The following is a 72,089-nucleotide window of genomic DNA, read 5'->3' on the forward strand; positions in this document are numbered from 1 at the left end:
ACTCCCTCTCTGTCTATTCATAGGTCATAACGTATTCTAACTCCCTCTCTGTCTATTCATAGGTCATAATGTATTCTAACTCCCTCTACCAGTCTATTCATAGGTCATAACGTATTCTAACCCAGTCTATTCATAGGTCATAATGTATTCTAACCCAGTCTATTCATAGGTCATAACGTATTCTAACCCAGTCTATTCATAGGTCATAACGTATTCTAACCCAGTCTATTCATAGGTCATAATGTATTCTAACTCCCTCTACCAGTCTATTCATAGGTCATAACGGATTCTAACTCCCTCTCCCAGTCTATTCATAGGTCATAACGTATTCTAACTCCCTCTCCCAGTCTATTCATAGGTCATAACGTATTCTAACTCCCTCTCTGTCTATTCATAGGTCATAAAGTATTCTAACTCCCTCTACCAGTCTATTCATAGGTCATAACGTATTCTAACTCCCTCTACCAGTCTATTCATAGGTCATAACGTATTCTAACTCCCTCTACCAATCTATTCATAGGTCATAACGTATTCTAACTCCCTCTCTGTCTATTCATAGGTCATAACGTATTCTAAGTCCCTCTCTGTCTATTCATAGGTCATAACGTATTCTAACTCCCTCTACCAGTCTATTCATAGGTCATAATGTATTCTAACTCCCTCTACCAATCTATTCATAGGTCATAACGTATTCTAACTCCCTCTACCAGTCTATTCATAGGTCATAACGTATTCTAACTCCCTCTCTGTCTATTCATAGGTCATAACGTATTCTAACTCCCTCTCTGTCTATTCATAGGTCATAATGTATTCTAACTCCCTCTACCAGTCTATTCATAGGTCATAACGTATTCTAACTCCCTCTCTGTCTATTCATAGGTCATAACGTATTCTAACTCCCCTCTACCAGTCTATTCATAGGTCATAACGTATTCTAACTCCCTCTCTGTCTATTCATAGGTCATAACGTATTCTAACTCCCTATCTGTCTATTCATAGGTCATAACGTATTCTAACTCCCTCTACCAGTCTATTCATAGGTCATAACGTATTCTAACTCCCTCTCTGTCTATTCATAGGTCATAACGTATTCTAACTCCCTCTCTGTCTATTCATAGGTCATAATGTATTCTAACTCCCTCTACCAGTCTATTCATAGGTCATAACGTATTCTAACTCCCCTCTACCAGTCTATTCATAGGTCATAACGTATTCTAACTCCCTCTACCAGTCTATTCATAGGTCATAACGTATTCTAACTCCCTCTCCCAGTCTATTCATAGGTCATAATGTATTCTAACTCCCTCTACCAGTCTATTCATAGGTCATAATGTATTCTAACTCCCTCTACCAGTCTATTCATAGGTCATAACGTATTCTAACTCCCTCTACCAGTCTATTCATAGGTCATAACGTATTCTAACTCCCTCTACCAGTCTATTCATAGGTCATAACGTATTCTAACTCCCTCTACCAGTCTATTCATAGGTCATAACGTATTCTAACTCCCCTATACCAGTCTATTCATAGGTCATAACGTATTCTAACTCCCTCTACCAGTCTATTCATAAGGTCATAATGTATTCTAACTCCCTCTCTGTCTATTCATAGGTCATAACGTATTCTAACTCCCTCTACCAGTCTATTCATAGGTCATAATGTATTCTAACTCCCTCTCTGTCTATTCATAGGTCATAACGTATTCTAACTCCCTCTACCAGTCTATTCATAGGTCATAACGTATTCTAACTCCCTCTACCAGTCTATTCATAGGTCATAACGTATTCTAACTCCCTCTCTGTCTATTCATAGGTCATAATGTATTCTAACTCCCTCTACCAGTCTATTCATAGGTCATAACGTATTCTAACTCCCTCTCTGTCTATTCATAGGTCATAACGTATTCTATCTCCCTCTCTGTCTATTCATAGGTCATAATGTATTCTAACTCCCTCTACCAGTCTATTCATAGGTCATAACGTATTCTAACCCAGTCTATTCATAGGTCATAATGTATTCTAACCCAGTCTATTCATAGGTCATAACGTATTCTAACCCAGTCTATTCATAGGTCATAACGTATTCTAACCCAGTCTATTCATAGGTCATAATGTATTCTAACTCCCTCTACCAGTCTATTCATAGGTCATAACGTATTCTAACTCCCTCTCCCAGTCTATTCATAGGTCATAACGTATTCTAACTCCCTCTCCCAGTCTATTCATAGGTCATAATGTATTCTAACTCCCTCTACCAGTCTATTCATAGGTCATAACGTATTCTAACTCCCTCCCAGTCTATTCATAGGTCATAATGTATTCTAACTCCCTCTCTGTCTATTCATAGGTCATAACGTATTCTAACTCCCTATACCAGTCTATTCATAGGTCATAACGTATGCTAACTCCCTCTACCAGTCTATTCATAGGTCATAACGTATTCTAACTCCCTCTACCAGTCTATTCATAGGTCATAATGTATTCTAACTCCCTCTACCAGTCTATTCATAGGTCATAACGTATTCTAACTCCCTCTACCAGTCTATTCATAGGTCATAATGTATTCTAACTCCCTCTCTGTCTATTCATAGGTCATAACGTATTCTAACTCCCTCTCTGTCTATTCATAGGTCATAACGTATTCTAACTCCCTCTACCAGTCTATTCATAGGTCATAACGTATTCTAACTCCCTCTACCAGTCTATTCATAGGTCATAACGTATTCTAACTCCCTCTCTGTCTATTCATAGGTCATAACGTATTCTAACTCCCCTCTCTGTCTATTCATAGGTCATAACGTATTCTAACTCCCTCTACCAGTCTATTCATAGGTCATAACGTATTCTAACTCCCTCTACCAGTCTATTCATAGGTCATAACGTATTCTAACTCCCTCTACCAGTCTATTCATAGGTCATAACGTATTCTAACTCCCTCTACCAGTCTATTCATAGGTCATAACGTATTCTAACTCCCTATACCAGTCTATTCATAGGTCATAACGTATTCTAACTCCCTCTACCAGTCTATTCATAAGGTCATAATGTATTCTAACTCCCTCTCTGTCTATTCATAGGTCATAACGTATTCTAACTCCCTCTACCAGTCTATTCATAGGTCATAATGTATTCTAACTCCCTCTCTGTCTATTCATAGGTCATAACGTATTCTAACTCCCTCTACCAGTCTATTCATAGGTCATAACGTATTCTAACTCCCTCTACCAGTCTATTCATAGGTCATAACGTATTCTAACTCCCTCTCTGTCTATTCATAGGTCATAATGTATTCTAACTCCCTCTACCAGTCTATTCATAGGTCATAACGTATTCTAACTCCCTCTCTGTCTATTCATAGGTCATAACGTATTCTATCTCCCTCTCTGTCTATTCATAGGTCATAATGTATTCTAACTCCCTCTACCAGTCTATTCATAGGTCATAACGTATTCTAACCCAGTCTATTCATAGGTCATAATGTATTCTAACCCAGTCTATTCATAGGTCATAACGTATTCTAACCCAGTCTATTCATAGGTCATAACGTATTCTAACCCAGTCTATTCATAGGTCATAATGTATTCTAACTCCCTCTACCAGTCTATTCATAGGTCATAACGTATTCTAACTCCCTCCCAGTCTATTCATAGGTCATAACGTATTCTAACTCCCTCTCTGTCTATTCATAGGTCATAACGTATTCTAACTCCCTATACCAGTCTATTCATAGGTCATAACGTATGCTAACTCCCTCTACCAGTCTATTCATAGGTCATAACGTATTCTAACTCCCTCTACCAGTCTATTCATAGGTCATAATGTATTCTAACTCCCTCTACCAGTCTATTCATAGGTCATAACGTATTCTAACTCCCTCTACCAGTCTATTCATAGGTCATAACGTATTCTAACTCCCTCTACCAGTCTATTCATAGGTCATAACGTATTCTAACTCCCTCTCTGTCTATTCATAGGTCATAACGTATTCTATCTCCCTCTCTGTCTATTCATAGGTCATAATGTATTCTAACTCCCTCTACCAGTCTATTCATAGGTCATAACGTATTCTAACCCAGTCTATTCATAGGTCATAATGTATTCTAACTCCCTCTACCAGTCTATTCATAGGTCATAACGTATTCTAACCCAGTCTATTCATAGGTCATAACGTATTCTAACTCCCTCTACCAGTCTATTCATAGGTCATAATGTATTCTAACTCCCTCTACCAGTCTATTCATAGGTCATAACGTATTCTAACTCCCTCTACCAGTCTATTCATAGGTCATAACGTATTCTAACTCCCTCTCTGTCTATTCATAGGTCATAACGTATTCTATCTCCCTCTCTGTCTATTCATAGGTCATAATGTATTCTAACTCCCTCTACCAGTCTATTCATAGGTCATAACGTATTCTAACCCAGTCTATTCATAGGTCATAATGTATTCTAACCCAGTCTATTCATAGGTCATAACGTATTCTAACCCAGTCTATTCATAGGTCATAACGTATTCTAACCCAGTCTATTCATAGGTCATAATGTATTCTAACTCCCTCTACCAGTCTATTCATAGGTCATAATGTATTCTAACTCCCTCTCTGTCTATTCATAGGTCATAACGTATTCTAACTCCCCTCTCTGTCTATTCATAGGTCATAACGTATTCTAACTCCCTCTACCAGTCTATTCATAGGTCATAACGTATTCTAACTCCCTCTACCAGTCTATTCATAGGTCATAACGTATTCTAACTCCCTCTCTGTCTATTCATAGGTCATAACGTATTCTAACTCCCTCTCTGTCTATTCATAGGTCATAACGTATTCTAACTCCCTCTACCAGTCTATTCATAGGCCATAACGTATTCTAACTCCCTCTACCAGTCTATTCATAGGTCATAATGTATTCTAACTCCCTCTCTGTCTATTCATAGGTCATAACGTATTCTAACTCCCTCTCTGTCTATTCATAGGTCATAATGTATTCTAACCCAGTCTATTCATAGGTCATAATGTATTCTAACTCCCTCTACCAGTCTATTCATAGGTCATAACGTATTCTAACTCCCTCTCTGTCTATTCATAGGTCATAACGTATTCTAACTCCCTCTCTGTCTATTCATAGGTCATAACGTATTCTAACTCCCTCTCTGTCTATTCATAGGTCATAATGTATTCTAACTCCCTCTCTGTCTATTCATAGGTCATAACGTATTCTAACTCCCTCTCTGTCTATTCATAGGTCATAACGTATTCTAACTCCCTCTCTGTCTATTCATAGGTCATAAACGTGCCAAACTCCTCTACCAGTCTGTTCATAGGTGCATTAGCATTATTCTAACTCCCTCTTGTCTATTCATAGGTCATAGCATTATTCTAACTCCCTCTCTGTCTATTCATAGGTCATAACGTATTCAAACTCCCTCTACCAAGTCTATTCATAGGTCGTAACGTATTCTAACTCCCTCTCTGTCTATTCATAGGTCATAACGTATTCTAACTCCCTCTACCAGTCTATTCATAGGTCATAACGTATTCTAACTCCCTCTCTGTCTATTCATAGGTCATAACGTATTCTAACTCCCCTCTCTGTCTATTCATAGGTCATAACGTATTCTAACTCCCTCTACCAGTCTATTCATAGGTCATAATGTATTCTAACTCCTTCTACCAGTCTATTCATAGGTCATAACGTATTCTAACTCCCTCTACCAATCTATTCATAGGTCATATCGTATTCTAACTCCCTCTACCAGTCTATTCATAGGTCATAACGTATTCTAACTCCCTCTACCAGTCTATTCATAGGTCATAACGTATTCTAACTCCCTCTACCAGTATATTCATAGGTCATAACGTATTCTAACTCCCTCTCTGTCTATTCATAGGTCATAACGTATTCTAACTCCCTCTACCAGTCTATTCATAGGTCATAATGTATTCTAACTCCCTCTACCAATCTATTCATAGGTCATATCGTATTCTAACTCCCTCTCTGTCTATTCATAGGTCATAATGTATTCTAACTCCCTCTACCAGTCTATTCATAGGTCATAATGTATTCTAACTCCCTCTACCAATCTATTCATAGGTCATATCGTATTCTAACTCCCTCTCTGTCTATTCATAGGTCATAATGTATTCTAACTCCCTCTACCAGTCTATTCATAGGTCATAATGTATTCTAACTCCCTCTACCAGTCTTGCTGTTAGGTAGGATGGAAAGCACATTTTGGTTCGGGGGATTATCTTCATTCTGTCTTCTCTGTCTCCTGTGTGTTACGCTGTATTGTGTCCCCAGGTCCTGAGATCATGAGTAAGATGGCCGGGGAGTCAGAGAGCAACCTGAGGAAAGCCTTCGAGGAGGCAGAGAAAAACTCTCCCGCCATTATCTTCATAGATGAACTGGATTCTATCGCTCCTAAGAGAGAGAAGGTGAGGAGGGAGAGAAAGACTGGATTCTATCGCTCCTAAGAGAGAGAAGGTGAGGAGGGAGGGAAAGACTGGATTCTATCGCTCCTAAGAGAGAGAAGGTGAGGAGGGAGGGAAAGGGGGAGAGAGAAGAACAGTAGAATACAAGTTGGGAGAAAGAAAAGCGTGTGTGATAACAGTGTGTTCCTGCGTACATGATTATGTGTGTGATAACTGTGTGTGATAACTGTGTGTGCCTGCGTACATGATTATGTGTGTGATAACTGTGTGTTCATGTGCCTGCGGGCTTGTGCACGTGTGTGTGTGTTTGTGTGTGTATGATAACTTTGTTTGTGTTTGTGTTATAACTGTGTGTGTTTATAACTGTGTGTGTGTTTATAACTGTTTGTGTGTGTGTGTGTGTGTGTGTGTGTGTGTGTGTGTGTGTGTGTGTGTGTGTGTGTGTGTGTGTGTGTGTGTGTGTTATAACTGTGTGTGTGTTATAACTGTGTGTGTGTTATAACTGTGTGTGTGTTATAACTGTGTGTGTTTATAACTGTGTGTGTTTGTGTGTTATAACTGTGTGTGTGTGTGTGTGTTATAACTGTGTGTGTGTTATAACTGTGTGTGTGTGTGTGTGTGTGTGTTATAACTGTGTGTGTTTATAACTGTGTGTGTGTGTGTGTTATAACTGTGTGTGTGCAGTGGTGGAAAACGTATTCAATTGTCATACTTGAGTAAAAGTATAGACACCTTAATAGAAAATGACTCCAGTAAAAGTGAAAATCACCCAGTAAAATACTAAATGAGTAAAAGAAAAAACATATTTGGTTTTAAATATTCTTAATTATGAAAAGTAAATGGAATTGATAAAATGTACTTAAGTATCAAAAGTAAAATTACAAACCATTTCATCTTCCTTATATTAAACCAGACGCCATGATTTTCTTGTTTTTATTCATTTACGAATAGCCAGGGTCACACTCCAACATTCAGACATCATTTATAAACCAAACATTTGTGTTTAGTGAGTCGGCCAGATCAGAGGCAGTAGGGATGACCAGGGATGTTCTCTTGATAAGTGTGTGAATTGGACCATTTTCCTGTCTTGCTAGGCATTCAAAACGTAACGTGTACTTTTGGGTGTCAGGGGAAATGTATGGTGTAAAACGTACATACTTTTATTTAGGAATGTAGTGAAGTAAAAGTTGGCAAAAATATAAATAGTAAAGTAAAGTACAGACACCCCCCAATAATAATTAAGTAGTACTTTAAATGATTTTTACTTAAGTACTTTACACTACTGTGTGTTTGTGTGTGTGTGACAACTGTTCGTGCTTGCATACATGATTGTGTGTATGATAACTTTGTGTGTGTGGGGGGGGGACGACGACTGTGTGTGCGTATGTATGTTTGTGTGATAACTTTGTGTGTGTGTGTGTGTGTGTGTGTGTGTGTGTGTGTGTGTGTGTGTGTGTGTGTGTGTGTGTGTGTGTGTGTGTGTGTGTGTGTGTGTGTATGTTTGTGTGATAACTCTGTGGTGTGTGTGTGTGCGTGTGTGTGATCAGACCCATGGGGAGGTGGAGAGGCGAATCGTATCACAGCTCCTCACCCTGATGGATGGACTGAAGCAGAGAACTCACGTTATCGTCATGGCAGCCACCAACAGACCCAACAGCATCGACCCTGCCCTGAGACGCTTCGGTTAGAGAGACACACACTCACACACACACACACACACACACACACACACACACACACACACACACACACACACACACACACTAGTTAACACCCGTCTCTGTGTAACTCAGGCAGGTTTGACAGAGAGATAGACATCGGCATCCCAGACTCCACTGGTAGACTGGAGATACTGCAGATTCACACCAAGAACATGAAACTATCTGATGACGTGGACCTGGAGAGGGTGAGGAGGGGGAGAGATGGGGAGGGGGAGGGGGAGAGATGGGGAGGGGAGAGAGATGGGGAGGAGAGGACAACGGGAGGAGGGGGAGAGATGGGGAGGGGAGGGGAGAGGACACGGGGAGGAGGGGGAGAGATGGGGAGGGGAGGGGAGAGGACAAGGGGAGGGGGCAGAGATGGGGAGGGGAGAGGACTGGGGAGGAGGGGGAGAGATGGGGGAGGGGGAGGGGGAGAGATGCGGAGGAGAGGGGGAGGTCAAAAGTAGTGCACTATATAGGGAATAGGGCTCTGGTCTAAAGTAGTGCACTATATAGGGAATAGGGCTCTGGTCTAAAGTAGTGCACTATATAGGGAATATGCTTCTGGTCTAAAGTAGTGCACTATATAGAGAATAGGGTGCCATGACTGGGGACTGTTTTGTGCCAGTGAAGTTGGGACAATAAAGTTCTATTCATTGTACTGTGCTTCCTGGTAGGTTTCCATGGATGCGCATGGCCATGTGGGGTCAGACCTGGCAGCTCTGTGTTCTGAGGCGGCTCTACAGGCCATCAGGAAGAAGATGACCCTGATTGACCTGGAGGACGACACCATTGATGCTGAACTGCTCAACTCACTGGCAGTTACCAACGATGACTTCAGGGTTAGTGGCAGCAACACACACACACACACACACACACACACACACACACACACACACACACACACACACACACACACACACACACACACACACACACACACACACACACACACACTATAGACCTGCTCATCTCATTGTCCATCTCCCTCCCTCCCTCCCTCCCTCCCTCCCTCCCTCCCTCCCTCCCTCCCTCCCTCACTACTTCCCTCCTCCCTCCCTCCCTCCCCCCTCCTCCTCTCTCCCTCCAGTGGGCGTTGGGGCAGAGTAACCCGTCAGCTCTGAGGGAAACAGTAGTGGAGGTTCCTAATGTTAACTGGGAGGATATAGGAGGACTGGGAGAGGTCAAGAGAGAACTGCAGGAACTAGTACAGGTAACACACACACACACCTGCATCTCTACAGGTAACCCACACACACACACCTGTATCTCTACAGGTAACACACACACACCTGTATCTCTACAGGTAACACACACACACCTGTATCTCTACAGGTAACACACACACACCTGTATCTCTACAGGTTACACACACACCTGTATCTCTACAGGTAACACACACACACCTGTATCTCTACAGGTAACACACACACACCTGTATCTCTACAGGTAACACACACACCTGTATCTCTACAGGTAACACACACACACACACCTGTATCTCTACAGGTAACACACACACCTGTATCTCTACAGGTAACACACACACACACCTGTATCTCTACAGGTAACACACACACACACACCTGTATCTCTACAGGTTACACACACACACACACCTGTATCTCTACAGGTTACACACACACACCTGTATCTCTACAGGTTACACACACACACCTGTATCTCTACAGGTAACACACACACACCTGTATCTCTACAGGTAACACACACACACCTGTATCTCTACAGGTAACACACACACACCTGTATCTCTACAGGTAACACACACACACCTGTATCTCTACAGGTTACACACACACCTGTATCTCTACAGGTAACACACACACACCTGTATCTCTACAGGTAACACACACACACCTGTATCTCTACAGGTAACACACACACCTGTATCTCTACAGGTAACACACACACACACCTGTATCTCTACAGGTAACACACACACCTGTATCTCTACAGGTAACACACACACACACCTGTATCTCTACAGGTAACACACACACACACACCTGTATCTCTACAGGTTACACACACACACACACCTGTATCTCTACAGGTTACACACACACCCTGTATCTCTACAGGTTACACACACACACCTGTATCTCTACAGGTAACACACACACACCTGTATCTCTACAGGTAACACACACACACACCTGTATCTCTACAGGTTACACACACACCTGTATCTCTACAGGTTACACACACACACACCTGTATCTCTACAGGTTACACCCACACACACCTGTATCTCTACAGGTTACACACACACACACCTGTATCTCTACAGGTTACACACACACACACCTGTATCTCTACAGGTTACACACACACACACACCTGTATCTCTACAGGTTACACACACACACACACCTGTATCTCTACAGGTAACACACACACCTGTATCTCTACAGGTAACACACACACACCTGTATCTCTACAGGTTACACACACACACCTGTACCTCCACAGGTAACACACACACCTGTATCTCTACAGGTAATACACGCACCTGCATCTCTACAGGTTACACACACACCTGTATCTCTACAGGTAACACACACACCTGTATCTCTACAGGTTACACACACACCTGTATCTCTACAGGTAACACACACACCTGTATCTCTACAGGTAACACACACACCTGTATCTCTACAGGTAACACACACACACACACCTGTATCTCTACAGGTAACACACACACACACCTGTATCTCAACAGGTAACACACACACCTGTATCTCTACAGGTAACACACACACACACACACCTGTATCTCAACAGGTAAGACACACACACACCTGCATCTCAACAGGTAACACACACACCTGTATCTTATCACGTAACACACACACACACACACCTGTTTCTCAACAGGTAAGACACACACACACCAGTATCTTAACAGGTAACACACACACACACCAGTATCTTAACAGGCAAGACACACACCTCTGTAGCCATAGCAGCTGAGTAAAGGCAGTAAAGACTAATGGCTGAAAACAACAGTTCTGATTCAACAGGACATGGCTGATATTGTGGTCAGAGTCCATATAACAGCCACTCACTGTCTGAACCTTCATGGTGTGTGTTGTGATGGATAGGCCTAGGTGTTGTGGATGTGGAAGAGTATGAAGTTGTCTCTATTGGTCAGTTTTGTCTAAGTGCTTTCCTTGACCCACCCTCCCTCCCTCCCTCCCCACCTCCCCACCTCCCTCCCTCCTCTCCCCCTCCCACCCTCTCTCTCCTCCCACCCTCTCTCTCCTCCCCCTCTCTCCCAGTATCCGGTGGAGTACCCAGATAAGTTCCTGAAGTTCGGTATGACCCCCGTCACGAGGCGTGCTATTCTATGGACCTCCAGGTCAGAGCACATATGCAGTACACACACACACACACACACACACACACACACACACACACACACACACACACACACACACACACACACACACACACACACACACACACACACACACACACACACATCCTGTCTCTCTCTCTTCCCAGGCTGTGGAAAGACCCTGCTAGCCAAGGCGATCGCTAACGAGTGCCAGGCCAACTTCATCTCCATCAAGGGACCTGAGCTGCTCACCATGTGGTTTGGCGAGTCAGAGGCTAATGTCAGGGACGTCTTCGACAAGGTACCACATGGCAGTGGCATAGCCTGACGTAGCAGTGACATAGCCTGACATAAGTGACATAGCTATGTGGTTTGCAGAGTCAGAAACCAACATCAGGGACATCATCGACGATTATGTAGCCTGACATAGTAGTGACGTAGATCATCTAGACAAATACATTCCTGACCTCTGACCTCTGACCTCCGGCCAGACAGGTGGCATCCTGTTCTTTCCTAACCCCTGATCTCTGACCTCTGACCTCCGGCCAGACAGGTGGCATCCTGTTCTTTCCTAACCCCTGACCTCTGACCTCTGACCTCCGGCCAGACAGGTGGCATCCTGTTCTTTCCTAACCCCTGATCTCTGACCTCTGGCCAGACAGGTGGCATCCTGCATCCTGTTCTTTCCTAACCTCCTAACCCCTGACCTCTGACCTCTAACCCCAGGCCAGACAGGAAGCCCCTGCATCCTGTTCTTTCCTAACCTCCTAACCCCTGACCTCTGACCTCTAACCCCAGGCCAGACAGGCGGCCCCCTGCATCCTGTTCTTTGACGAGCTGGACTCCATCGCCAAGTCCAGAGGGGGCGGAGCCGGGGACGCAGGGGGCGCGGCCGACAGGGTCATCAACCAGATCCTCACGGAGATGGACGGAATGTCCAACAAGAAGAACGTCTTTATTATAGGAGCTACCAACAGGTAGAGAGATGTGGGGGGGTCTTTATTATAGGAGCTACCAACAGGTAGAGAGATGTGGGGGGGTCTTTATTATAGGAGCTACCAACAGGTAGAGGGATGTGGGGGGTCTTTATTATAGGAGCTACCAACAGGTAGAGGGATGTGGGGGGGTCTTTATTATAGGAGCTACCAACAGGTAGAGGGATGTGGGGGGGTCTTTATTATAGGAGCTACCAACAGGTAGAGGGATGTGGGGGGGTCTTTATTATAGGAGCTACCAACAGGTAGAGGGATGTGGGGGGTCTTTATAATAGACTCTGTTATCCTCCCCCTCCAGACCTGATATAATAGACTCTGTTATCCTCCCCCTCCAGACCTGATATAATAGACTCTGTTATCCTCCAGACCTGATATAATAGACTCTGCTATCCTCCCCCTCCAGACCTGATATAATAGACTCTGTTATCCTCCAGACCTGATATAATAGACTCTGCTATCCTCCCCCTCCAGACCTGATATAATAGACTCTGTTATCCTCCAGACCTGATATAATAGACTCTGTTATCCTCCAGACCTGATATAATAGACTCTGCTATCCTCCCCCCTCCAGACCTGATATAATAGACTCTGTTATCCTCCAGACCTGATATAATAGACTCTGCTATCCTCCCCCTCCAGACCTGATATAATAGACTCTGCTATCCTCCCCCCTCCAGACCTGATATAATAGACTCTGTTATCCTCCAGACCTGATATAATAGACTCTGTTATCCTCCCCCTCCAGACCTGATATAATAGACTCTGTTATCCTCCCCCCTCCAGACCTGATATAATAGACTCTGTTATCCTCCCCCTCCAGACCTGATATAATAGACTCTGTTATCCTCCCCCCTCCAGACCTGATATAATAGACTCTGTTATCCTCCCCCCTCCAGACCTGATATAATAGACTCTGTTATCCTCCCCCCTCCAGACCTGATATAATAGACTCTGTTATCCTCCCCCTCCAGACCTGATATAATAGACTCTGTTATCCTCCCCCCTCCAGACCTGATATAATAGACTCTGCTATCCTCCCCCTCCAGACCTGATATAATAGACTCTGTTATCCTCCCCTCCAGACCTGATATAATAGACTCTGTTATCCTCCCCCTCCAGACCTGATATAATAGACTCTGCTATCCTCCGTCCAGGGAGGCTGGATCAGCTCATCTACATCCCTCTACCAGACACAGCCTCCCGTACCGCCATCCTCAACGCCAACCTACGCAAGTCCCCCATCGCCAGAGTCAGTACACACACACACACACACACATGGACACGCATACATAGACACACACACACATAGACACATAGACACACACACGCATAGACACACATACACACATAGACACACACACACACACATAGACACACACACATAGTCACACACACATAGACAAACACACATAGACAAACACACATAGACACACACACATAGACACACATAGACACACACACACACACATAGACACACACAGGCACACCATGATGATGATAATAATAATGAAGTATTTTTGTCTGTCTCCCCTTTCTTCCTCTCTCTCTCCCCCTTCTCCTCTCACAACGACACACACACACACCAGGATGTAGACCTGCCCTACCTGTCTGGTATCACCCAGGGTTTCAGTGGGGCCGACCTGACAGAGATCTGCCAGAGGGCCTGTAAGCTGGCCATCAGAGAGGCCATAGAGGCTGAGATCAAAGCAGAGCGCCAGAGGCAGACCCACCCAGGCACCGCCATGGTGAGACGGACGGACGGACGGACGGACAGACAGCCTGCTGTTACACCACCAACACTGCAATACCATATATCTAACAGACAGACAGACAGACAGACAGACAGACAGACAGACAGACAGACAGACAGACAGACAGACAGACAGACAGACAGACAGACAGACAGACAGACAGACAGACAGACAGACAGACAGACAGACAGACAGACAGACAGACAGACAGACAGACAGACAGACAGACAGACAGACAGACAGACAACGCTCCCAGCTGTTACACAACCAACACTGCATCTCACATACAGTACATCACACACTGTATTTCACACACTGTCTACCTCACACATTAAACCTTGTATACACAAAGCACACACACACCGAACCAATACACCAATATTATGTAACTTCACACCCATCCAACCTCTCTCTCCTGCCCTCTCTCTCTCTCTGTCTCCCCTTTCCCCTCGCTCTGTCTTTCTGCCCCTCCCCCCACTCTCCCCTCTCCTCCTCTCTCTCTCCAGGATGAGGACTGTGACCCTGTTCCAGAGATCAGGAAGGATCACTTTGAGGAGGCCATGAGGTTTGCCCGGCGCTCCGTCAGCGACAACGATATCAGGAAGTATGAGATGTTCGCCCAGACACTACAGCAGAGCAGAGGCTTTGGGAACTTCAGGTATGTACTGGGCTGATGCGCGCACACACACACACACACACACACACACACACACACACACACACACACACACACACACACACACACACACACACACACACACACACACACACACACACACACACACACACACACACAACCTTCTCTTACACTGACCTCTCTCTCTCCTCAGGTTCCCCTCTGGCTCTCAGTCCGGAGGTCAAGGGTCGGGGGTCGGGGTCAGGGGGACAGTTCAGAGACGAGGTAGAGGACGACCTCTACCAGTGAGAAGAAAGACTTGTAATCCTGGAGACTATCACCTCTACCACACCTGCCTGCATATGATGTGGAACTCTGGATCAATTAGATTGTTGTGGGAATCAAATATGGACAGAATAACTTTTAACAGCACATAACGTTTCTGCTTCTTAGCTTAGTGTAGTCTTAAACGTTTCTCATAATAACTGCTGCATCATAATAACTGGTGCGTCATAATAACTGGTGCGTCATAACAACTGGTGCGTCATAACAACTGGTGCGTCATAACAACTGCTGCATTTGAGGAATCGAGAGTCCGTTTGTTTTTTCTTGGAAGAATCATTTGTAAAAGCTGGATGGTCAAAGTACAATGAATATAACTGTGAATGATGATTGTTGTTGTCGTGTTTGAGCTGGTCATCATGGAAGGAATGCTGATTAAAATCTGAAATGTAATCAATTGAGTGTTTTGCTATTAAAACAACTGTCACATAATAATATCCATCCATTTTCATTGTTAATAGAAGAAGCTACTGTAAACAGTAGACTAGGTTACTGGGGGGGGGTCCCTTGAGAGGGCAAGATTGAGTAAAAAATGATCATAAGGAGACGAATACGGAAGAGGAAAGGAATGGAGGGAAAAGAGAGGCAGAGGAGGTGGAAGAGGGTGAGGGGAGGGAAGTGGGTGAGGGAGGGAAGAGGGTGAGGGAGGAAGAGGGTGAGCTTGAATTGGTTGAAGATGGCAAAAGAAGGGAGATGGTTTGTCGAAGAATGGTAGAAAGTATAAGCAGCGTGAGCAGTAAGCCGGATCGAAGACAGGAAGAGAAATGGAAGTGAATTAGTGTGAATTATAGGAGGTGGCCGGTGTGGTGAAGTTCTCGGAGCCTGAGGCTTGCATCGATGGTCAGGATAAAGATGAGTCTGTGATGATAGGAGTGAAATGTTTGTAGAAAGTGGACCTCTGCCTTTTGGCTGATCCATATGTGATTTCAGGGTGGGTGAAAACAGAGTTGGGTGCTGTGGAATTGGTGAACGTAACCATAAGTGGCCATGTGATAATTGTTTGTGTTTCTGCTGGTCAGAGGGATCAGGCGCTCCGTGTTACATGAATGGGGACATGAGATGTGAATTGTTTTGCTCTAAAGAAAAGGACACCATTGAAAGGAGTGATTACTGGGGTAGCGGTAAATATGAAAGTGGACAAACTAAAGGGGAAGATTCCCGGTGCTTGTGATGCTCGTCGTTTGGTGCGACGCAGAATGGGTGGCGTGAGTGGTGTAACAGAAGAGTCATAGTCTGTCCTTTTGAGTTTTGATGTTGAGTCATTGCCCGACGAAGTGATGTCAGCATATACAAGTTATCCTGTACAAGCTTTTGTGCCTAATCCATTACGTTGTTACAGGTGTCAAGCTTCTGGGCATGTGGCAGCAGTGTGTAGGAGGGAGGTTCCTAGGTGTGAGAAATGTGAAAAAGGGCATGAGACAAAGGAATGTGTAGCATTGGGGACAGTAGTGGTATGTGTTAATTGTAGGGGTGCCCATGGGGCTGGGGATCAGAAATGTCCGGTGTGAAAGAGGCAGGTTGAGGTTTCTACGGTTAGAGTAGTACAGAGGGTATCATATGCTGAGGCACAGTAGCGGTGCATGGGTGAAATCACTGGGGAAGCCAAGCCAGTAAAAAATCCATATGTTGTGATAATCGCGTTGTTTGCTTTATAACCAATTTGTTCATACACCACCATGACATACAATAAGGCCATGACAACAAAATGACAACAGTCACACAGTGGCGGAAAATAAATGAAACTACACATTTGTTTGATTCATCACATAACCGGAGAGCAACATCTGTCCGAGCGAATTCCACAAAGCAATAAAAATATTTGAACGGGAATTCCACAAAGCAAATATTGCATGTAACAAACAGTTACATGACATACAGCATGGTCCAGCAAGTTCATGTTTTGTACAGTTTACTAAACCACTACTGATTTAGAACCATGAAGTTACCTCAAGTCAGCACAAAGACAACAGCAGCACTACCTCCGCTATTCCAGCACCATTTCAACTTAAACATTGAAACGTCATCAAATCAACTAGGCTATAATACAGTGAAAACAAACTTAAAGATACCAAATCAATGTTGCTAAATATCATGTGGCTGTCCATGGTACTGATTTTGATCTGGGTGTGTGCATGCGTATGCGTGCAAGTAAAAAAAATATATATATTAGTTGAACACCAATGCCATCCTCCTCTCTTTCATCTTGGAAAAACTGTCTATGGCTCTGTCATACAGTATGATTTTAGTTTTCGTTGTCATAGGCTACCTAGCTAAAATGCTTGCTAGCTTGACTTCCTCGCATGGGCAACAATCATCTCAGCCCAGTGGCACAATATATGCATTTATGGTTAGATAAGAATCGCCGTCATAATTTATTTATTTTTTTGTCATTTCGCAGACGCTTTTATCCAGAGCGACTTACAGTAGTGAATGCATACATTTCATTTCATGCATTTTCTTTGTACTGGCCCCCCGTGGGAATCGAACCCACAACCCTGGCGTTGCACACACCATACTGGCGTTGCAAACACCATGCTCTACCAACTGAGTCACAGGGAAGGCCGATAATCATTGGCCTGTACAGAGAATTAGGTCAAAACCACTAGTCCAAATCCCCATCTCTATCCATGACTTAGAAAAGGGCAGATTTAGCAAAAATAAAAAATAAATTAGGTATTTCTTTGGATGTGATTTCATTGGTGTGAAACCAAATCCAAACTGGCCTCCCTTGGGGGGCGTTTTGCTGTGCTAGGACAACACACATTTGAACTCAGCTCAATGCTGATTGAGCAATTATTTTATATATTTTTTTATCAAGGGAGGCGAAATGCTTGCTGGCATCAATCAATCAACTGCTACGGTGGCAACATGTCATACTCGTTTGGTCCAAACAGCATCAGATACATGGGCTACACATACTGAGACAGCGCTTGGTGGAATGTATGCGTTGCGGAACCAATGTCACGCATGGTGCTATGTCCGGGGAGGTGTTTCACTCTAGGACGGCTCGACTTGTTTATTTCCGTTGCAGAAAGGAAGTAGCTCGTTGGGTCTTGTGGAGGTGACCGAATGGCAGATTTATTCTGTCAATCTTGAGTTAGTTGTCTCCCAGAGTCTTAGGAAACACCGATTCTTTTATTTTCATTTTGAAAAACATACCGTTAGCACCATGGGAGCTCACCTCGCGCGGCGGTATATCACCGAGAGGGAGACCGAGCCTGACCCTGCGAAACCATTTGGCTTTGACCCCGAATTCGGCTTCGATGAGAGGAAAGAGAGAGGTTTGTGTTGTTGAGTCTGTTTTGGTCCGAACATGTGACCGTATGTTTGCAACGTGTCTGCTGGTGGGCTCTTGACATGTTTCTTGTCATGTCCATGGAAAGTAAAGTCCGCTAGCAAACTAACTGCAACTAGTAGTGGCTAGCTAACGTTACCCAAATTTAGCTAGCATGATATGTTCCCTATGAAATGTAACTTGAGTATTTCGCCCCCTTTCCATTCGTGTAAAGTGTTTATATTTTAATTAATAAAACTGTCAGTTCAGACAGCAATATGGTTTTGAACAGATATTCCCGTCCTGTCAAATTCATAGTCATAAATCCCAGGTGCATCTCAATAATTCAATTTCTTCCTCTCCTCGTCTCCTTTCCTTACTCTGTGAAAGAGTAGTTGCTTGCCAACAGTACACACATTCGTCGCATGTATATATAATGCATTACGGAAAATGCAAGGCTTCACTTATACACATCTCAGGACATAGCCTAGTCCATTCTTTGTTGACAGTTTTTATTTTGTGTGTGTGTCCCCTAGTAGAGATGATGGCCTCACCCATTAACCCCTGGTGTAACATGTTTCTTGTTCCCCTGGTAGAGATGGTGGCCTCCCCCCATTAACCCCTGGTGTAACATGTTATCTTGTATCCCTGGTAGAGATGATGGCCTCACCCATTAACCCCTGGTGTAACATGTTTCTTGTCCCCCTGGTAGAGATGGTGGCCTCCCCCATTAACTCCTGGTGTAACATGTTTCTTGTCCCCCTGGTAGAGATGGTGGCCTCCCCCATTAACCCCTGGTGTAACATGTTATCTTGTCCCCCTGGTAGAGATGGTGGCCTCCCCCATTAACCCCTGGTGTAACATGTTATCTTGTTCCCCTGGTAGAGATGGTGGCCACCCCCATTAACCCCTGGTGTAACATGTTATCTTGTCCCCCTGGTAGAGATGGTGGCCTCCCCCCATTAACCCCTGGTGTAACATGTTATCTTGTTCCCCTAGTAGAGATGCTGGCCTCCCCCATTAACCCCTGGTGTAACATGTTGTCTTGTCCCCCTGGTAGAGATGGTGGCCACCCAGGCCCAGATGAACCTGGCCCAGGTACCTGTACTCCAGAGAGACTACTGCGCCCACCACCTCATCAAGCTCATGAAGTGTAAGAGGGACAACTGGCCCAACTTCCTGGCCTGTAAACACGAGAGACACGACTGGGACTACTGCGAGCACCAGGAGTAAGTATCTGCCTGGTTCTAGGTGTAGGTCGAGGTTTAGCAGCACATGGAGTTTCTTTCTGGCTTTCCTGGACACACTTTATGGTTGCATTCCAGCCAGGGTTTTGAGTTTAAATCCCACTGGGGTCATGTCCAATGTTCCCTGTTTAAATCCCACTGGGGTCATGTCCAATGTTCCCTGTTTAAATCCCACTGGGGTCATGTCCAATGTTCCCTGTCATTTTTTTGGAGCACCGAGCAAAAGTCAGGTCTTGTGAGCAGAAACTTTAACTTTTTGTGCAACTTCCGGCGGGCGTTTGGTGAACACTGAGGCTGTACCATCACTTTTAGACAGTAGCCAATAGGCTGTACCATCACTTTTAGACAGTAGCCAATAGGCTGTATCATCACTTTTAGACAGTAGCCAATAGGCTGTACCATCACTTTTAGACAGTAGCCAATAGGCTGTACCATTACTTTTAGACAGTAGCCAATAGGCTGTACCATCACTTTTAGACAGTAGCCAATAGGCTGTACCATCACTTTTAGACAGTAGCCAATAGGCTGTACCATCACTTTTAGACAGTAGCCAATAGGCTATTTGGCATAATGTAGTCCTATCAGAGTGGCCTACCAATAGAGAAAATCCCAGAACATTTTCACATGGAAATTGCTTTTGATTTCTATGATATAACCTATAGGTGGGGTTCAATGCAGGCCTACAGTAACCTATAGGTGGGGTTCAATGCGGGCCTACAGTAACCTATAGGTGGGGTTCAATGCGGGCCTACAGTAACCTATAGGTGGGGTTCAATGCGGGCCTACAGTAACCTATAGGTGGGGTTCAATGCGGGCCTACAGTAACCTATAGGTGGGGTTCAATGCGGGCCTACAGTAACCTATAGGTGGGGTTCAATGCGGGCCTACAGTAACCTATAGGTGGGGTTCAATGCGGGCCTACAGTAACCTATAGGTGGGGTTCAATGCGGGCCTACAGTAACCTATAGGTGGGGTTCAATGCGGGCCTACAGTAACCTATAGGTGGGGTTCAATGCGGGCCTACAGTAACCTATAGGTGGGGTTCAATGCGGGCCTACAGTAACCTATAGGTGGGGTTCAATGCGGGCCTACAGTAACCTATAGGTGGGGTTCAATGCGGGCCTACAGTAACCTATAGGTGGGGTTCAATGCGGGCCTACAGTAACCTATAGGTGGGGTTCAATGCGGGCCTACAGTAACCTATAGGTGGGGTTCAATGCGGGCCTACAGTAACCTAGAGGTGGGGTTCAATGCGGGCCTACAGTAACCTATAGCGGGGTTCAATGCGGGCCTACAGTAACCTATAGGTGGGGTTCAATACGGGCCTACAGTAACCTAGAGGTGGGGTTCAATGCGGGCCTACATTCCATGAGACTCTGCCTACAACAAAATCAGACTCAATCTTGCAAAGTTAAGATTTGTTTGGTTGCGTTGAAAAGTTGATCAATATAGTCCAAACTAATGGGGGTGAAGTCCCATCTCCTGAGTCTGGCTGGCATTTCTTCTGTTCTGCTGTCCTGGAGGAGGTGAGTGGCTGCGCACAGCTTAGAGGGAACAGGAAGTTGATTTGACAGTGGTCATGTGGCTTTCGATTAAAGTGCAAAATGGCATGGTCACACGTGTATAGAGTTGTCAGACTTGTTGTAGTTGCACTGCCATATGAGGTCCTTTACCATCAAATCCACTCTCTTCTGTCTGTCTGTGTGTGTGTGTGTGTGTGTGTAGCTACGTGATGCGTATGAAGGAGTATGAGCGGGAGCGACGGCTGCAGATGAGGAAGAAGAGGGTGGAGGAAGCCCAGGCAGCTTGAGCTTCATCATCGTGGCCTCTAACCCCCCCAACCCCTCTGTGTACATACCTGCTGCTCTCCACAATAAAGACCTTTTTGAGCTCCACTACTCTACCACTGGGCCATCTGTCTCTGTTTGTTTCCTGCTACGTTACGAGCCTGGGAACCAAACGTGGAGGGACCTACCCCAATTTGTCCAATAGAAACACTTATTTGTGTTGAATACACCCCAGGTAGGAGGGGTGTGCATCATAGCAGGGTCTGAGCCAGCTATCTGACAGTGGGTTGTCGACAATGCTGCTTTTAAAGGCGACGTTTGTGTTTGTAGTAGAGATCTCATTCACAGTGAACGCTGCATATGTCGGCTCAATCGGAAAATTGCCTTTAAAAGCGGCATTGTTGACAACCCGCGGTCTAACTGAATCCCGGCCAAACATTCAATCAGATCGCGTGCCAACCAGCGTTGGCCGGATCCACAGAGCTGATGGAGGTGTAACTGCAGCAGGAGCTGACAAATCAGAGGCTGCTATTGACAAACCCCTTGTTATCTGTGCTGTGTTAGAAGTTCAAAACAGAGTTAGACAGTGTAGGCTCTTTCAGGGTCAAGAATAATGACTCTGTCAAACCATTGATGTTAGGCTAAGGCATGTTTTCATTTGAATGAGGGGATTTCTGCCTACCAGTCTAATTCAAGTGTTTGAACTTTAACACGGCTGAATGGGATTTTGTCGCATCCGATGGCAGTGTCCGTGATAGCGTTAACCGACCTTATCGCGCGGCGCTGCTTGGGGATTTGACCTCTCTTAACGCAGTTCCACCTCTGACACCGTCCAGACATCTGCTATCGCCAGTTAATGCTGGGTCTGACTCGAGGTTATTGTTTCTTTATCACTAGCCCTGCCTGCGCTACGTTCAACGGGGTGAAAAACTAGTCCAGGGCTGAGCGTCTCTGACAACACCTGATCTAGGATCAGGTTAGCCTTTATTTCATAATGATTAGAAGAGGGGAGCTGATCCTAGATCATATGGACATCTTTCCCTCTGACAGTAGCTCTGCTACAATCTAGATCCATCAACTGATCGAATAGAATCTGAATTTAGTTTCTCATTCCGTCCCCATCACAGGCTGGGATTAGACAGGCAGCCCAATTCTGATTTTCTCACTCATTTGTCAATCAGGTCTGAAAAGGATCTGTGATTGGTCAAAAGAACAATTTGTGGGGGGGGAAATAACAATTGGTCTGCCTGTAAATGCAGCCTTAGAGATGCATTCCATTTAGTGTTCTATTGTATCATATGGCCCCCATCTCCAGTGTGGTAACAGTGGTGTGTATTAGTCTCCAGTCTAGTAACAAGTCTATATCATCAAGACATGGTTTATCAACTGAATGACTTCTAATGAAAGTTCCAACAGAACGACCAAAAGTGTCTCATGGTTTACTTCCCATTTCTGATCAGAGACTTTGGTGTTGTTATACTTCCAAACGTTTGAGTAAAAAAGAAACTAAAGTAACCCAGAGCAGATAGGCCTACACCTTGTTACATCCCAAATGGCTCCCTAGCCCCTATGTAGTGCACTACTTTTGACCAGAGGGCCCTGTAGTGTACCATTTGAGACAGGCCAGACTGTCAGTCAGGTTATTAAAACAGCCAAAACACTAATAAGAAAAATAACAATAGCCAATCAAAAGTGGGTTAAGGAGCGTTGTTAGGCAGAAACTTCTGTGCGGGAAAGCATAGTATAAGACAGTCTCCTCAAAATGTTTGGGGGGGGTCAAGGGGGCAGGGTTCTCAGTCCAGTGTAGGTTTGGGATGGAGGGGGGTCTCCATTCTCCTCTAGAGGACGAAGGGGAGGATGGGCGAGCGAAGAGGAGGGTAGTCCCGGAACTCTTTCAGGTAGCTGCGGTGCTTCCCCTTGGCCCACACCGTCATCTGGATGAAGCCCACCGCCGTGAAGAAAGCCACCGGCAGACACTGAGTCATCAAGGTGAAGCCAAACCACGAGCCCAGCTACAGGAGAGGAGAGCTGGTGTTACACACACACACTTTTATATATGTCACACACACTAAAGGCAGCTATGGGCAGACTACATGGGAGAAAGAACGATGGTGTTACACACACGCATAATAATGTGGATGTTGATTGAGGCAGCCCCCCCCCCCTCCCCCCTCTGATTCAGAGGGGATGGGTCAAATGTGGAAGACATTTCAGTTGAATAACCGACCAGGTATCCAACCCTGAATTTCACTGCCAACTTCTGCCACTAGGTGGCCATGATCCTAACAACTACATTGAGAGACACATGTTACACACTTCCTCCTAACCAGCAGAGGGCAGCGTCACCCTGGACTAAATACAGGGTGAAGTTGCCCCTAGACGCTGATCTTTGCATTTTCCCCACTAATGGTTAAGGTTATGATTGGTGGAGGGGAAGCTGATAAGAGATCTGTGCCTAGGGGTCCAAGACTCACCTCATAGGTGTAGTTGGGACAGGAGACCAGCAGGAAGATCCAGGTGAAGGGGTTCTTAGTGGGGTAGGGGATCTTCCTGGTCTTAGATCCTGATGGAGACAGACGGAGGGAGAGAGAGATTCAGTTTGTTGTGGGCTGCTGTTTTGTAGCAGACAGAGAAAACAGTGTGTATGTTGAATTGATTGATGTGTTGTAATGTTTGCATATTCAATAGGAGTGTGTACCTGGTGGGCGGAGGTTCCGCAGGGCGATATGGATGGAGAAGTTACCAACCTGACAGAACTGAGAAGATCGCATCTACTAAATAACCATTTACTATGATATTGTTCTATTACTATAGTATACAGGATGAGTAGAGTGCATTATAGTAGAGTAGATTATAGAACAGTAGAGTCTTACCAGAAAGATGATTAGGGCAATCCTGACCTGCTGCTCACCATAGATTGCTGAAAAGACAAGGGTGGTTTATATAGTAACACACTCACTAGGTGGTGGTTAATATAGTAGCGTACTCACTAGGTGGTGTATAGAGAGAGTGGTTAATATAGTAGCGTACTCACTAGGTGGTGTATACAGAGGGTGGTTAATATAGTAGCGTACTCACTAGGTGGTGTATATAGAGGGTGGTTAATATAGTAGCGTACTCACTAGGTGGTGTATATAGAGGGTGGTTAATATAGTAGGGTACTCACTAGGTGGTGTATAGAGAGGGTGGTTAGTATAGTAGGGTATTCACTAGGGGGTGGTTAATATAGTTGCGTACTCACTAGGTGGTGTATACAGAGGGTGGTTAATATAGTAGCGTACTCACTAGGTGGTGTATATAGAGGGTGGTTAATATAGTAGGGTACTCACTAGGTGGTGTATAGAGAGGGTGGTTAGTATAGTAGGGTACTCACTAGGGGGTGGTTAATATAGTAGCGTACTCACTAGGTGGTGTATATAGAGGGTGGTTAACATAGTAGCGTACTCACTAGGTGGTGTATATAGAGGGTGGTTAATATCGTAGCATACTCACTAGGGGGTGGTTAATGTAGTAGCGTACTCACTAGGTGGTGTATACAGAGGGTGGTTGATATAGTAGCGTACTCACTAGGTGGTGTATATAGAGGGTGGTTAATATAGTAGCGTACTCACTAGGTGGTGTATATAGAGGGTGGTTAATATCGTAGCATACTCACTAGGGGGTGGTTAATGTAGTAGCGTACTCACTAGGTGGTGTATACAGAGGGTGGTTGATATAGTAGCGTACTCACTAGGTGTTGTATACAGAGGGTGGTTAATGTAGTAGCCTACTCACTAGGGGGTGGTTAATGTAGTAGCCTACTCACTAGGGGGTGGTTAATGTAGTAGCGTACTCACTAGGAGGTGGTTAATATAGTAGCGTACTCACTAGGGGGTGGTTAATATAGTAGCGTACTCACTAGGGGGTGGTTAATATAGTAGCGTACTCACTAGGGGGTGGTTAATATAGTAGCGTACTCACTAGGGGGTGGTTAATATAGTAGCGTACTCACTAGGGGGTGGTTAATATAGTAGCGTACTCACTAGGGGGTGGTTAATATAGTAGCATACTCACTAGGGGTGGTTAATATAGTAGCGTACTCACTAGGGGGTGGTTAATATAGTAGCGTACTCACTAGGTGGTGGTTAATATAGTAGCGTACTCACTAGGTGGTGGTTAATATAGTAGCGTACTCACTAGGTGGTGGTTAATATAGTAGCGTACTCACTAGGTGGTGTATATAGAGGGTGGTTAATATAGTAGGCCATCCAGGCAGCAAAGCCCCAGTAGTAGGTGCAGTTCTGGAACACAGGAAGACAGAACACACTGTATCACACACAAGCTTCATCCCAAATTGCACCCTATTCCCTATACAGTGCACTACCTTTTAACCAGGGCCCATTACCCTATCCACTATATAGTGCACTAATTTTGACCAGAGTCATATGGGCCCTGATCAAAAGTAGCGCATTACATAGGAAATAGGGAGCCAATTAGGATGCGGACCAGTGTCAGACGACCCCAGAATCTCTCAACAGGTTCAAAGGTCACCCTGGGTTGAAGAGACAGGCTAGGGTTCCCCAGATGAGGTATGTGTAAGGTGATATACCATCACGATGAGGTAAGAGGGCAACTAAGGCTGTGGTGTGTGTCAGTCAGAGAGAGAGAGAAAGAGGGAGAGAGTCAGTGTGTGTGTTATGAATGCATGTGTGTGTGTGTGTGTCACCTTGAAGATGTTGCGTAGCGGCATGGTCCCGTGGGAGAAGCGATGGACAAACAGGGTCTCCAGGAGTCTCTTCAGGTAGTGGAAGGAGTGACACATACAGGCTAGACTGGGATCACACACAAACTACATTACCCAACATGCACCAGGATACTCACCATAGAAACCAAAGACAATGGTTCTCTTTATTCCTGCCATTCGTAGTTCGATGAACTAGAGTTCAACTAGCAGACAAATATGATTCACATTAACGAGGCTCATTGCAGTTCCACTCAGATATACAGTCGTCTGACTACAGTCGTCTGCACGACCCAGTGTGTGTGTGTGTGAGAGACACTCACTGTACGACCCAGTGCTTGCTGGTGGTGAAGTCATATTTGGGGGGCGTAGATGAAGGGAACACGGAAGTAGAACATTAGGTAGAGGAGGAGAGGACCACCATACTCTGTCAGAAACACCTGAGAGACAATCAGAGACCTATTTCAATTGACTGATTTCCTTATGTCAACTGTAACTCAGTAAAATCTTTGAAATCTTTGCATTTATATATTTTTTGTTCAGAATAATATAGTCCAGCTACAGATCATTCATAATAAACCCTGTCGTGTCAGAGCTCCGGATCATTCATAATAAACCCTGTCGTGTCAGAGCTCCGGATCATTCATAATAAACCCTGTCGTGTCAGAGCTCCGGATCATTCATAATAAACCCTGTTATGTCAGAGCTCCGGATCATTCATTGGGGCGGCAGGGTAGCCTAGTGGTTAGAGCGTTGGGCTAGTAACCGGTTGAAAGTTCGAATCCCCGAGCTGACAAGGTACAAATCTGTCGTTCTGCCCCTGAACAAGGCAGTTAACCCACTGTTCCTAGGCTGTCATTGAAAATAAGAATTTCTTCTTAACTGACTTGCCTAGTTAAATAAAGGTAAAATAAAAAATAAATTAATAAACTCTTGTCTGCGCAGCAAAGGACAAAGCCATTTAAAAAAAAAAAAAAACTGTTGCTACGGTCATCATGAATAACTTACAAAACATAACTTTACTTTTCTCCCTCTCTCTAGTCTGGCCAGCTCTCCTTCTCCTCCTAGTGTCACACTGGTGTTTATGTGTTGTACTAACAGATGTCCAGCCAGCCAGTCAGTCAACCAGCCAGTCAGTCAACCAGCCAGTCAGTCAACCAGCCAGCCAGTCAACCAGCCAGCCAGTCAACCAGCCAGTCAGTCAACCAGCCAGCCAGTCAACCAGCCAGCCAGTCAACCAGCCAGTCAACCAGCCAGGATACATTTATCGCCCTCTATTTTCCACACCTGCTCCTGCCTAACCGACAGTCCCCCCTCCCTCCCCCACGTCTCTCCCTCCCCCACGTCTCTCCCTCCCCCACGTCTCTCCCTCCCCCAGTTAATGTGACAGGGGCATTAATAATGACTCTTAACAAAAACTAATTTTCACCAAGGTCAGGAGGAAACTAACAGACAAGTTAGTGAGCGCGTGCGTACGTGTGTGTGTGGTATGTGTGTGCCTGTGAGTACTCACGGTGACCCAGCTGATTTGAGCTCCCAGGTCTCGGAAGTAGAAGGTTGCCGTGGTTCCCACAGGAAGATGCTGCAGAACATCCTCATCCTTTAGAGACTTACCCTCTGATGGAGAGAGAGGAGAATTCTGATTAATAACAGCCCCACAAACAGGTTGCATGATCAATCCTTACCCTCTACCAGCCTGCTACCATCACTACTATACTATAGATATCAACACTGTCCTCTACCATCACTACTATACTATAGATATCACCACTGTCCTCTACCAGCCTGCTACCATCACTACTATACTATAGATATCAACACTGTCCTCTACCATCACTACTATACTATAGATAACAACACTGTCCTCTACCAGCCTGCTACCATCACTACTATACTATAGATATCAACACTGTCCTCTACCATCACTACTATACTATAGATATCAACACTGTCCTCTACCAGCCTGCTACCATCACTACTATACTATAGATATCAACACTGTCCTCTACCATCACTACTATACTATAGATAACAACACTGTCCTCTACCATCACTACTATACTATAGATATCAACACTGTCCTCTACCAGCCTGCTACCATCACTACTATACTATAGATATCAACACTGTCCTCTACCATCACTACTATACTATAGATATCAACACTGTCCTCTACCATCACTACTATACTATAGATATCAACACTGTCCTCTACCATCACTACTATACTATAGATATCAACACTGTCCTCTACCAGCCTGCTACCATCACTACTATACTATAGATATCAACACTGTCCTCTACCAGCCTGCTACCATCGCTACTATACTATAGATATCAACACTGTCCTCTACCATCACTACTATACTATAGATATCAACACTGTCCTCTACCATCACTACTATACTATAGATATCAACACTGTCCTCTACCATCACTACTATACTATAGATATCAACACTGTCCTCTACCAGCCTGCTACCATCACTACTATACTATAGATATCAACACTGTCCTCTACCAGCCTGCTACCATCACTACTATACTATAGATATCAACACTGTCCTCTACCAGCCTGCTACCATCACTACTATACTATAGATATCAACACTGTCCTCTACCATCACTACTATACTATAGATAACAACACTGTCCTCTACCATCACTACTATACTATAGATAACAACACTGTCCTCTACCATCACTACTATACTATAGATATCAACACTGTCCTCTACCATCACTACTATACTATAGATATCAACACTGTCCTCTACCATCACTACTATACTATAGATATCAACACTGTCCTCTACCAGCCTGCTACCATCACTACTATACTATAGATAACAACACTGTCCTCTCCCAGCCTGCTACCATCACTACTATACTATAGATATCAACACTGTCCTCTACCATCACTACTATACTATAGATATCAACACTGTCCTCTACCATCACTACTATACTATAGATATCACCACTGTCCTCTACCAGCCTGCTACCATCACTACTATACTATAGATATCAACACTGTCCTCTACCATCACTACTATACTATAGATAACAACACTGTCCTCTCCCCAGCCTGCTACCATCACTACTATACTATAGATATCAACACTGTCCTCTACCATCACTACTATACTATAGATATCAACACTGTCCTCTACCATCACTACTATACTATAGATATCAACACTGTCCTCTACCAGCCTGCTACCATCACTACTATACTATAGATAACAACACTGTCCTCTCCCAGCCTGCTACCATCACTACTATACTATAGATATCAACACTGTCCTCTACCATCACTACTATACTATAGATATCAACACTGTCCTCTACCATCACTACTATACTATAGATATCACCACTGTCCTCTACCAGCCTGCTACCATCACTACTATACTATAGATATCAACACTGTCCTCTACCATCACTACTATACTATAGATAACAACACTGTCCTCTCCCAGCCTGCTACCATCACTACTATACTATAGATATCAACACTGTCCTCTACCATCACTACTATACTATAGATATCAACACTGTCCTCTACCAGCCTGCTACCATCACTACTATACTATAGATAACAACACTGTCCTCTACCAGCCTGCTACCATCACTACTATACTATAGATATCAACACTGTCCTCTACCATCACTACTATACTATAGATATCAACACTGTCCTCTACCATCACTACTATACTATAGATAACAACACTGTCCTCTACCAGCCTGCTACCATCACTACTATACTATAGATATCAACACTGTCCTCTACCAGCCTGCTACCATCACTACTATACTATAGATATCAACACTGTCCTCTACCATCACTACTATACTATAGATATCAACACTGTCCTCTACCATCACTACTATACTATAGATATCAACACTGTCCTCTACCATCACTACTATACTATAGATAACAACACTGTCCTCTACCAGCCTGCTACCATCACTACTATACTATAGATAACAACACTGTCCTCTACCAGCCTGCTACCATCGCTACTATACTATAGATATCAACACTGTCCTCTACCATCACTACTATACTATAGATATCAACACTGTCCTCTACCATCACTACTATACTATAGATAACAACACTGTCCTCTACCAGCCTGCTACCATCGCTACTATACTATAGATATCAACACTGTCCTCTACCAGCCTGCTACCATCACTACTATACTATAGATAACAACACTGTCCTCTACCATCACTACTATACTATAGATATCAACACTGTCCTCTACCATCACTACTATACTATAGATATCAACACTGTCCTCTACCATCACTACTATACTATAGATATCAACACTGTCCTCTACCATCACTACTATACTATAGATAACAACACTGTCCTCTACCAGCCTGCTACCATCACTACTATACTATAGATATCAACACTGTCCTCTACCATCACTACTATACTATAGATAACAACACTGTCCTCTACCAGCCTGCTACCATCACTACTATACTATAGATATCAACACTGTCCTCTACCATCACTACTATACTATAGATATCAACACTGTCCTCTACCAGCCTGCTACCATCACTACTATACTATAGATATCAACACTGTCCTCTACCAGCCTGCTACCATCACTACTATACTATAGATAACAACACTGTCCTCTACCATCACTACTATACTATAGATATCAACACTGTCCTCTACCATCACTACTATACTATAGATATCAACACTGTCCTCTACCATCACTACTATACTATAGATATCAACACTGTCCTCTACCATCACTACTATACTATAGATAACAACACTGTCCTCTACCAGCCTGCTACCATCACTACTATACTATAGATATCAACACTGTCCTCTACCATCACTACTATACTATAGATAACAACACTGTCCTCTACCAGCCTGCTACCATCACTACTATACTATAGATATCAACACTGTCCTCTACCATCACTACTATACTATAGATATCAACACTGTCCTCTACCAGCCTGCTACCATCACTACTATACTATAGATATCAACACTGTCCTCTACCAGCCTGCTACCATCACTACTATACTATAGATATCAACACGGTCTTCATACAGACTGAACATCAGAAGACTGGTTTGGAGATAGACTTACTTGGGTCTAGGCGGATGGACTGTCTGGCTGCGTACCATTGAGGATCTGAGTCAGATGGACAAGGGAGACCAGACAGAAAGAAGACAGACAAGGGGGGGGGGGTCAACTCTTTAGCTTTATTTAATTTAAATACTGTATATTGAAGTGAATTTAATTGTTGTAGCATGCGCTGCTGTGTAATGTAAATCTGAGGTCGTACTCACGGCTTTTGTGGAACATACACTTGATCTCCCCAATAGTGGCATTTGGCTCAACCTGCAAATCAAGAGAGATGAGTGGGACACACACACACACACACCCCCCTCCTCTCATTGCCCTTTCATGTGATTACAAGTAAATTTAGCTCTAGCTCTGGCCACACCCCCTGGGTACTGGGTATCAAACAGCTGGTATTAATCACCATACACATAAATATAAACAGACACATACAGCGCCAAAACACACACAGTCAAAGCCACACCGCAACAACAATCCCACAAAGACAAACTGACAAATGAAGCACACACAAAACCATGGACACACACACACACACACAACCATTTAACAGCGGCCACTCCCAGATTGAAGCCAAGTCTGGAGGTTTAGGGGCTTGTGCTGAACCCTGTTCCCCCAGCCAGACTGCCTCATCCTGGGGGCTTAGCCCTCACATACCCCCCTAACTCCAGTCAGCAGGGACTGGATGGTTCTGCCCAGCCATGGCCCACTATTAAAATCGCCAGGCAGAGGAACAACGGACCAGAACCAACCTTTCCTAAATGATAGGTAAGTCATGGTTAGTCCTTACTGGCTAGTTGATAAGGACTAGGTGTGTGTACAAAGACTGTATTGAAGGTGGGTCACAACAGTCAAACTGAACGGTTCTGAACACTGGACTCCCCACTAGGCTACTCCATTCTTTTTGGCATCCTGACAACAGTCAGACATTATTCTACTACTGTATTTGTCTGTGACGTCACAGAGGTCTTCCCTCAGACATTCTATTCTCTTTATGACATCACCGAGTTCCTCTCCAGACATTCTAGTCTACTTATGACATCACAGGCCTTCCCCAGATATTCTACTCTCTCATGACATCACAGATATTATATTTATGGCATTGCAGGTCTCCCCAAGATATTCTAGTGTCTTCATGACATCAGAGGTCTTTCCCAGAGATTCTACTCTTTATAAAATCACAAAAAAGGATTCTCCAGACATTTAATCTTTATGACATCAGAGGTAAGGTCTTCAAAAGATTATAGTCTACTTGTGACATCACAGGTCTCTCCCAGACATTCTAGTCTCTTTATGACTTCACCCCAGACATTCCAAATAATTTACTTGACAACATTAGATTAGAATAACTTTATTCAACTCCACCAATATAAAATTCCAATATCCAAATCAAATCCTCACTCCCACATCAAAGCCCTACTTCAGGAATCTCTATTTTTCAGGGGGTCGCAGTCTAAAGTGGGGGATGACATGGCCATGGAAACTGTGTTAAGCTGAGAACAGGTCTCAGAGCAGTGGTAATCCTGCGAGGACGTGACCTGATACCTTGCAGCTCCTGTACGCCCTACTAATATCACACTAACACCATACAGAACCTAATACAGTGCTATTAAAACTATAACACCATGCTAAACCTAGCTAGGTGTTACACCTGTCATTTAACCATCAGTCTATAACACCATGCTAAACCTAGCTAGGTGTTACACCTGTCATTTAACCATCAGTCTATAACACCATGCTAAACCTAGCTAGGTGTTACACCTGTCATTTAACCATCAGTCTATAACACCATGCTAAACCTAGCTAGGTGTTACACCTGTCATTTAACCATCAGTCTATAACACCATGCTAAACCTAGCTAGGTGTTACACCTGTCATTTAACCATCAGTCTATAACACCATGCTAAACCTAGCTAGGTGTTACACCTGTCATTTAACCATCAGTCTATAACACCATGCTAAACCTAGCTAGGTTTTACACCTCTCATTTAACCATCAGTCTATAACACCATGATAATAGAGAGGAGTTTTAACCTCTAAGCCATAAGTGATAGTTCACTACAGTCCTAGGTAGTACTGACCACTATGGGCCGTTCTGGCTCAGACAAGGCTTAAAACCTGATATGGATAGGGGGCAGTACTTTCACGGCCGGATGAAAAAACGTACCCGATTTAAGCTGGTTACTACTCTTGCCCAGAAACGAGAATATGCATATTATTAGTATTTGGATAGAAAACACTGAAGTTTCTAAAACTGTTTGAATGGTGTCTGTGAGTATAACAGAACTCATATGGCAGGCAAAAACCTGAGAAAAAGTCAACCAGGAAGTGGAGGATCTGAGAATTGTAGTTCTTTCTAGTCCCTTTCGAAACTACAGTATCTGTGCTGTTACGTTGCACTTTCTAAGGCTTCCATTGGCTGTCTAAAGCCTTCGGAAAGTGGTTTGAGCCTTCTCCTGTCACTGGGCAGAGTATAGGAGGTCAGTTACTGAGTGGTCTGCCTGGCAACAAAGGGATTGGATATGCGCGTTCCCGCGACCACGCTGTTTTTTTATTTTAAAATCTGACACAGCGGTTGCATAAAGGAGTTCTGTATCTATAATTCTTAAAATAATTATGTATTTTGTCAACGTTTATGATGAGTATTTTTGTAAATTCACCGGAAGTTGTTGGTGGGAATACATTTTCTGAACATCACGCGCCAATGTAAAAAGCTGTTTTTGGATATAAATATGAACTTAATTGAACAAAACATACATGTATTGTGTAACATAATGTCCTAGGAGTGTCATCTGATGAAGATCAAAGGTTAGTGCTTCATTTAGCTGTGTTTTGGGTTTTATTGACATATATGCTTGCTTGGAAAATGGCTGTGTGGTTATTTTGGTCTATGTACTCTCCTGACATAATCTAATGTTTTGCTTTCGCTGTAAAGCCTTTTTGAAATCGGACAATGTGGTTGGATTAAGGAGAAGTGTATCTTTCAAAAAATGGTGTAAAATAGTCGTATGTTTGAGAAATGGAAATTATTGGATTTTTGAGGTTTTCGTATTTCGCGCCACGCTGTTCCATTGGATATTGGCTAGGCGTTCCGCTAGCGGAACGTCTGTCCTCAACAGGTAACTACTTCAGGTTGTACCTGGAGCTTCACAGCACTATACTGACTGACTGGGCTCAAACAGACAGACAGCACTTCTGACCTGAGTACAGTGGAGTGTCCTACATTCGACTAATAGTGCAACAGGTGCAGGCTAGATAGGACTATTTAACACACACACACACACACACACACACACACACACACACACACACACACACACACACACAGAGATAGACGTACACACACAGATAGACGTGTCCCCCCACACACACACACCAGTATTTGTGAAGCCGTCTTACCTTGTCCAGGAAGCAGAGTTTGTCCTTGGTCTTGGCATCCAGAATCTCCACCTCAAAGAAAACCACAGCTTTCTTAGCCTTCTTAGCTTTGGGCCGTTTAACGAGGGGTGCTGGCACCCCTGGGACACTCCCCGGACCAGCCTTTTTGTGGGTAGCCCCCTCTAGTACTATGGTATCCATATCCACACTCCTCCACCACTAGCCTCTCTATTTAATCCCTTTGTCTGGAAAAATACCTTTTTCTTAATTCCCTCAGTTTGAGCGAAGAGAGGGGCGCCTGGTTTCAGCTGTGGAAATAAATCTCTCTCCCCCTCGTTCGCTCCGTCGTTTTTCCTCCCACCCCTCCCTCTCTTCATCCTTTCTATCATTCGGTCACCCCCCCCCTTCTCATTCCTTCTTTCCTGGCACGCTGGCTGCTTTATTTAACCCCACCCCCACACAGCCCTGCTCCCCTGTGAAGTCATTTACAGCAGGGAGCAAAGTTTAAAGAACAGTAAGGAAAGTTGATGCATTCCTGTGTTGAGTTGATTTTGAACCCCCCCCCACTATGATACCCGAGCACCCCCTCCCCAGTCTAGAAGGAAGTATGTGTTGTCAGTCCCCCCTCACAGCTAAATAAAAAGCTCTGTGTAAGCAACCTTCTCCCTACCTACCTCCACACCTCCCCCCCTCCCCCTCCCACACACACACACACGCACACACACACAGTAGGGTGATAATACTCCAGAGACTCATGGCTTAGTTAGGAGAATTCCCCTCCGTTCAACCACCCCCCTCTCCAATACTGTCCGGAACCAACACCCTATACCCTTAAGTTCCTAGATATGTCGGTCCAATATCAATTTACTATGTTAACAATCACGCCAAGACCTCAAATGTATACCAAACAAAAACCATTGATTTCAAAGATAAACCATAGAACTCTATGCACAAGGACTACTTTTAAAAATGTCAGAACATTTTACAAAAACACCTTCACAGGAAGAAATGTGCAGATACAGTGTTTGGTAACAGAATAAAACTGAGGGAGATTTTACTCCAATTCTGTTACCCAACTTTGCATATGTACAGTTTTTCTAGCAAATACCTATTTACTGTGTCAATTATTCAAAGTAGTCCTTGTGCATACAGTGCCTTGCGAAAGTATTCATCCCCCTTGGCATTTTTCCTATTTTGTTGCCTTACAACCTGGAATTAAAATAGATTACTTTTTTTTGGGGGGGGGGGGGTTATCATTTGATTTACATAACATGCCTACCACTTTGAAGATGCAAAATATTTTTTGTGAAACAAACAACAAATAACACCAAAAAAAAATAGAAACTTGAGCATGCATAACTATTCACCCCCCCCAAAGTCAATACTTTGTAAAGCCACCTTTTGAAGCAATTAGAGCTGCAAGTCTCTTGGGATATGTCTCTATAAGCTTGGCACATCTAACCACTGGGATTTTTGCCCATTCTTCAAGGCAAAACTGCTCCAGCTCCTTCAAGTTGGATCGGTTCCGCTGGTGTACAGCAATCTTTAAGTCATACCACCGATTCTCAATTGGATTGAGGTCTGGGCTTTGACTAGGCCATTACAAGGCATTTAAATGTTTCCCCTTAAACCACTCAAGTGTTGCTTTAGTAGTACACTTAAGGTCATTGTCCTGCTGGAACGTGAACCTCCGTCCCAGTCTCAAATCTCTGGAAGACAAACAGGTTTTCCTCAAAAATGTCCCTGTATTCAGGGCCATCCATCATTCCTTCAATACTGACCAGTTTCCCCAGTCCCTGCTGATGGAAAAACATCCCCACAGCATGATGCTGCCACCAACATGCTTCACTGTGGGGATGGTGTTCTCGGGGTGACAAGAGGTGTTGGGTTTGTGCCAGACATAGCGTTTTCCTTGATGGCCAAAAAGCTCAATTTTAGTTTCATCCGACCAGAGTACCTTCTTCCATATGTTTGGGGAGTCTCCCACATGCCTTTTGGGGAACGCCAAATGTGTTTGCTTATTTGATGAATACATATGCACGCACCACTTTCCTTCTTTTTTTTTTAAACAAGTTATTTTTTTTATTTCACTTCACCAATTTGGAATATTTTGTGTATGTCCATTACATGAAATCCAAATAAAAATCTATTTAAATTACAGGTTGTAATGCAACAAAATAGGAAAAATGCCAAGGGGGGTGAATACTTTTGCAAGGCTCTGTAGAGTTGTATAGTTTTCTGCACTGTGAAATCAATGGTTTTTGTTTGATATACATTTTAAAGTGAAAACTCTGAGTCTACGCAATCCCATTACTGTAGAACTGCCCATAAAATGATGCTTTGTAGTCCACACACACACACACACACACACACACACACACACAGCAAGCCAGACATGGCTAGGATTTCTCTAGCTATTTAACCCCCCCCATTCCATCCGCTCTACCCCCTGTCTATATAAAGACCCCCTGGGATACCAGCCTTTCCTTGTGCTGGGGGTCTAAAGTAGTATGGGATAGACAACTGTCATAGCTGGGGCAGTGTTAGGGTAGGGCTGGGGCAGTGTTAGGGTGGGGGAAGTGTTAGGGTAGGGGCAGTGTTAGGGTAGGGGCAGTGTTAGGGTAGGGGCAGTGTTAGGGTAGGGGCAGTGTTAGGGTGGGGGCAGTGTTAGGGTAGGGCTGGGGCGGTGTTAGGGTGGGGCAGGGGCGGCGTTAGGGTGGGGCAGGGGCGGTGTTAGGGTGGGGTTAGGGCGGTGTTAGGGTAGGGCGGTGTTAGGGTAGGGCAGTATTAGGGTAGGGCAGGGCAGTGTTAGGGTAGGGCTGGGGCGGTATTAGGGTAGGGCGGTGTTAGGGTAGGGCGGTGTTAGGGTAGGGCGGTGTTAGGGTAGGGCGGTGTTAGGGTAGGGCGGTGTTAGGGTAGGGATGGGGTAAAACGTGGAGCTCTAGAGTAAGACAGCATTGGACCTAGCTAAATTCAAGACTCGGGTAGTAGTGCAAGTTGGAGTAGTGCTGTGCTGCCATGATTGAGTGTGGGAAAGAGAGGGATTCGTAGAACACTCCAGCTCATTATAGTGCACTAATAGGTTCTCTCTCTCTACAGGTTGACAGATGGTGTATCTCCAGTCTACTGGACTCGGGCTCCTGGCATCTCCACACCAGCCTTCTCACTTACACACAGGTCAGTGTTAATGATTGATATTATTTACTGGTTGTTTAAGCACAGAAATGCACTGTGAGCTTAGCACAACGTTCTCTATGGACAGACCTGATGCTGATGTAGTGGACTAGCAACTGATCTACAGTCAGGTATATTCTACCACCCGAATGGTTCATATTAGCATTGTGCGTATGGTAATCTGATCCTAGATCTGTGGTATGGTGGAATGAGTGTCCATCTTCCCCAATGTGTGTTGTCAGTGCAGCGAGGCAGCAGGTGTCATGCCTAGGTCTACATTTACTATTACAGTGCTTTGGCTCCACCTTGTGGATATGTGTTATAACTACATCAGCAGTGATTTTGTGTTGTGATAAATGTATTCATTGAAGATCATTTGGATTCAAGATGGATGCAGACAGTAATCTTGTTGATTGTTAGCAATCGTTCCCTGATGGCCAATGATGCATTGATACAGGCCCAACATTTATCCTATAGTCAAATGCACATCTTACCAGTGGAATAACATGTTTATATTGGGCTTACTGGGCTCACAGTTGAGTACTGCAGACTAATCTTGATATTACTGTAGCCTGCTTGTATGTTAGCTAACTACGGCCTCCAAGGGTTCTGGACCTTTCTGGCAGAACACTAGGTTACATTGTAGCAGGCTAGCGGGTTCCAGCACCTCTCAAGCTGTTCTGTCCCCTCATTTACTACATTAGAAAGAGAGAACGTTCTTGGAATGAGAACCTCCCAGTGCATATAGGTATCAGACAGACCTGGGTTGAAGTACTATTCGAAATGATTTTGAAATACATTATTTGCTTGATTGAGCTTGCCTGGCTTTAACAGACCAATGGAATAGTCCAATAGCTGCAACAGATGCCCATCTACAAATCTAGACAGGCTAGAGAGCAAACTCTCAAAGTATTGGAACGAGTTCAAATATTATTTGAACCCAGGTCTGGTATGACAGGAGGAGACATGGGGGGGGAACACTGGTCTGGGCACTTCTAACTCTACACAACTCCCCAAACTGGCTCCTTCACATCCTGTCGATTGGGTTCGGTCGGCACACCTGCTGTAGTGTCAGTCCTGGTAGCCATGACAACACCTGCTGTAGTTAGCTAGCCTGCAGTCTAGAAAGCGGTTTTAAAATCTGACTGTAGGAGGATTAACTCCCCTCTAGACACTGATCTAAGATCAGTTAGTATGTGATTACCCCCAAATGGCTAGTGGGGGTTAATCTGGTCCTAGATCTGTGTGTATAGTGTCTGAGAGAGCCACAAGGACAGCTCATGTAGAGGTAAATGTCTATGGGTCTGTCTGCCTATACAGCCATGAGAGTGAAGGTGGTCATGTGTTTCAGAGGACATAGCGACTACCATTATTGCCTGTTTGCTATGCATTTAACATAAAGTCGCCTGTGGGCTTTGATTTGATTAAATATACCTCCTTGCATGCAGCCTTTCTTACTTACTATATTAACTTTGTCTCGTATTTGTGATCGAAAAACCTAAGTTGACGAGGCTATGTGCAACAGGACTTTAGATTTAAGCTAGGCCTAGTTGTGTCATCACTTTACTCTCCTACATGCAGATCACCAATGTCAGTCAGTCTGATCTGAGACGCAGTGGCCTCGATGTCCATGCAGTAAAGTAGTGTAACGGTCAACATTTCTACCCAAGAGGCTACATTATTTTACGACACAACAGTCCCCACAAGGTTAGATTTGATGCGCACTTGACTGTTCACCTGCAATGATAGTCTAGCTGCCCTGCAATGAAGCAACAATCCCGAGATAAGAAGTCTGCAGCGTTCCAATCCACCAGCGGTGGCGTAGCCTAGTTTACGCATTGTGAGAAAAGAACGACTGGTAAATAGAAAATAAACTAGTAACCTATCGGTTTGGTTGGTTGGACTGCTGTTTATTGTGAATGTAGAAGTGATAGGCTACGTCCATGATATGTGAATTTCAGGCAAGTAGACCACAACTTCGACAAGAGAGAGTCCACAAGCACACCACACGGGCTGGAGACTGACATCCCGGGTGAGCTCGTCTCTGTTCTCCAGCGTGTCCTAACCATCCTAAATCTGACCGTTGGGAAACGAACGGACAATCTTACAACACCGGTATGAAACAGTTAGAAATGTAATGTACAGAATCCCGATTAAAGGTTTAGAGTTACAGCGGATACTATCTTACCTCGTAATGCTTCATCTTGGCAGTTTGTGTTCGCTCTCATCCAAGGTGAGCGACGGGTCGTGTCTTCCAATCAGAGCAAGAGGAAGCAGTGATGGCGTTGAGGTCCCCAATTGGTCCAGTGGCTGGGAAGTCCAATGGTTACCTCTTTAATATCACGTCCAATCAATGTGTCGGAAAGCTAAGTAGATATGCCTTACTTCCCGTACTGTAGCCAATGGGGGAGTAGATTCCCACAATGGAGTGATCCGTTGGGACAAATGGAGATGCGGGGTAAATTGTATTAGCGGGTGATTATTTTTAGTAAATCTTATGTTATCAACACCAGGGCAAGCTATACTGACTTTACAGATCAGCAATTTTAGTTCGTCGATTACTGGCTGTTATATTGGGCATAATGTGCCAGCGGTGGTTTTCAAAAGCAGCAAGGCTGTTTGCCAAGGACAGACCTAGACCTGTTTGTGGGTATTTGACCAAGAGGCTAGTAAAGTTGAAATAACGTCATAATTTAAATTGAGAAAGGACGGGGCTCAACCTAACCCATAGTACCTATAAACCTGAAGTATAGCGAGGACTAAACCTATAGTTCCAACAAAAGCGACAGACAAACCACATTATGAGGGAATCAGTTTTGCTCAGGGGATCCATAAAGCTTTTCCGACAGACACATTGTGATACCTTTTGTTCACTAACACGATTCTTAGTACCTTTCATACATCCAGTGAGTCAACACTGGATCTGCCACCCCACACACACACACACACACACACACACACACACAAGGTGAGATTTCTGCAAGGAAGACGTGGATGAGTTTCGGCTAGACTACAGAGGCGTGTCCTGTCGAACTTTGAAACTCAGTGACGCTCCAGTAGGCGTGATCGGTCCCAGGAACCTTCGTCCGACAGGAGCTGAGCTGCGTTCAGACTCTTCCTGATTCTACTAGAAAATTCTCGAACTTTCTGCGCGGGTATAAACTAGAATGGGTCCCAAGCGGAGTGTCGAGTTGAGCTGACAAAACAGTAGCGTTCTTCAACAGTATGTGTGCAGGTCAGGTTTTCATACGTTTATTTACCATTCCACAGATAGACTGCCTGCAAGCGGACCAGCGCATTTAAAGAGAACAACCCGTCTACCTTGTGTGCATTTGATTGACAGTCAGCACAGGCTCAATCAAGGGAACTTTAAACTATTTCTCGCAGCTATTCGGAATAAACACACCTACAGCTAAATGGTCAAAATGGGTAAAGACTACTATAGTGTCCTGGGAATACAGAAAGGAGCGACGGAGGACGAGATCAAGAAGGCTTATCGTAAGCAGGCTCTGCGTTACCACCCGGATAAAAACAAGTCTCCCAAAGCCGAGGACAAGTTTAAAGAAATAGCTGAAGCTTATGACGTTCTGAGCGACCCAAAGAAAAAGGACATTTACGACCGATTCGGCGAAGAAGGTACGTGTTCTATTTACCAGACGCAACACGTTATTATTAAAAGTGATGAATAAATACACTTTGTTTTCCAAAGTGCTTTAGTTAGGTAGGCCTATCGGAAACGATTTCAAAACTGCGATTATAAAGATGTAAAGCTGAGTCATTGTCGCTGGATATTTTGATGAGTATTAAGGCGAAAGGCATTTCAAGATCTCGCTCAAGAACTGCCTCTTTCCTCTGATAATCTACTCTTCTTCATCGGTGCTGAAATCGTTCTTGAATTTCTAGTGTTCTAACGCTTTGGGCCACAGAAGATCCTAAAACAAACGCTATATGCTTATAACAAGCCAAGCAATACCTCATAAGCCTACCCTCCTTGGCCTGTGTGAGCAATAGTTTATAAGCCTATGTGAGATATATTTTATAACTAGAAAGGGCAAGACACAGCAGGCTTGTTGCGTCTATCCGTTTTTTTTTCCTTCTCCATTCTTATGATTGTGCTGCAAGGGATTCGCGAGTTCCAACAAGAGTCCCTTGCAGCACAATCATAAGAATGGATAGGGAAAAACGGATAGATACAATAACACTGCTGATTGGCTGCACGCCGAGGGAGAGGTGCGCGCCCACTGCTGGAAGGTTCTGGCGCTGACGTCACAGCGGGGCGGAGAGTTTGACTTTGACAGGCTAGCCTGTCAGCAAGCTTCTCAAACGACAGATGGTGTCGTTGTGTATTCCTGGTACCGACAGTAGCCCGAGGTTACAACGGTGCTGCTGCGTTCTTATCAGTTGTCTTTAAGGACCAGGCTAGATAACTCAACGGTCAAGCTGCATTATTCCGTGTATAGCAACAGACACTAGACCACAGGAGAATGGTGGCACCTTAATTGGGGAGGACAGGGCTCATGGTAATGACTGGAGCGGAAGTGGTGGAATGGTATCAAATACATACAATGCCGTTCCATTTGCTCTGTTCTGGCCATTATTATGAGCCGTCCTCCCCTCAGCAGCCTCCCTTCTATCCCTACACACAGAGCCGTCCTCCCCTCAGCAGCCTCCCTTCTATCCCTACACACAGAGCCGTCCTCCCCTCAGCAGCCTCCCTTCTATCCCTACACACAGAGCCGTCCTCCCCTCAGCAGCCTCCCTTCTATCCCTACACACAGAGCCGTCCTCCCCTCAGCAGCCTCCCTTCTAGCCCTACACACAGAGCCGTCCTGCCTTCATCAGCCTCCCTTCTAGCCCTACACACAGACACATTGTTTCCCCACCCATGGGTGCCACTGCACATAGGAAATGTTTACACAACTTCTATTGAAAGAAGTCTGGACCAGAGCCACAAATGTTTATTTCTCTCTCTCTCTCTCTCTCCAGGGTTGAAGGGAGGAGGCCCTTCAGGAGGAGGGGGTGCTCCCGGGGGCCCTAGTTTCAGCTACTCCTTCCAAGGCGACCCCCACGCCATCTTCGCCGAGTTCTTCGGGGGCCGGAGCCCCTTCGACCAGTTCTTCCCCGAAACGGCGGGGGGCCCAGATGGGGACAACATGGACACTGACGATCCCTTCGCCCGTTTCGGGATGGGGGGCGGCGGCATGGGGGGGGGTTCCCCGTTCCTTCAGCACAGGGATGGGGGAGGGGGGATGGGGGCCAGATGGTTGAGAAGCACCAGGACCCACCCGTGCTCCACGACCTCAGGGTGACCTTAGAGGAGGTTGGTTGGTTGACTTATTTTATTTGACAATTCAAAGTATCCATGTACACGCAGCACATCATACAATTTAAAAAGTTGTCTAGGATAATAAAGTCGATGCCTCATTCCCATTGTGGTGTTTTTTTTTAAAGGTGCTCTCAGGCTGCACTAAGAGAATGAAGATATCCCACAAGCGGCTGAACGCAGACAGACGCACCACCCGGATGGAGGACAAGATCCTGGTGGTGGAGATAAAGAAGGGATGGAAGGAGGGGACGAAGGTCACCTTCCCTAAAGAGGGGGACGAGACGCCGACTAACATCCCGGCAGACGTGGTGTTCGTGGTCAAGGATAAGCCACACCCGCTGTTCCGGCGAGACGGCTCTGACATCGTTTACCCCGCCAAGGTCTCCCTCAGAGAGGTAAGGCAGAATGATCTGAACTTTAACTAAACTAAATATACTCTGTTTTTACATGTTGCTCTCCGAATGCTTGCTAAAACAAATTGATAGTACTCAGAATGATAATAATTATTGAACGTACAGACAACGGTTTGTATGTAGACTAGAGCGATGAAGCGTAACCTCTCTCTCTCTCCTTCAGGCGCTGTGCGGCTGCACGGTCATCGCCCCCACGTTGGACGGCAGGACAGTAACCGTGACGACAGGGGACGTGGTGCGTCCGGGGATGAAACGACGCATCACGGGGGAGGGGCTTCCTCTGTCCAAGAGGCCCGATCGCCGCGGTGACCTGCTGGTGGAGTACGAGGTGGTGTTTCCGGAGAGACTGAGTCAGAGTGCCAAGGAGACCATCGCACAGGTTCTTCCACCCTAGTCCTGATAGCTATAAACTATGAACTTCTTAAGGACAAAACGGACGGCGCCGACGAACAGTGAAAAGCAACAGGTGGCTGTCCTCCCTATCGCCTCTGACCGAAGAACGTCCACCGCCCTCATTTTCTGTTCATTTCCAGACCATTCTGCGTGTTGAATCGCCATCGTTCGTCGACACCCATCAGGAGACCTACTGCGCACGGCCAACTTTCGTCACGGTGTCTCTTGTCCTTTAGTTGAGGACACTGCCACTTTGGACCTCGTGAGTCCACTTCAGAACCACTAGTGAACTGAGGGAAAACCTGCAACCCGTATTCAAAAAGCATCTTAGAGTAGGCGTGCTGATCTAGGATCAGTGTAGCCTTTTAGATAATCATACATGTGACTACATGGACAGAGGGCACCTGATCCCAGATCAGCACTCCTGCACTGTAGAACCAGAGACCATCAAATACATGTTGTTTTAGCTTCCTTTAGTATAAGCCTCTTTTTAGCTCTACTTCCCTACTGGTGAATGTTGCCATGTACAGGCTAGAGCCATTGGCTTGTTAGCAGTGGTTTCCAAACCTTTCCTCTGGGACCCCCAGACATTTAACACAACTTTGTTGTAGCCCTGAACTAGCTCACCTGGTTCACCTAGTCAAGGGCTTGATGATTAGTTGATATGAGAGTGATATTGGGGTGAGAATGAATGGATTCTATTTGACTCCCTCTCCAAGACATTTACTGCCAGAGAGACTGTTGGAGTAAGAGGTCACCTGATTCACCAAGTCAAGGGCTTGATGCTTAGTTGACTAATGTAATCAGGTGTTCTAGCTCTTGAATAGATGAAATCCATTTGTCTGTGGGTCCCCCAGGAGAGGTTTGAAAACTCCTGTTTTGGGGGATTAGATTTGTATCTCTTGGTGGCATTTCTTTACAGATGGCATCTCTTCACGTACCTATTCTAGGGGTTTAGGGATCATGGGTGGGTTTCATGGTTTTGGATTCTGATCAAATCAATAGAAAGTATTGCCACTGATCAATACTCATAGTCTGATAATACCCATAGTCATTCGTTCAGAACAGAAACAATGCTGTTTGAATGCATAGAAATATAATCTATAGAACGGACCTTCCCGTTCAAGTCAATGCTGAATCTATTCCTATGCTTGAATGGTCTTTACTTTTCCAGGATGCCTACAATAACAGGGTGGAGGGAAGTGTGAGTGAGAGGTGTGTGTTTCAGCTAGTGTGTATGAGTTAGCTAACTAGGTTAACTTTTTGTACAGAAATGGTTGGAATGTATGACTTGCGTAGGATCTGGGCTTTGTATGGTGCCGCTGTTGGATTGTGTACTATCACGAGATGGGATGTTAGCACAGTAACCATGGGAGATATAGGCTTTCATGTTATACCCATAGCATTCCTCTTTACTCAATAGTATACACAACATGTATTGTTGCTACCTGTTGTTGATGCAGCAAGTGAGAACTGTCCAAAAACCGACATAAAGCTATGTTTATTGAGCAAAGAATATCAACTTTTGTTTTGAAATGATCTATGCATTTAAATGAAAGATCCCTCACCTCAATATAGAGGCCATTATTTCTCCCTCACAACAGGAAGTAGTTTTATATTTAAATCATGTAGTTTATATTTAAGGAATACCGTTAAGAATACGTTAACCCTGGACAGAATCTTCTGCAACCAGACTTAGAATTTCTTAGTTTACTATACATTTGCCATGTATGTATTATATTTCTGGACAGTTTTCTATACACAGAATGTATTTTCTACGTGAATAACGTTCATAGGTAAATAAAGTGTGTTTTCTAGATAAACGCATCCTTGTTTGTCTTTCTAGAAAGATGTCATGAACGTGTTATAACAGTGTGATCTGGTATGAAGACGTCTCTCGGCTTGAGACGCGCTGGGGCCTCTTCGCAGCTTGTGTCTGTGTATGCTGATGACTCAACATTATACACGTCAGCTACCACAGCAAGTGAAATAAAGTTGAGGAGACTAAACTGCTTGGAGTAACCCTGTATTGTAAACTGTCATGGTCAAAACATATTGTTATGTCCAGTCGTGTGGTCAGGTGCCACAAAAAAGTCTTAGGAAAATTACAATTGTCCCAGAATAGGGCAGCACGGCGTTCTCTTAAATGTACACAGAGGGCTAACATTAATACTATGCATGTCAATCTCTCCTGGCTCAAAGTGGAGGAGAGATTGACTTCATCAATACTTGTATTTGTGAAAAGTATTGACATGTTGAATGCAGCGAGCTGTCTGTTTAAACTACTAGCACACAGCTCAGACACCCATGCATACCCCACAAGACATGCCACCAGAGGTCTCTTCAAAGTCTCCAAGTCCAGAACAGGCTATGGGAGGCACACAGTACTACATAGAGCCATGACTACATGGAACTCTATTCCACGTCAAGTAACTGATGCAAGCAGTAAAATCAGATTTAAAAACCAGACAAAACTACACCTTATGGAACAGCAGGGACTGTGAAGAGACACACACATGCATACACACACGTACAGTACACATGGATATTATGTTGTAGATATGTGGTAGTGGCCTGAAGGAACACAGTGTTGTGAAATGTAATGTTTTTAGAACTGCCTTAATGTTCCTGGAGCCCAGGAAGAGTAGCTGCTGCCTTGGCAGGAACTAATGAGGATCCATAATAAAACCCAGGAAGAGAAGCTGCTGCCTTGGCAGGAACTAATGGGGATCCATAATAACCCCAGGAACAGTATCTGCTGCCTTGGCAGGAACTAATGGGGATCCATAATAACCCCAGGAACAGTAGCTGCTGCCTTGGCAGGAACTAATGAGGATCCATAATAACCCCCAGGAAGAGTAGCTGCTGCCTTGGCAGGAACTAATGGGGATCCATAATAAACCCCAGGAAGAGTAGCTGCTGCCTTGGCAGGAACTAATGAGGATCCATAATAAACCCCAGGAAGAGTAGCTGCTGCCTTGGCAGGAACTAATGAGGATCCATAATAAACCCCAGAAGAGTAGCTGCTGCCTTGGCAGGAACTAATGAGGATCCATAATAAACCCCAGGAAAAGTAGCTGCTGCCTTGGCAGGAACTAATGAGGATCCATAATAACCCCAGGAAGAGTAGCTGCTGCCTTGGCAGGAACTATTGAGGATCCATAATAAACACTAGTACAAATACATGTTGTTCAACTCTGTGCTGGTGGTTGTTGTGGCAACCCTGAAGGAGGAAATGGAGAAGAGGTCTCACTTTTACTTGCTGTCCTACAACAGGTGAGACTGGTGAGGAGGGTGGCGATGATGATGAGGATGGTGATGATGATGGTATTACAGATTATGATATTATGTCTACCATACAGGACATTCACCGGTTAATTTCTGTCATTTATCACCCCTCATACCTCCCTGTATTCCAGGTACCTCAGTGGTGATCATTGTGTGTGTGAGTCTGGCTGTGTTGGTGTTTGCTGTCATCACCCTCATATTCTACAGGTGCTGACGACGCAACAAGGCTCTAGGTGAGATACCATCAATATCACACACACACATATACATACAAAGATTTATAATATACAGTCTATTGTGTGTTTCACAGGGTCAATCTCGAACAGGCCTGATGCAGACACAGGAAGCACTGAAGAGGTGAGGGAGAGGAGAGAGAGAGAGAGTGTATGTATGTGCGCATGCGTGTGTGTGTTTCTGTCTTCACCTAATGGTAACAGTCATGATTCTCCTCACTGTCTCAAAGGTTGATGATGAGGAAGATGGTGATGATGAAGAAAATATAACTTCCACCCACAATGCAGCGGCCCCTCAGCCCGTGTCTACCGCTGACCCAGAATGCATTGCTCATGTCCCCGCCCTCTACCAATCAGCCTTTTAAGCACTCGACCCTAAAGCATTGGACCAGAACCTCAACAATATCACAACTACTAACTCCGGATAGACTGTAGCACAGAGATCCTAATAAAATCTGATTTACATGGAATTACATTTCAATATGTAATGAAGTTCTAATATGTAATTAGATTCTAATATGTAATTCTATGCTCTGTATTCTGAAGAGAAGAGGTCGTGTTATCGTTACCAGAGCTGGGGTCCAATTGAATAGAATTCAATTAAATTCATTAAAATAATCACAATTCAATTTATCATCGATGACCGTCATTTTCCATGTGGAATTCTCAATCCATGAATAGAATTTCACTTCACTTCCTGAATTGACTGAGTTGAAACATCTAGTTTATTACAATAACTGTAACCTCGTCCCCAGGCTCAATAGAGAGAGATGACTGGTGGTGGAGATTATAGTAGATTTATTAATCAGTACTGATAACATTCTGTAGGGGGGCGATGCGGAGGTCGTTCTATTGGTTTACTGAGATCTCAGTAGCTTGTCTGTTATGTGATGACATCATTCATTAAGGGGAGTTGGGTTGTAGAGGAGGGATGTTTCTTCTGTTCAGAAACTCATCTGTTGAGTTGATCATTTACAAAGACTGTATTTGGATCAATGACATGTCAGAAAAAAGTTATAAAATATATTGATGTATACTTTAACTATATTGTCATCATCTCAACAATGTGTTCCTCCTCTGCTGAAACAAACATGGTAACTTTAGAACAGAGCAGTTAATTAACAGTTTTAACACTTAGTCACCACAGCTAGCTGAGTTCTCTTGTGGTTTAGAAGTCTAACCTCCGGCTGGGTTGAACCAGTTTCACTCTCCAGCATATAGACCTGCAGACACTGAGGTCACTACAGAGAAATGAGGATGTGCATGCTAATGCCCAGCGCTTCACGACCACCGTCGCTATCTCAATCTCTCTGACATGCTTTGGCAATGTAAACATATGTTTCCCATGCCAATAAAGCCCTTTGAATTTAATTTAATTCAGAGAGAGAGAGAGAAAGATAGACAGAGAGATTGATAGAGAGAGAGAAAGAAAGGGAGACAGAGAGACACAGAGACAGAGAGAGCGAAAGAAAGAAAGAAAGAAAGAAAGAAAGAGAGAGAGAGAGAGAGAGAAAGAGAGAGAGAAAGAGAGAAAGAGAGAGGAGTGGGGTGTCAGAAGGAGGTTCTTCATTTAAGGCAGACAGAGCACTTCAGAAACACCCTGCTGTCAAATGAGTAGCTGACAGACAAGCTGTTGTGGACCTGTGCTAGCTGATAGTATAGCAAAGTAACTTCAACAGTATAGAAACTTTAATAGTAAAGTAACTTTAACAGTATAGTAACTGTGGTAGTAAAGTAACTTTAACAGTATAGTAACTGAGGAGTAACTGTCCAGAATGAAGATACTCCATGTTGTCTCATGCTATCTCCTCTTAGGTGAGTCTCTAACCTGGGTTTGTGCAGGCTTGAAGTCAGATTTGTAGAGGGTTGAAGTTAGATTTGTGCAGAGTTCAAGTAAGATTTATGCAGGGTTAAAGTAAGATTTGAGCAGGGTTAAAGTAAGATTTGTGCAGAGTTCAAGTAAGATTTATGCAGGGTTAAAGTAAGATTTGAGCAGGGTTAGAGTAAGATTTGTGCAGGGTTAAAGTTAGATTTGAGCAGGGTTAAAGTAAGATTTGAGCAGGGTTAAAGTTAGATTTGAGCAGGGTTAAAGTAAGATTTGTGCAGGGTTAAAGTTAGATTTGAGCAGTGTTAAAGTTAGATTTGAGCAGGGTTAAAGTAAGATTTGAGCAGGGTTAAAGTAAGATTTGTGCAGAGTTCAAGTAAGATTTATGCAGGGTTAAAGTAAGATTTGTGCAGGGTTAAAGTTAGATTTGAGCAGTGTTAAAGTTATATTTGAGCAGTGTTAAAGTAATATTTCAGCAGGGTTAAAGTAAGATTTCTGCAGGGTTAAAGTTAGATTTGAGCAGTGTTAAAGTTAGATTTGAGCAGTGTTAAAGTTAGATTAATGAATGAAGTTCTAATATGTAACTAGATTCTAATATGTAATTAGATTCTAATATGTAATTAGATTCTAATATGTAATTCTATGCTCTGTATTCTGAAGAGAAGAGGTCGCCTGATGGTTTTGATCCAAAAGTGTTATCATTACCAGAGCTGGGGTCCAAATGAATATAACTCAATTAAATTCATTAAAATAATCACAATTAAATTTATCAATGATGACTGTCATTTTCCATGTGGACTTTTCAATCCATGAATGGAATTTCACTTTACTTCCTGAATTGACTGAGTTGAAACATATAGTTCATTAGAGTAACTGTAACCTCGTCCCAGGCTCAATAGAGAGAGAGAATGACTGGTGGTGGAGATTATAGTAGATGTATTCATCAGTACTGATAACATTCTGTAGGGGGCGATGTGGAGGTCGTTCTATTGGTTTACTGAGATCTCAGTAGCTTGTCTGTTATGTGATGACATAATTCATTAAGGGGAGTTGGGTTGTAGAGGAGGGATGTTTCTTCTGTTCACAAACTCATCTGTTGAGTTGATCATTTACAAAGACTGTATTTAGATCAATTAAATGTCAGAAAAAAGGTATAAAATATATTGATGTATACTTTAACTATATTGTCCTCATCTCAACAATGTGTTCCTCCTCTGCTGAAACAAACATGGTAACTTTAGAACAGAGAAGTTGACAGTTTTAAGACTTAGTCACCGAGTTGTCTGGTGGTTTAGTAGTCTAACCTCCGGACAGATTGAACCAGTTTCACTCTGCAGCACATAGACCTCCAGACACTGAGGTCACTACAGAGAAATCAACAGGATGTGTAGGATAATGCCCAGCCCTTCACTACCACCATCACTATCTCAATCTCTCTGACATGCTTTGACAATGTAAACATATGTTTTCCATGCCAATAAAGCCCTTTGAATTTAATTTAATTGAGAGAGGGAGAGGGAGAGAGAGACAGAGAGAGAGAGAGAGAGAGAGAGAGAGAGAGAGAGAGAGAGAGAGAAAGAAAGAAAGAGAGACAGAGAGACAGAGACACAGAGAGAGAGAGAGAGACAGTGAAGAACAAACACCATTCTAAATACAACCCATATTTATGTTTATTTATTTAACTTTAACAATTTGCACATCGTTACAACACCGTATATAGACATAATTGAACATTTGAAATGTCTTTATTATTTTGGAACTTGTGTGAGTGTAATATTTACTGTTCACTTTTTATTGTTTATTTTGCTTTTGTTTATCCATTTAACTTGTTTTGGCAATGTTAACATATGTTTCCCATTCCAATAAAGCCCCTTGCATTGAATTGAATTGAGAAAGAGAGAGAAAGAGACAGCAAGAGAGAAAGAGACAGAAAGAAAGAGAGAGAGAGAGAGAGAGAGAGAGAGAGAGAGAGAGAGAGAGAGAGAGAGAGAGAGAGAGAGAGAGAGAGAGAGAGAGGAGTGGGGTATCAGAAGGAGGTTCTTCATTTAAGGCAGACAGAGCACTTCAGAAACACCCTGCTGTCAAAAGCTGGCCAAGGCTAGCTTTTTCAAGCATATATTTGCTTCCTGCAACACAAACTCAAAAAAGTTCTGGGACACTGTAAAGTCCTTGGAGAATAAGAGCACCTCCTCCCAGCTGCCCACTGCGCTGAGGATAGGAAACTCTGTCACCACCGATAAATCCACTATAATTGAGAATTTCAATAAGCATTTTTCTACGGCTGGCCATGCTCTCCACCTGGCTACCTCTACCCCGGTCAATAGCACTGCACCCCCCACAGCAACTCGCCCAAGCCTTCCCCATTTCTCCTTCTCCCAAATCCAGTCAGCTGATGTTCTGAAAGAGCTGCAAAATCTGGACCCCTACAAATCAGCCGAGCTAGACAATCTGGACCCTTTCTTTCTAAAATTATCTGCCGAAATTGTTGCAACCCCTATTACTAACCTGTTCAACCTCTCTTTCGTGTCGTCTGAGATTCCCAAAGATTGGAAAGCAGCTGCGGTCATCCCCCTCTTCAAAGGGGGGACACTCTTAACCCAAACTGCTACAGACCTATATCTATCCTACCCTGCCTCTCTAAAGTCTTCGAAAGCCAAGTCAACAAACAGATTACCGACCATTTCGAATCCCACCGCACCTTCTCCGCTATGCAATCTGGTTTCAGAGCTGGTCATGGGTGCACCTCAGCCACGCTTAAGGTCCTAAACGATATCTTAACCGCCATCGATAAGAAACAATACTGTGCAGCCGTATTCATTGACCTGGCCAAGGCTTTCGACTCTGTCAATCACCACATCCTCATCGGCAGACTCAACAGCCTTGGTTTCTCAAATGATTGCCTCGCCTGGTTCACCAACTACTTCTCTGATAGAGTTCAGTGTGTCAAATCGGAGGGCCTGTAGTTCGTTCCAGTCATTGGCAGCAGAGAACTGGAAGGAGTGGCGGCCGAAGGAGGAACGAACAAAACGGAGGTATTTGGACATAAATATGGAGTATTTCGAACAAAAACAACATTTCTTGTGGAAGTACAAATCCTGGGAGTGCATTCTGACAAAGATCAGCAAAGGTAAGAGAATATTTATAATACTAATTCTGAGTTTAGTTGACCCGAGAACTTGGCGGGTAGCTGTATAGCTTGCTTTGATGGTTGAGCTATGTACTCAGAATATTGAAAAATGTGCTTTCTCCGTAAAGCTATTTTAAAATCTGACACAGCGGTTGCATTAAGGAGAAGTATATCTATAATTCTTTCAATAACTGTTGTACATTTTATCAACGTTTATGATGAGTATTTTTTTAAAATTGATGTGCACATTCACCGGAGGTTTTGGTGGGAATACATTTTCTGAACATCACGCGCCAATGTAAAATAGGGGTTTTTGGATATAAATATGAACTTTATCAAGCAAAACATACATGTATTGTGTAACATGAAGTCCTATGAGTGCCATCTGATGAAGATCATCAAAGGTTAGTGAATATTTTAGCTGATTTTGGTTTCCATGTCCTTGCTTGGAAAATGGCTGTGTGGTTTTTCTTGTGAAGTTTATGTCCTAACATAATCTAATTTTATGCTTTCGCCGTAAAGCCTTTTTGAAATCTGACAATGTGGTTAGATTAAAGTTAGATTCATGCAGTGTTAAAGTTAGATTTGAGCAGGGTTTAAGTTAGATTTTAGCAGGGTTAAAGTTAGATTTGAGCAGGGTCAAAGTATATCTCACAGGTCATCAGTTGTGACTGTACTGTGTGTTTCTGTTTGACAGCTCTGTGTGTTGTGGAGACAGCTGTCATTAATGTGAAGGAGGTGGTGGGAGGACAAGTCAAAATCAAATGCTCTCACACATGGGCAGGTGACAATGAAAAATATTTCTGCAAAAGAGAATGCTACCATAGAGATCGTCTTGTTCAAACTGAGGGCAACAAGCATTATGTTGAGAAAGAGAGATACACCATAGAAGACTTAAGGAATGGAGTCTTCTATGTGACCATCAAAGACCTTAGGAAGTCAGACTCAGGGACCTACTGGTGTGGAGTGGGGAGATATGGCCCAGACACATACCAAGAGGTGCATCTCACAGTTACAGATGGTGAGTTAACACTCAATCACATTTGTCTTGACAAATTTAGAGGTTAATAATGTTTGTTACATGCTTCATGACTTCATTAGAGAAAAGTAAAATGTTGACAATATTTGTGGCTGCCTGTTCTTTTGTTTTACATACAGCTCCTCCTAAACCATCAACTGTCACCTCCAGACCTCATTTCTCCACAAACCTCCCAGCAACATTATCTAACATCTATACAACCCTTCCAAACCTCTCTGCAACATTATCTAACATCTCTACAATGCTTCTGGCATCTGTCAATGGTCCTCCTTCATCTAGAGCAGGTATGATGAATCTCTCATCTCAGACATTACTAATAATATGTTGTGATATGATAAATCTCTCATCTCAGACATTACAACTAATATGTTGTGATATGATGAATCTCTCATCTCAGACATTACTACTAATATGTTGTGATATGATGAATCTCTCATCTCAGACATTACTACTAATATGTTGTGATATGATGAATCTCTCATCTCAGACATTACAACTAATATGTTGTGATATGATGAATCTCTCATCTCAGACATTACTACTAATATGTTGTGATATGATGAATCTCTCATCTCAGACATTACTACTAATATGTTGTGATATGATGAATCTCTCATACTCAGACATTACAACTAATATGTTGTGATATGATGAATCTCTCATCTCAGACATTACTACTAATATGTTGTGATATGATGAATCTCTCATCTCAGACATTACTATTAATATGTTGTGATATGATGAATCTCTCATCTCAGACATTACTACTAATATGTTGTGATATGATGAATCTCTCATCTCAGACATTACTACTAATATGTTGTGGTATGATGAATCGCTCATCTCAGACATTACAACTAATATGTTGTGATATGATGAATCTCTCATCTCAGACATTACTACTAATATGTTGTGATATGATGAATCTCTCATCTCAGACATTACAGCTAATATGTTGTGATATGATGAATCTCTCATCTCAGACATTACTACTAATATGTTGTGATATGATGAATCTCTCATCTCAGACATTAATACTAATATGTTGTGATATGATGAATCTCTCATCTCAGACATTACTACTAATATGTTGTGATATGATGAATCTCTCATCTCAGACATTACTACTAATATGTTGTGATATGATGAATCTCTCATCTCAGACATTACAACTAATATGTTGTGAGATGATGAATCTCTCATCTCAGACATTACTACTAATATGTTGTGATATGAAATGCTGTAATGTTGTAATGCTGGAGGAAGTAAATTGGATCTGTTCAAGCACTGGACAGATGTCTCTCTCTCTCTCTCTCTCTCTCTCTCTCTCTCTCTCTCTGTCTCCTCTCTCTCTCCCCCCCTCTCTCCCTCTCTCTCTCTCTCTCTCTCTCTCTCTCTGTGTCTCATCCCCCCCCTCTCTCTCTCTCTCTCTCTCTCTGTCTCCTCTCTCCCCCCCCTCTCTCTCTCTCTCTCTCTCCCTCTCTCTAGATTATCCTACATTGGACTCTCCTGGTGCAGGACAGAGTGAGAGTGCTGGTAAGTTTAATGTTTACTGATGTCAGTGGTGGCTAAAATCTAACAGTGTTATATTATGTGGTAACAGGGGCTATGTCTGTCATGGTGATGATGGTGAAGATTGGGGTCTCTCAGAGGCCAAGAGGAAGTGATGCAACTATTTGAGGTTTTCTGGAGAGCTGCTGCTGACAGCATGTCCTCCGTTGCTATGGTTACTCTGATCACTATCTTACTCAGTCTCTTCCTTTATCAGACCTTTATTTTCTGTATCTGTGTCTGTCTGTCTGTCTGTCTGTCTGTCTGTCTGTCTGTCTGTCTGTCTGTCTGTCTGTCTGTCTGTCTGTCTGTCTGTCTGTCTGTCTGTCTGTCTGTCTGTCTGTCTGTCTGTCTGTCTGTCTGTCTGTCTGTCTGTCTGTCCATACATACTGACCAACCTTCCAACCTACTTTACTTTTCCACCAATTGACAAAATGACAGTTGTAGCTATCCATCTATGAAATTTATAGTCTGTAAAGCATTGGTTTTCAAATGTATGGTAATATCTGGGAAAAAAATTAATTTAGTCAAACTCCCAGCTTGCTCAACCCTCATAAAGTCTCTCCTCCTGTCTGTGGTCAGGTCTGATGGTATCTATGATATATACAGTACTCTGTAAAGTCTCTCCTCTGTCTGTGGTCAGGTCTGATGGTATCTATGATATATACAGTACTCTGTAAAGTCTCTCCTCCTGCTGTCTGTGGTCAGGTCTGATGGTATCTATGATATATACAGTACTCTGTAAAGTCTCTCCTCCTGCTCTGTGGTCAGGTCTGATGGTATCTATGATATATACAGTACTCTGTAAAGTCTCTCCTCCTGTCTGTGGTCAGGTCTGATGGTATCTATGATATATACAGTACTCTGTAAAGTCTCTCCTCCTGTCTGTGATCAGGTCTGATGGTATCTATGATATATACAGTACTCTGTAAAGTCTCTCCTCCTGTCTGTGGTCAGGTCTGATGGTATCTATGATATATACAGTACTCTGTAAAGTCTCTCCTCCTGTCTGTGATCAGGTCTGATGGTATCTATGATATATACAGTACTCTGTAAAGTCTCTCCTCCTGTCTGTGGTCAGGTCTGATGGTATATATGATATATACAGTACTCTGTAAAGTCTCTCCTCCTGTCTGTGGTCAGGTCTGATGGTATCTATGATATATACAGTACTCTGTAAAGTCTCTCCTCCTGTCTGTGGTCAGGTCTGATGGTATCTATGATATATACAGTACTCTGTAAAGTCTCTCCTCCTGTCAGTGGTCAGGTCTGATGGTATCTATGATATATACAGTACTCTGTAAAGTCTCTCCTCCTGTCTGTGGTCAGGTCTGATGGTGTGGACCAGTGCTGGTCTGATAGTCATGGTGACAGTGTTAGGACTGGTCCTGCTCCTGTTCTACAGACAGAGGAGAGGAACCAGGAGAACACCATCACCACCACCAGTCTCCTCCAACACACAACCTGACCCTACAGGAGAGGTGAGAGATACCAGGGTGTGTGTGTGTGTGTGTGTGTGTGTGTGTGTGTGTGTGTGTGTGTGTATCCATAATAACTTATAGTGTAGAGGTGATAGACAGGGAGGTGGTAAACTAAACATCTAAGGGTTGAGTGTGTGAGTCTACAGAGTCCTCTAGTGGGTTTCTACTGTAGTCTGTTATCATTCCTCAATCTGTCTACAGGAAGAACGTCCTACAAACAACACTTGTTCATTAGACAGCTCAGTTTCAACAGATAATGGATTCTCAGACTCATAGGCTGCGTTAACACAGCCAGTCCAAATCTGATCTTAATGATTGGTCTTTTGACCAATCAGATCAGATATTTAGCCAATTAAAGGGCTGCCTGTGTAAATGCAGCCATATTAACAATGTGGTTCTTTGTTTACATTTTTTGGTTTGAACCTTGGCTCACATTGGCTGAGGGCCCTCCACTCTTTTCCATATTGACCATCTATGTAGTAATTGTCATTGGTTCTTTATGCAGGTTGACTGTGTGTATAAGGAGATCAGAGAGGCAGACAGACAGACAGACACACTCCCTGTGGTCATCTCTTCAGTCTACTCTACTGTCAAATCACCAAACTACCCTGCTGGTCAAGCCTCTGTAACCTACCCTGCTGGCCAAGCCTCTACAACGTATCCTGCTAGTCAAGCCTCTGCAACCTACCCTGCTGGCTCTGCCACAGGTATTCCACAGATTCATGTGTAACTGCATACGTGGAGTGTTTGAATGTGGGCGTTGACAAATAAGTGGGAGGAGCAACATAAATGGGTCTATGGAAACCTAACAACTAATTGGGCAGTTTGGTTGCCACTCAAGATTGATTTGTATCGCTGCTTGTTGCTTCCTTGTAGCATTTTAGCTAACCCTAACCCTAATCCTTTTCCTAACCTTAACCTGATTCTCCTAACCTGCTAGGTTAGTTCTCCTAACCTACCATGTTAGTTATAATAACCAGCAACATTAATTCTGCTAACCTGCTATTTTATTTCTACTAACCGGCCAAGTTAATTATCCTAACCTGCCACATTAATTCTCCTAACCTGCCACATGAATTCTCCTAACCTGTCACGTTAATTCTCCTAACCTGTCACGTTAATTCTCCTAACCTGTCACGTTAATTCTCCTAACCTGCCACGTTAATTCTCCTAACCTGCCACGTTAATTCTCCTAACCTGCCACGTTAATTCTCCTAACCTGCCACGTTAATTCTCCTAACCTGCCACGTTAATTCTCCTAACCTGCCACGTTAATTCTCCTAACCTGCCACGTTAATTCTCCTAACCTGCCACGTTAATTCTCCTAACCTGCCACGTTAATTCTCCTAACCGGCCACGTTAATTCTCCTAACCGGCCACGTTAATTATCCTAACCTGTCACGTTAATTCTCCTGACCTGTCACGTTAATTGTCCTGACCTGCCACGTTAATTCTCCTAACCTGTCACGTTAATTCTCCTAACCTGCCACGTTAATTCTCCTAACCTGCCACGTTAATTCTCCTAACCTGCCACGTTAATTCTCCTAACCTGCCACGTTAATTCTCCTAACCTGCCACGTTAATTCTCCTAACCTGCACGTTAATTATCCTAACCTGCCACGTTAATTATCCTAACCTGCCACGTTAATTCTCCTAACCTGCCACGTTAATTGTCCTAACCTGCCACGTTAATTGTCCTATCCTGCCACGTTAATTGTCCTAACCTGCCACGTTAATTCTCCTAACCTGCCACGTTAAGTATCCTAACATGCCATTTTAATTATCCTAACCTGCCTAACTGGCTTAGCTAAAATGTTACAAGGAAAACAGCAAGCAGCCACGCAAAACGGTCTTGATTGGCAACCAATCTGCCTTATTAGCTGTTATGTTTCCATACACACACTTATGTTGATCCTCCCGCTTATATTGCAATGCCAACTTTCAGACACACTCCACATATGCAATAACCCATACTTGAATCCACACTGTGACATCTATGCTAATGCTAGCTTCCACAAAGATAACATAAATCCAAGCTGTTCTACTGTAACTTCCCAAAGATAATATAAATCCTAGCTATTCTACTGCAGATCACCCAGCTTCTCTCATCTTCTGCAATGTGGATCTACTCAAAGATTCGAGTCTCTTCAAGTCCTCCAACAGCCAGTGGAGCCCAGGATGATTCCATCTATTCTACAGCCCAGCTACCCAAAGATACTGTAGAATCTACAAGATACCCTGCTGTACACCTCTCTAATGACACTCCAGAAGATGCCCTCTACTCTACAGCCCAGCTACCCAAAATAATGTAGTACTATATAATCTATACAAGAGATGCATCCCAAATGGCACCCTATTATCTATCCCCCATATAGACCCTGGTCAAATGCAGTGCTCTATAGCGAACAAGGTGACATCTGGGATGAAGGGAAGCTCCCTGTAGAGAGATGAAGGGTTGTCACCCCAGAGCCGCCATCTTGGAATGACATGAAAAAAAACTATCCCATTCATGTTTCAAATCCTCCTTGACATATTGTACTAAAACAGCTCATGTGGTTTTACTGTATATAATGTATGTAAAATATGAACATCTGGGTTTAAAATCACTGTTATCTCCAGATTTTGTGAAAGTCAACCAACATTAGTGTAGATATGTGTAAATATGAACTATGTGTTTTGTCATATAATCTTGGCTTCATTTTGTCTGTTATAATAATGAAGACAGTAATGCCATAATAGTCAGTTGTACCTTTGAGATTTACATATATGTTTAAATCAGTGTACATGTGGAGTGTTTGTGTGTGTTTGTTCATGTGCGTGTGTGTGCTTCTAGTGTGTGTTTGTCAGTGTGTGTGTGTAGTTTGTGTTTGTCAGTGTGTGTGTGTGTGTGTTTGTCAGTGTGTGTGTAGTGTGTTTTTCAGTGTGTGTACTGTGTGTTTGTCTGTGTGTGTGTGTATTGTGTGTTTGTCAGTGTGTGTGTGTAGTTTGTGTTTGTCAGTGTGTGTGTGTAATGTGTGTTTGTCAGTGTGTGTGTGTGTGTGTTTGTCAGTGTGTGTGTGTTTGTCAGTGTGTGTGCAGGGGCGAAAATCTGATATCAACTTTGGAGGGGACAATTACATAAAATTTTCTCAAGAGCAATTCCTGAGGGGGACACCAAAAGTAGTGCTGTAACACATAGCCTACATTGTAATATGGTAAATGTATATTGAGGAACCAAAGAAATAAGGTGTTTGCCGTACTCCTAACTACCGGTACCCAAAACTACACAACAGCAATACCATTACCTTTAACAAATCTTAGTTCAGTCACCAGTTTAAGTTGAGAGTGGGGGTATCCATGGCATTTTCCAATTATGTTCCTATTTTACAAGTAAAAACAATTGAGAACCTTTCATAATGTTGCCAAACAAAGACTCAACAAACTTACCTGAGACTCCCTGTCTCTGCCAGTCTGTCCCTGCATATCTGTCCCCAACTCTGCTGTCTGTGTGCCATCTGTTGCCTGCTCTGCCTAATGACATCATTGTGAAACATTTCCATTAGAATTTAATTTCTTTCTTATGAACATTTTATCAACTAGTCTTTGAGATATTAGGCTACTAGGGTTCTTACTTTGCGTTTTGGTGTACTGAAAAATACTCTGATGTCCGTCTTTTATTTTTCTGCCATTTTTCTACCTGGCTGGCTGGCTGGCTACACACACACACAGTGTGTAGGTTATTTACAGTAGGAGATGGGCTTCTATCATCTTATCTTTTATCATTCTATTTGGGCTTCGATCTAAAAGGTAGCTAGCAAATGTGAAACGGATTAAAATGACAAGAGTTGACAGCTGTATGAGTTCACCATTTACACAACATATGCTGCAACCTTTTGTAATTTTAATAGTTTGTTTCATATTGGCTGGCTTCCAACAATAGCTGAATTTGCAAAGCTAGCGAGCACCAATTCCGTTTCAGTGGTGTTTGCTATAATCTTTGCTACCCGGGTTAAATAAAGGTGAAATAAAATAAATAAATAAAAGTTCCCTTGCGACAATTTAGCTTTTGCAACGAGACCATTAAATATATTTAAGACAATGGTAGAAGAGAGTGTAGTTCTGTTCAGTTTGGACTTCAGTTTATCGCTAACCTTATCGCAGGGACTTTGAAGCACTAACTTACATCATCTGCATGCTGATCTTGGAATAAATTGACGATAGCAAAGATTCCATCTTTGACGAGGCCACATAAATGGAATAGGTACTAGCTAGCTTAATAGTTAATATTTGCGCGCTAGCTCTGCATATTCAGCTAGTGTGTGTGCGCGATTGACTGGATTAACCTCACTTCAGTTACATTCATTGAGTGCCTTTCAGACAGTAGATACGACCCCTCTGTTACCTTGCCAACTAAGGAACTGGCAGTGGATCAAAACATTGTGAGGCAAAGGGTGGGGGGGTCGCAATCTTTTGAAACTTAAAAACGCGCTATTAAGTGTCTATAATCAGCACAATTGCTTTCATTGCATATTATTAATATTATTTAACCTGTTAGGGCTAGGGGGCAGTATTTACACGGCCGGATAAAAAACGTACCCGATTTAATCTGGTTACTACTCCTGCCCAGTAACTAGAATATGCATATAATTATTGGCTTTGGATAGAAAACACCCTAAAGTTTCTAAAACTGTTTGAATGGTGTCTGTGAGTATAACAGAACTCATATGGCAGGCAAAAACCTGAGAAGATTTCATGCAGGAAGTGGCCTGTCTGACAAGGTGTTGTTCTTCTTGCCTCTGTTTATTTAAGACTGAGGATCTTTGCTATAACGTGACACTTCCTACGGCTCCCATAGGCTCTCAGAGCCCGGGAAAAAGCTGAACGATATCGAGGCAGCCTCTGGCTGAAACACATTATCGCCTTTGACAAGTGGCCGATCAGAGGACAAAGGGCTTAGGCGCGTGCCCGAGTCGACCCTGTGCTTTATTTTCTTTCGTCTGTTTACCTAATTGCAGATTCCCGGTCGGAATATTATCGCTTTTTTACGAGAAAAATGGCATAAAAATTGATTTTAAACAGCGGTTGACATGCTTCGAAGTACAGTAATGAAATATTTAGAAATCTTTTGTCACGAAATGCGCCATGCGCATGACCCTTATTTACCATTCGGATAGTGTCTTGAACGCACGAACAAAACGCCGCTGTTGGAACATAACTATGGATTATTTGGGACCAAACCAACATTTGTTATTGAAGTAGAAGTCCTGGGAGTGCATTCTGACGAAGAACACCAAAGGTAATCAAACTTGTCTAATAGTAAATCGGAGTTTGGTGAAGGCTAAACTTGCTGGGTGTCTAAATAGCTAGCCCTGTGATGCCGGGCTATCTACTTAGAATATTGCAAAATGTGCTTTCACCGAAAAGCTATTTTAAAATTGGACATATCGAGTGCATAGAGGAGTTCTGTATCTATAATTCTTAAAATAATTGTTATGCTTTTTGTGAACGTTTATCATGAGTAATTTAGTAAATTGTTAGTAAATTCGCCGGAAGTTTGCGGGGGGTATGCTAGTTCTGAACGTCACATGCTAATGTAAAAAGCTGTTTTTTGATATAAATATGAACTTGATTGAACAAAACATGCATGTATTGTATAACATAATGTCCTAGGGTTGTCATCTGATGAAGATCATCAAAGGTTAGTGCTGCATTTAGCTGTCTTCTGGGTTTATGTGACATTATATGCTGGCTTGAAAAATGGGTGTCTGATTATTTCTGGCTTGGTACTCTGCTGACATAATCTAATGTTTTGCTTTCGTTGTAAAGCCTTTTTGAAATCGGACAGTGTGGTTAGATTACACCACTTTTTAATTTAAGAATGTGAAATGTCAGAATGATAGTAAAGAGAATATCTATTTCAGCTTTTATTTCTTTCATCACATTCCCAGTGGGTCAGGAGTTTTCATACACTCAGTTAATAAATTGGTAGCATTGTCTTTACATTTTTTTACTTTGGTAAAATGTTTCGGGTAGCCTTTCACAAGCTTCCCACAATAAGTTGGGTGAATTTTGGCCCATTCCTCCTGACAGAGCTGGTGTAACTGGGTCAGGTTTGTAGGCCTCCTTGCTCACACACACTTTTTCAGTTCTGCCCACAAATGTTCTATGGGATTGAGGTCAGGGCTTTGTGATGGCCACTCCAATACCTTGACTTTGTTGTCCTTAAGCCATTTTGCCACAACTTTGGAAGTATGCTTGGCGTCATTGTCCATTTGGAAGACCCAGTTACGACCAAGCTTTAACTTCCTGATGTCTTGAGATGTTGCTTCAATATATCCACATAATTTCCCTGCCTCATGATGCCATCGATTTTGTGAAGTGCACCAGTCCCTCCTGCAGCAAAGCACCCCGACAACATGATGCTGCCACCCCCATGCTTCACGGTTGGGATGGTGTTCTTCGGCTTGCAAGTTCCCCCCTTGTTCCTCCAAACATAATGATGGTCATTATGGCCAAACAGTTCTATTTTTGTTTCATCAGACCAGAGGACATTTCTCCAAAAAGTATGATCTTTGTCCCCATGTGCAGTTGCAAACCGTAATCTGGCTTTTTCATGGCGGTTTTGGAGCAGTGGCTTCTTCCTTGCTGAGCGGCCTTTCAGGTTATGTCGATATAGGACTTGTTTTACTGTGGATATAGATCATTTTGTACCTGTTTCCTCCAGCGTCTTGACAAGGTTCTTTGCTGTTGTTCTGGGATTGATTTGCACTTTTTGCACCAATGTGCGTTCATCTCTAGGAGACAGAATGCGTCTTCTTCCTGAGCGGCATGACGGCTACGTGGTCCCATGGTGTTTATACTTGCGTACAATTGTTTTGTACAGATGAACGTGGTACCTTCAGGCATTTAGAAATTGCTCCCAAGGATGAACCAGACTTGTGGAGGTCTACAATTTTTTTCTGAGGTCTTGGCTGATTTCTTTTGATTTTCCCATGATGTCAAGCAAAGAGGCACTGAGATTGAAGGTAGGCCTTGAAATACATCCACAGGTACACCTCCAATTGACTCAAATGATGTCAATTAGCCTATCAGAAGCTTCTAAAGCCATGACATAATTTATTGGAATTTTCCAAGCTGTTTAAAGGTACAGTAAATTTAGTAAACTTCTGACCCACTGGAATTCTGATACAGTGAATTATAAGTTAAATAATCTGTCTGTAAAAAATTGTTGGAAAAATGACTTGTGTTTTGCACAAAGTAGATGTCCTAACCGACTTGCCAAAACTATAGTTTGTTAACAAGAAATTTGTGGAGTTGTTGAAAAACAGGTTTTAATGACTCCAACCTAAGTGTATGTAAACTTCCCACTTCAACTGTATATTTACGCCCAGTGTGTTATCGTGATCGTCCGTCCTTCTGTTGGAGAGTCAGTTCATCATTGTCTCTCTTTCTGCCTCCCTGAAGATCGAAAGTCTTTCGTGGTTAGAATAGATACTTCAGAGTACCATTCAGAAATGTTCTCATAGAATAGATGTCCTGGCGGTTGTCGGTCTTCGCATTCCAGGTTGACATAATTTCTAGCTGCAGACTAGTAATTCATATCTAAGATTTGCCCTTATTCTGTCGGGATCGATAGTTTCAGAGTTTAACCTCTCTAGGCTAGGCGGGACGAATTCGTCCCACCTACGTAACAGCCACTTGCAGCCTGTGGCGCGATTTTCAAAATCTTAAAAATCCTATTACTTCAATTTCTCAAACATATGACTATTTTACAGCCATTTAAAGATAAGACTCTCGTTAATCTAACCACACTGTCCGATTTCAAAAAGGCTTTACAACGAAAGCAAAACATTAGATTATGTCAGCAGAGTACCAAGCCAGAAATAATCAGACACCCATTTTTCAAGCCAGCATATAATGTCACCAAAACCCAGAAGACAGCTAAATGCAGCACTCACCTTTGATGATCTTCATCAGATGACAACCCTAGGACATTATGTTATACAATACATGCATGTTTTGTTCAATCAAGTTCATATTTATATCAAAAACCAGCTTTTTACATTAGCATGTGACGTTCAGAACTAGCATACCCCCGCAAACTTCCGGGGAATTCGCTAACATTTTACTAAATTACTCACGATAAACGTTCACAAAAAGCATAACAATTATTTTAAGAATTATAGATACAGACCTCTATGCACTCGATATGTCCGATTTTAAAATAGCTTTTGGTGAAAGCACATTTTGCAATATTCTAAGTACATAGCCCAGGCATCACGGGCTCGCTATTTAGACACCCGGCAAGTTTAGCACTCACCATAATCATATTTACTATTATAAAAATGTCATTACCTTTTGTTGTCTTCGTCAGAATGCACACCCAGGACAGCTACTTCAATAACAAATGTTGGTTTGGTCCAAAATAATCCATCGTTATATCCGAATAGCGGCGTTTTGTTCGTGCGTTCCAGACACTATCCGAAATAGTAAAGAAGTGTCACGCGCTTGGCGCAATTCCTGACAATAAAATTCAAAGTATTCCATTGCCGTACGTCGAAGCATGTCAACCGCTGTTTAAAATCAATTTTTACGTCATTTTTCTCGTAGAAAGCGATAATATTCCGACAGGGAATCTCCTTTTCGGCAAACAGAGGAAAAAATCCCAAAGGCGGGGCGGTCGGGGTCACGCGCATAAGCTAGTGTCTCTTGATGGGCCACTTGAGAAAGGCGATAATGTGTTTCAGCCTGGGGCTGGAATGACGACATTCTGTTTTTTTCCCGGGCTCTGAGAGCCTATGGAAGACGTGGGAAGTGTCACGTTAGAGCAGAGATCCTTAGTAAATGATAGAGATGGCAAAGAAGTTCCAGAAATGGTCAGACAGGCCACTTCCTGTAAAGGAATCTCTCAGGTTTTGACCTGCCATTTGAGTTCTGTTATACTCACAGACACCATTCAAACAGTTTTAGAAAATTTAGGGTGTTTTCTATCCATATGTAATAAGTATATGCATATTCTAGTTACTGAGTAGGAGTGGTAACCAGATTAAATCGGGTATGCTTTTTATCCAGCCGTGTCAATGCTGCCCCCTAGCCCTAACAGGTTAACCATTTCCACCAGTTTAGCCAATGCTCCACGTGATATGGTTAGGAATTCAACAACCATTACAACCTTAGCGTATACTGAGGTTTTTGTGGTCTAAACTCAACCTGTGCCCCCTCGCTGACCGAGGTGCGTGTGGTCTGAAGAGGATTTCTTCAGAAGGGGGTTCTATGCGTAACAGTAGATAAGGACTGTTCCATGACGCCAGATCATATCTGTGCTCACGGGGGCGGGCCAATGACTTGGTTCACTTTAAAGGGAATACAATTCTCTTTCATTAAAGGTTTAACATCACCTTACGTCATTTCACAAATAGTTTCATCTTTACTCATTCATTTTATACAAGAATTAGATGTAAACCTCATTACTGAGGCACCTGTAAACAGAGTTATGGTAATGTGGCTTTATTGTCTTTAATGAGATCACAAACATGAAACAAAATGGACCGGGTCGTAGCTGGCTTCTCCACTGACTGTTTACACATTCTCCAAAACATGGATATTGTTCAGTTCTCAACTTCTATGATGTAGAAGAATTTCCTTTGTTCTCTCTATGTGTCTCTTTCTACATGGCCAGGGGGAAAGAGTCTCCTCGAGCAATTTATGACCTGAGATAACAGAACCTGGGTGTAGTAGAGAGAGAGGGGGATGCCATGATCTATACCCAGAAAGGGCCACATCATGACAACAGTCACTTATTAATCATTACCTCATATCAGTCTCATTCTGAACAGTCGCAACCTTCTTGGATCTGCAAGAACCCCAACCTTGATCATTATTCAGTACTACAGAAATTTGTTTAATCATTTATTTACTAACTAAATAAATAATAACAGAATACACACACACACACTTACATGAGACAAAAGTCCCTAGTGGACTATGTCGTGTCTTTGGGGTACCATTAAACTGAAGACATGTTTATCAATTAACTCCCTGTAATTATTATCACGCGATTAAACTGATTAATCGTTTAATTGTAATTAACTAGGAGATCAGGGCACCAAGGAAAATATTCAGATTACAAAGTTATAATTTTCCTAATATAACGTTCCTATATTATATTATAACATTATATATTATATTCTATTATAGTATAGGCCGATTATCTTCTGGTTTAAATGGTGTATTTTACCTCGCGTCCAGGCTCATTCCAAACGTCGTAAATTGTTGTATCTGCACGAACCCAGCCTTTACTAAGAGTCATCCATACATCAATTGTCTTAAAATCATTTATTTACTAAACTAAGTAATTCACAGAAAGCATACAAACAGTAATTATCATCACAAAGAATTGGTAGAGTAATGTGCCCTAGTGGGCTAAAACAGGCATGGCTGGTGTCTTGTAGAACAATGGGTCATAAAAGGTCAGCTGAGGATGCACACAGAGTTCATTAATATTAACAATTGATATGCCAATCCTTTGCACATGAACGCTCACTCATTCGGGAACAATTGCAATCAATATATATTTACGCTCAGTGTGTCGTCGGGATCCTTGTTGGAGCGTCGTTCTGTTGGAGAGTTCTCTCTCTCTCTCTCTCTCGGTTAGAATGGATCTTTCAAAGCGACATTCATTAATGTCGTCATAGAATGGATGTTTCGTTGGTGTTCGCGTTCAATGATATAATTTCTAGCTGCAGACTATTAATTAATATCAAAGACTTGTTCTTATTCTGTCGGTATCGATAGTCTAAAAGTTAACCACGTGGTATAGTTCACTTTCAGTAGAGGAATTGGATGGTAAAACCTATTGGCCAACTCGCAATGGAGTGGAGGCCTGGTCTGAAGAAAGTAAATCAGGGTGGGGTTTTATAGTGAACATAGAACAGGCTTGTCACATGACGCCTGGTCCTGTCTGTGTCCCTGGGGGCGTGCCGATGACTGATTTAATCTTTGATCATAAATACATTCTATCACATTAACATCAGTACACAGCATCTCAATGTATCACAAATAGCTTTATCCTTATTAATACATTCTATACAACCATGTGGATGCAAGTCTCATAGCTGAGGCTATTATATAAACCGTTTTATGGTAATATGGCTATATTGTCTCTTCTGAGTATCACAAAATTGTACCAAGCGGACCAGTTCATAGCTGGATTCTTCACCAATCTTCCATACCTTCTCCAGAACACAAATGTCACTCGGTTCCCCAATTCTGTGAGTTGGAAGAATTTCCTGTGTCTCTCTATGGGCCATGTGGCAGGAGATTCTCCTCTTAGAGTTTTACAACCCCTTCACACAGGGCCTGGGTGGGGGGAGGTAGGTTGGGGGATGGTGCAAGGGGGAGGGGGTCAACTGTCCTCCCTGTACTCAAAGAGGGCAACGTCATGACAACTAACATGATATGACGGCTTGAAAAGGAAACTTATCATGGTCACATTCTATAACTATTCTCCCATCAACCACATACTGTCACACGAACCACCGCCCGTTTGGTAAAAGAAATAATGAATGTATTTACGTGTTGAATGCTGTTCTTCGTTTATCTCGGTCAGAAACAAGCCTTTTCGGAAAGTTGTTGACCTTCCAGCTGTTTGGCTCTGATTGTCCGAAAGGGGTTTCCCCTTTCCCATCTTCTACTGTTGTTCACCCTGGAAGATAACCAGCCATGTCAACAGTTCCCATTGGTGATGAGCGTAGTAAGATAGTCGTTTAGATTAGTTTTTCTCGATATCTACCTTAAGACAGCTAATCAGCTGTACCAGTGATTGACTGAGGTGAGCTTCATGCCTCTTCCTCCTCGTGTTGGCATTCAGGATTCAGATCACGATGGATATTAGCTGCAGCGTCTCTCTGGTCTTAAGGAAGGTTAGTTTATCTTCTTCACCTCGTGTTGAGGTTAAGTTCTAACCGTTTCAATGTGTGGACCACGGTCTCACATCTTTCTGGTCTAAAGGTTGATTATTCAGGGATCAGCCCCCGACCACTTTACACGCCAGCAGCAACCTGGAAATGTTCTGGTCTGATATGTTAATTCTTAGCACATCCTTTATACACTCTGGTAAAAATGTTACCGTCATGCTGACACGCTCTCAGGGCTCCCTCGGGCATGGCTACTTACTGGGCAAAGTATCATCAAAACAATGATCTCTTTAGAAAATTGTAATAAAATTCTTAACAAAAATATTCTCTTCAGTTTACATAGCGTCTATTGGATTGAAACTTGACTTATACATTCCACATTCTACATTCTACATTCTACATTCTACATTCGGATGTTAGAAATATTGTTCCAAAGTTAGAGTTCCAATCCCAATACTAAAGGGAAGAGAGACAAAGTTTCCCCCTCCAGAGATTTACAGCAGGGTGTGAAGGTGATGAATCAACAGCTCCCCCTCTCCTCTCTGTTAGAGAGAGAGAGGCCTGGTTACTTTCAACCCCCCATCAGTCTGATCCTCACAGGACAGTCATGACAACTGGGAAATGAGACTATGTGTATTCATCAATAAAGCACCAATATATTTCTATGTGTTTGATATGTTCCATTCTAGCCATTACTATAAGTAGTCCTCCCCTCACCAGCCTCCGCTGGTGCTGTCAGTAAACTCAGTTTGAGTTTGAGTTTATTTTATTTTTACAGGGACAGTGCACATTAATCAACGTTTCAGTAAAAGTGCCGGTTTCAGCCAGCCGGCTAATTTTCAACCGCAGTCCCTGGGCAGGTTATTAAAAACAATTACAATATAGACAATCATTGAACAGTGAGCACACGCAAAGTAACATAGGACAAGCAAGACATAGCATACAGACAGAGCAACATAGGACAAGCAAGATGTAGCATACAGACAGAGTAACATAGAACAAAAAGCAACAAGACAAAATCCATAAAAACAACAAAGTGTTTCCACACCTCACAAGCTACAGACAACAGACAACATGGAAAGTGGCAATACACAGCTAGTGATTATGTTCACAAATCTGATTGACCTTTAGCCATGTCTTCATGTATTTTGTGAAAGTGTGATATGTGGTGAAGTTATGTGTGTCTGATGGCAGTGTATTCCAGACATGGGACGCTCTCACAGAGAAAGCGGATTTACTAAAGGTGCTTTTCCTTAAGGGAACTATACAGTCACCTCTCATGGCAGACCTTGTGGATCTGCTGCCATATGTTTGGGTTTTCTGTTTAACAAAAATACTGAGTGGAGGGGGAGCTAGGCCATTTAGGATCTTGAATACAAGACATCGGTGTATTGCACAAGATTTTCCCAACTCAGGAGCACATGCTTTCTGAGGATGTAACAGTGATGATGGCTATTGGGCTTCCTATCGAGCACTTTGAGAGCCTGTTTGTAGACAGACTGAATAGGTTTTAATGTTGTATAGCAAGCTTGGGCCCAACTAGTCAAGCAGTATGTTAAGTGGGGGAGTATCATCGATTTGAAGTACAGTCTTGCTACCTCTGTGGTCAAACAATTTCGTATAAATCGGAAATTAGCGAGGTTGAATTTGGTTATTTGAATTACCTTTTTCACATGCTTTTTAAAAGAGAGGTTGGAATCAAGTATGATGCCAAGGTACTTAAAATCAGATACCACCTGGAGCTTCTCCCCTGACACATAGACATCTGGCTCAGTAGCATCAGTTGCCCTCTTTGTGAAGAACATGCAAACAGTTTTTTTCACATTGAGATGCAAACACAAGTCACTGAGCCACTTTGTAACCTGGACCATTACAGTAGTGAGTTCTTGTGCAGCTTGTTGTTTGCTCTTTGCATGCATATATATCACTGTATCATCTGCATACATTTGAACTTCAGACCCAGTGCAGACAGAAGGCAGATAATTAATGTACAGGCTGAACAGGAGGGGCCCCAGTATTGACCCTTGGGGCACGCCCACATCATAGCTAAGAGTGGGCGACAGCTCATTTCTCACTCTGACACACTGAGTTCTGCCTTCAAGGTATGATTTCATCCATCTCAAGGCATCGGGGGAAAAGTTGAACTTGGACAATTTTGTGATGAGAATCTCATGGTTAACAGTATTGAAAGCCTTCCTTAGGTCCAGAAACACAGCCCCAACAACGCCCCCTTTGTCCATCTTGGACTTCATATTTTCCAGAAGAAAGCAGTTGGCCATTTCTGTGGAGTGTTTCGCTCTGAAGCCAAACTGTGGAGTGTAATGTGAAGGGGCTGTTGTTGAGGTGGGAAATCAGTTGTTCTGCTACACACTTTTCAACAACCTTCGACACTACAGGTAGTATACTAATGGGCCTGTAGTTACTCACATCAGTATGGTCGCCCGATTTAAAGATGGCCGTTATTATGGCTGACTTCCATACCCTTGGAAACACCCCCAGACCAATAGATGTGTTGGTGACCTTAGTAATGGGGCCAATGAGTGACTCTTTGTAGTTTTTAAGAAAGGTAGAGTCCAGCCCAAACACATCTTTGGATTTAGAGTTCTTTAGTGAGCTAATCACCTTGTTCACCTTTGACTCAGAAACCTCCCTTATGATGAAGACAGGTTGAGCGTCATTTACTAGCACTGAGCCCAAGAAACCAGTGGAGGGGTTCTGTGTCAGTACCCTGACAGAGTCAATAAAGTAGGAATTGAAGGCTATTGCTATTTCGACTGCATCCTGTGTTAGATTGTTATTCACCATGATTTCTAGTCTTTTTGCGGTGTTACTATGGTCTTTCCCTGTTAACTTTTTTCGATTCTCCCAGATCAATTTAGAATTTCCTGTCTCAAGTACCTGTCTCATCAGCATGTACCACTGTCATAAGACACACAGAGCTGATATTGAGGGATAGATGGAGGAAGTGCGCCCTCCAGTGGTAGAATAACTCTGTTTCTCTCCTCTGTAGACAGCCTCCAGTGACAGAATAACTCTGTTTCTCTCCTCTGTAGACAGCCTGCAGTGACAGAATAACTCTGTTTCTCTCCTCTGTAGACAGCCTCCAGTGACAGAATAACTCTGGTTCTCTCCTCTATAGACAGCCTCCAGTGACAGAATAACTCTGTTTCTCTCCTCTATAGACAGCCTCCAGTGACAGAATAACTCTGGTTCTCTCCTCTATAGACAGCCTCCAGTGGCAGAATAACTCTGGTTCTCTCCTCTATAGACAGCCTCCAGTGACAGAATAACTCTGTTTCTCTCCTCTATAGACAGCCTCCAGTGACAGAATAACTCTGGTTCTCTCCTCTATAGACAGCCTCCAGTGAGAGAATAACTCTGGTTCTCTCCTCTATAGACAGCCTCCAGTGGTAGAATAACTCTGGTTCTCTCCTCTGTAGACAGCCTCCAGTGACAGAATAACTCTGGTTCTCTCCTCTGTAGACAGCCTCCAGTCTGAATGAAAGTGTATAGATGTGTTTCTGATGCGTTGATCCATAGATGCCTCTCTCTCCGTCTTTTCTCTCACCTCTCTGTCCCTCTTTCTTTCTTTCTT

The 72,089-nt window shown here is 43.2% G+C and overlaps 2 protein-coding genes, 1 long non-coding RNA gene and 3 pseudogenes across 5 annotated transcripts; 5 read left to right on the top strand and 1 right to left on the bottom strand.

The window, feature by feature from the left end:
* Positions 1-6,281: 6,281 nt before the first annotated feature.
* On the top strand, positions 6,282-15,636 carry LOC123730947 (transitional endoplasmic reticulum ATPase-like; annotated as a pseudogene).
* A 2,564-nt stretch (positions 15,637-18,200) lies between these two features.
* LOC106591659 (NADH dehydrogenase [ubiquinone] 1 beta subcomplex subunit 7) lies at positions 18,201-21,625 on the top strand. Its single transcript, XM_014182884.2, has 3 exons — positions 18,201-18,482; positions 19,536-19,704; positions 21,448-21,625. The coding sequence occupies exons 1-3, from the start codon at positions 18,371-18,373 to the stop codon at positions 21,530-21,532; spliced, it is 366 nt and encodes a 121-aa protein (XP_014038359.1). The 5' UTR covers positions 18,201-18,370; the 3' UTR covers positions 21,533-21,625.
* Positions 21,626-23,197: 1,572 nt separating this feature from the next.
* On the bottom strand, positions 23,198-40,245 carry LOC106591668 (very-long-chain enoyl-CoA reductase-like; annotated as a pseudogene).
* A 106-nt stretch (positions 40,246-40,351) lies between these two features.
* LOC123730950 (dnaJ homolog subfamily B member 1-like) lies at positions 40,352-45,879 on the top strand (annotated as a pseudogene). Its single transcript, XR_006762436.1, has 4 exons — positions 40,352-41,560; positions 42,911-43,244; positions 43,376-43,645; positions 43,827-45,879. The product of XR_006762436.1 is annotated as a dnaJ homolog subfamily B member 1-like (transcript).
* A 1,582-nt stretch (positions 45,880-47,461) lies between these two features.
* On the top strand, positions 47,462-48,206 carry LOC123730961 (uncharacterized). 2 transcript variants are annotated; one of them, XR_006762458.1, is made up of 3 exons: positions 47,462-47,577; positions 47,655-47,701; positions 47,808-48,206. It is a non-coding gene; the product is annotated as an uncharacterized lncRNA (long non-coding RNA). The 2 variants fall into 2 exon arrangements; XR_006762454.1 differs by lacking the exon at positions 47,462-47,577 and having other exon boundaries at positions 47,590-47,701.
* A 971-nt stretch (positions 48,207-49,177) lies between these two features.
* Positions 49,178-55,248, top strand: LOC123737957 (CMRF35-like molecule 5). Its single transcript, XM_045713276.1, has 4 exons — positions 49,178-49,392; positions 53,227-53,550; positions 53,688-53,852; positions 55,172-55,248. The coding sequence occupies exons 1-4, from the start codon at positions 49,353-49,355 to the stop codon at positions 55,246-55,248; spliced, it is 606 nt and encodes a 201-aa protein (XP_045569232.1). The 5' UTR covers positions 49,178-49,352.
* Positions 55,249-72,089: the final 16,841 nt, after the last annotated feature.

This window comes from Salmo salar, chromosome ssa02 (genome assembly GCF_905237065.1).
Source record: "Salmo salar chromosome ssa02, Ssal_v3.1, whole genome shotgun sequence".
Taxonomy (NCBI): domain Eukaryota; kingdom Metazoa; phylum Chordata; class Actinopteri; order Salmoniformes; family Salmonidae; genus Salmo; species Salmo salar.

Coding starts and splice junctions, on each gene's coding strand:
- LOC106591659 (XM_014182884.2), top strand. CDS start 18,371: ATGGGAGCTCACCTCGCGCGGCGGTATATCACCGAGAGGGAGACCGAG. Junction 18,483..19,535: donor CGATGAGAGGAAAGAGAGAG/GTTTGTGTTGTT, acceptor TCCCCCTGGTAG/AGATGGTGGCCACCCAGGCC. Junction 19,705..21,447: donor GACTACTGCGAGCACCAGGA/GTAAGTATCTGC, acceptor GTGTGTGTGTAG/CTACGTGATGCGTATGAAGG.
- LOC123737957 (XM_045713276.1), top strand. CDS start 49,353: ATGAAGATACTCCATGTTGTCTCATGCTATCTCCTCTTAG. Junction 49,393..53,226: donor CTCATGCTATCTCCTCTTAG/GTGAGTCTCTAA, acceptor TCTGTTTGACAG/CTCTGTGTGTTGTGGAGACA. Junction 53,853..55,171: donor TCCTCCTTCATCTAGAGCAG/GTATGATGAATC, acceptor ATGTGGTAACAG/GGGCTATGTCTGTCATGGTG.